The following is a 60948-nucleotide window of genomic DNA, read 5'->3' as shown; positions in this document are numbered from 1 at the left end:
ATGCAGTTATTGCACATGATGTCAGCATTTTATATTGTGCAGTTATTGCACATGATGTCAGCATTGTATATTGTGCAGTTATTGCACATGATGTCAGCATTGTATATTATACAGTTATTGCACATGATGTCAGCATTGTATATTATACAGTTATTGTATATGTTGTCAGCATTGTATATTATGCAGTTATTGCACATGTTGTCAGCATTGTATGTGATTCAGTTATTGTATATGTTGTCAGCATTGTATGTGATTCAGTTATTGTTTGTAATGTCAGAATTGTATATTATACAGTTATTGTATATGTTGTCAGAATTGTATAATATGCAGTTATTGTATATGTTGTCAGCATTGTATATTGTGCAGTTATTGTATATGTTGTCAGCATTGTATATTGTGCAGTTATTGTGCAATGTCAGCATTGTTATTTTGTATGATGTCAGCATTGCATAGTGTGCATTTATTGTATATGGTGTCAGCTTTCTATATTATGCAGTTATTGTGTGTGTGATGTCAGTATTATACACTGTGCAGTTACTATTTATGATGTCAGCATTGTATACTATACAGTTATTTTGTATGTCCGCATTGCATAGTGTGCAGCTATTGTTTACGATGTCAGCATTGTATGTGATGCAGTTATTGTGTGTATTTTCATTATATTCTGTTCTATTTTGGTGTATTGTCTAATAATTGTACTTTGTCATGTATTTGATACTGTAATATTATGTTGTATATTTGTGTTAAATGGATAGTCTTTAATTATGTACCTGCGTATTTTTATATTTTTGTTTGTGAAATATTCTGCGTTTTTTATGCTTTTATATCGCGGTTGTTGGCATTGTGCTGTGTGAATGATTTCTTGTAAGAAAAATTAAATCTACATAAGAAGCCAAATGCGGAAGAATATAATGTACAGCAGGATATTATAACATGACTGCAGTGCTACGATATCGCAGTCATCTGGATTGTACAGATATAATTGCCGCATGATCGATAAAAATTCCAGATTAACACTATCATCAATTCAAAATAGATTTATTTCAATAAAACGCTGTGTCCATAAATCCTCTGTGTCCCGACATAGAAACAATGAATATTCGGGGATAATTGATACAATGTAACATCATGTGTAACACTCAGATCCAGGATTATAAAGGGGTGTATAAATCCCCCCCTTCCCCTCCTCGTAAATAATCCTGTTAAAATAAGAACCGCGTCGCTTGGATCAGTCCCTGGGAAAAAAAGAGAAAATTAATTACAACAGAAAACGATTATCCGGCAGTGAGAAGCCGGGGAGAGGGAGCTGCAGCTTGTGAGGACGGGATAATCCCCTAGACTGAGCACAAGAGCTTACAAGTATGTCTCCAAGAAGGGGGGGGGTTACATGCGCAGGGGGAATAAAAGTGTCACCCCTCCACCCAGATATCACCAGATAGCGCCCAGAATGTAACTCAGATTAATCTAAAATGTCAATTGTTGAAAGCAACAAAATAAAAAGAAATACTAATAATATAAATACTAATAATATAAATACTAATAATAGTGGTAATAACATTATCAACCACCACAGTAATAATCATCATGTTACTATGGTAATATAACCAGAATTATTATCAGTTTTTTTGTTGTTATTGTTATTATTATCATTATTTATGTTTTACATTTTAATTGATAAATATTTATAGTAATTCATTAGAAACAATCCTTTCCTGCCGGTAAATTTGGGGCAGCGCAGGGTTCGGGTGCTGTAATGTATAACGGGTCTTCCTGTGATTTTTGGATGCTTTAATACCAACTGTAAATAAATATAATAGGATAAAGACAACCTAAAAAAAGAGATTTAGAAAAACAAATCTAAAATAATCAGATGTGAAATATATAAAAATCTGTCAACAGAAAAGAGTCTGTGAAATCAGTGCTAATGATGCGCCCTGAAAGTGATGGGAGCAGGGGGAGCACAGGAGGGGAAGTAGGGGGGACAGGAGGGATGGAAGATGAACAGGATGGGGACAGTAGGGGACCAGGAGGAGCACAGGAGGGGAACTAGGGAGGCAGAAGTGGGGCAGGGGGGAGCTGAAGAGGACAGGAATGGTGCAAGAGGAACAGGATGGGGACAGTAGGGGACCAGGAGGAGCACAGGAGGGGAACTAGGGGGGACAGGAGTGAGGCAGCAGGGAGCTGAGGAGGACAGAAGGGGTGCAAGAGGGACAGGATGGGGACAGTAGGGGGCCAGGTGGAGCACAGGAGGGGAACTAGGGGAGACAGGAGTGGGGCAGGGGGGGCTGAGGACATGAGGGGTGGAAGAGGAACAGGATGGGGACAGTAGGGGACCAGGAGGAGCACAGGAGGGGAACTGGGTGGGGCAGGGGGGAGCTAAGGAGGACATGAGGGGTGGAAGAGGGACAGGGTGGAAACAGGAGGAGGACCGAAGCCGGAGGAGAGCTGGGGAGAAGAGGAGAGGAGCAAGATGAGGACAGTAGGGGAGCAGGGAGACAGGAGGAGAAAGGAGGGGAACTTTTCTCTTACATTTTTTACCACTTGATAGAAACATTTTCACAAGTGATGAATACTGGAATATTGTGGATCCTCACTTCAGGACTGCTAATAATTTATGGAGTGCCCAGGCTGTAGAGGACCAGTCCAGAATATACTGAGGACCCATCCAGAATATACCGAGGACCCGTCCAGAATATACCGAGGACCCGTCCAGAATATACCGAGGACCCGTCCAGAATATACCGAGGACCCGTCCAGAATATACCGAGGACCAGTCCAGAATATTTTGTGCATAAAGGACCAGTCCAGCATATATAAATGTCCGTGTGTAGAATAATTTCCCAGCATCTTAAACTGACCATACATTAGTGATATCAGATGGACGTTTCCTATATGACTTGTCATTCATGGTCGGTAGATAAAGGTCGTGATTTTGGATGCCAACGGCGTAAGGTAAAATGACAAATGGCCGATCCATCCCTGCCATGATCTGTGACCTGGGCTTCTATTGATGGGATGCAGATCTGTCGTTTGGCATTAACAACTTACTAAGGGCTGCAAACAAGAGCGACCGAAAAAATCCAACACGACAGATCAACTTTTCCACAGATATCTGGCTTTGGTCGGCGTCTATTGCTCTCTTTAACGTCACAAAGAGGAGCCAACAGTTGGCATGAAATGGTCTAAATCTGCCTTTTTCGACCATCCAAAATCTCTAGTGTTTGGCCAGTTTTTTGGATATAGAGAAGTTGTTGAGCATATGTTGTGTATAAATAGGCAGTCCAGAAGAAAATTGGCATAGAGGAACCTGTTCACCATGTGTAGGGTATAGAAGAATTGTCCAGCACAGAGGACCAGTCCATCATGTGTAGGGTATAGAAAAATAGTCCAGCACAGAGGACCAGTCCATCATGTGTAGGGTATAGAAGAATTGTCCAGGTTAGAGAACCAGACCATCATGATGGGTGAATATTTTCAAGGATAAATCACCCGCCGTCACAGTCCTCGTGCCCGCACTGAAGTGTTTTTTTGTGGTTACACTGAAGAGTTTTTTTGATGACCCAAAGTTTTAATGCTGGGGTAGCTGGTAAGGCCCCCACTGCCCTCACTTGTTCCCCAGTTCTATCTATGTCAGTTCAAAAATCTAATTGCCAAGTGTCTACGGGTCTTCCCTGGCAGTAGTTGTGGAAGTGTCCTGCATAGCTGGGGGGTTATAATAGGTGTGGGGGGCACATGTCATCCTCAATGATGTCCACCTCATCATCAACCTCTTCCCTTAGGTAAAGGCTCTGGCTACTGTCCTTGTTTGGCCCCGAGTCCCCCCTGGTATCACCCAGTTCTGTGTCGCTGGAGACAGGGTCCATTTGGCCATCGCTTGATGGGGTCTTGTCATCCTGACTCTTCCTCAGCTGCTTTTTATGTTTCATTCTCCGGTTCTGGAACCAGGTTTTTACCTGCACAGAAATAAATTACTAGGTAAATATGCGACTCCAACATATATATCCCCAAATAACTATTCTGTCCGAAAAGGACCCCAAGATAGATAGATAGATAGATAGATAGATAGATAGATAGATAGATAGATAGATAGATAGATAGATAGATAGATAGATAGATAGATAGATAGATAGATAGATAGATAGATAGATATGAGATAGATAGATAGATAGATAGATAGATAGATAGATAGATAGATAGATAGATAGATAGATAGATAGATAGATAGATAGATAGATAGATAGATAGATAGATAGATAGATAGATATGAGATAGATAGATAGATGATAGATAGATAGATAGATAGATAGATAGATAGATAGATAGATAGATAGATAGATAGATAGATAGATAGATAGATATGAGAGAGAGATAGATAGATAGATAGATAGATAGATAGATAGATAGATAGATAGATAGATAGATAGATAGATAGATAGATAGATAGATAGATAGATAGATAGATAGATAGATAGATAGATAGATATGAGATAGATAGATAGATAGATAGATAGATAGATAGATAGATAGATAGATATGAGATAGATAGATAGATAGATAGATAGATAGATAGATAGATAGATAGATAGATAGATAGATAGATAGATAGATAGATAGATAGATAGATAGATAGATAGATAGATAGATAGATATTAGATAGATAGATAGATAGATAGATAGATATTAGATAGATAGATAGATAGATAGATAGATAGATAGATAGATAGATAGATAGATAGATAGATAGATAGATAGATAGATAGATAGATAGATAGATAGATAGATAGATAGATAGATAGATAGATAGATAGATAGATAGATAGATAGATAGATAGATAGATAGATATGAGAGAGAGATAGATAGATAGATAGATAGATAGATAGATAGATAGATAGATAGATAGATAGATAGATAGATAGATAGATAGATAGATATGAGATAGTGTGATGGCAGGAAGGAGGTGAAGGGAAAGTGAGCCCTAATCTACCCACCGCCCTGTCCCTGCCTACTTGCAACGACCCGCCCTAGGCGACGAGGTACAACTGGGCGGCGGTCCCTACGCTGTCTAAGTGCACAGGAAAACAAACAGGGAACACGCAAGGGAAGGGGCAGTAGCCACGGAACGCCACGAGGAAACGGAGCGGCGAACGAACAGTCAGGACCAGGACGAAGTGAGTAACCCGAGCGGGCACGGAGACAGAAGCAAGCCAGGGGCAAAGCAAAGCAAAGCAAGTCAAGTCAAGGAGAACTGCAGCAAGGCAGAAGCACGGCAGAAGCAGGCTGGAGCAAGCAGCAGTGGGGCCAGGAATCCAAAAGAATAACAAGCAATGAGGAAGAGAAAACTGCAGGTATAAATGGACAGGGGGCGGAGCTAACTCTGACTGACCAGGCCGCGATAGGCTCTCCCACTCCTGAGCCTGCCACCCTGATTGGTGGGAGCCGGTGTCAGTCTAAGAGGTCTGGCCTCAGGTGTCGACTGATTAACCCTGGGAGTCTCCACAGATGTAGTGCCTGGCAGATCCTTTACAGTACTCCCCCTTTTATGAGGGGCCACCGGACCCTTACTAAGAGGACCCGGTTTAGTGGGGAAGAGAAGGTGGAACCTCCTGACCAATACCCCAGCGTGAACATCTCGAGCAGGTACCCAAGTCCTCTCCTCCGGCCCGTATCCTCTCCAATGGACCAGGTACTGGAGGGAGCCCTGGATCATCCTACTGTCCACAATCTTGGCCACCTCGAATTCCACCCCCTCAGGGGTGAGAACGGGAACAGGAGGTTTCCTAGAGGGGGACCAGGACGGGGAGCAGCGTTTAAGGAGGGAAGCATGAAAGACGTCGTGTATGCGGAAGGATGGGGGCAGCTCCAGACGGAAGGATACAGGGTTGAGGACTTCAATGACCTTATAAGGCCCAATGAATCGGGGAGCAAACTTCCTGGACGGGACCTTAAGGCGCAAGTTCCTGGACGACAACCAGACCAAATCCCCGACGACAAACCGGGGGTTAGCAGAACGTCTACTATCCGCCTGAATCTTTTGTGCGCTCTGGGACGCCTCTAGGTTCTTCTGAACCTGGGCCCAGACAGTGCACAGTTCCCGATGAACATCCTCTACCTCAGGATTATTGGAACAACCAGGGGAGACGGAGGAGAACCTTGGGTTAAACCCGAAATTACAGAAAAACGGGGAGACCCCTGACGAGTTACTGACCCGGTTATTCAGGGAAAATTCAGCAAGGGGAAGGAATGAGACCCAATCGAATTGACAGTCAGAGATGAAACACCTTAAATATTGTTCCAGGGATTGGTTGGTCCTTTCCGTTTGGCCGTTAGTTTCGGGATGGAAGGCGGAGGAGAAGGACAGATCAATCTCCAACTTTTTACAAAAGGCTCTCCAAAATAAGGAAACAAATTGTACCCCTCTGTCCGAAACGATATTGACTGGGGCCCCATGGAGACGCAGGATGTGTTTCACAAACAAAGAAGCTAACGTCTTGGCGTTAGGTAGCTTCTTAAGGGGCACAAAGTGGCACATCTTGCTGAAGCGGTCGACTACCACCCACACCACCGACTTGCCCTGAGATGGAGGCAAATCGGTGATAAAATCCATGGAGATATGGGTCCAAGGTCTCTGGGGAATGGGCAAGGGACGTAGTAGGCCCGCAGGTCGGGACCTAGGGGTTTTGGACCTAGCGCAAACCTCACAAGCGGCGACGTAAGCCCTAACATCTTTAGGCAACCCAGGCCACCAATAGTTTCTGGTAATGAGGTGTTTGGTGCCCAAGATGCCAGGATGACCAGATAGAGCGGAGTCATGGTTTTCCCTGAGTACCCTCAGCCGGTATTGCAGGGGAACAAACAGTTTGTCCCCAGGGACGTTCCCGGGAGCTGCACCCTGATCAGCCGCGATATCAGAAGCTAAATCAGAATCCGTGGCAGAGACGATTATACCAGGGGGTAAAATACAAGCGGGATCCTTCTCGGAAGGAGGATTGGCCATGAAACTACGTGACAGAGCATCAGCCTTAATATTCTTGGACCCAGCCCTATAGGTAACCAAGAAATTAAATCTGGTAAAGAATAGTGCCCACCGAGCTTGTCTAGGATTAAGCCTCCGGGCCGATTCTAGGAAAACCAGATTCTTGTGATCCGTAAGGACCGTTACCTGGTGTCTGGCCCCCTCCAGGAAGTGCCGCCACTCCTCAAAAGCCCATTTAATGGCTAGAAGTTCGCGGTTGCCAATATCATAGTTACTCTCCGTGGGCGAAAACTTCCTAGAGAAGTAAGCACAGGGGCGGAGATGGGTGAGGGAGCTGGTACCCTGGGACAAGACGGCCCCCACTCCCACCTCGGAAGCGTCAACCTCCACAATAAATGGCTCCTCTTGGTTGGGCTGAATCAGCACGGGGGCCGAGATAAAGCACTTCTTGAGAGTCTCAAAGGCCTGGACGGCCTCAGGGGGCCAATGGAGGACATCAGCACCCTTGCGGGTAAGGTCCGTAAGAGGCTTAGCGACGACCGAGAAGTTGGCAATAAATCTCCTGTAATAGTTGGCGAACCCTAAAAAACACTGTAACGCCTTAAGGGAGGCAGGTTGGACCCATTCCGCCACAGCTTGAACCTTGGCAGGGTCCATGCGGAATTCATGAGGAGTGAGGATTTGCCCTAAAAATGGTATCTCCTGTACCCCAAAGACACATTTTTCAGTCTTAGCAAACAGATTATTCTCCCGAAGGACCTGGAGCACCTTCCTGACATGCTCCACGTGAGAGGACCAGTCCTTGGAAAACACCAGTATGTCATCAAGGTACACAACAAGAAAATTACCCAGGTACTCTCTCAGGATTTCATTAATAAAATTCTGGAAGACAGCAGGGGCGTTACACAACCCAAAGGGCATGACCAGGTATTCGAAATGACCCTCGGGTGTGTTGAACGCAGTTTTCCACTCATCCCCCTCTTTGATGCGGATAAGGTTATATGCCCCCCGTAGATCGAACTTAGAAAACCATTGGGCTCCCTGAACCTGATTAAAAAGATCCGGAATCAAAGGAAGTGGGTACTGGTTCCTTACAGTGACCTTATTCAGGTTACGATAATCAATGCACGGCCTAAGACCACCATCCTTCTTCCCACGAAGAAGAAGCCAGCACCTACAGGAGAAGTCGAGGGGCGAATGAAACCCTTGGCCAGGCATTCCTGGATATACACCCTCATGGCTTCACGTTCAGGACATGAAAGATTAAATATCCTACCTTTAGGAAGCTTGGCACCAGGCACCAAATCGATAGCGCAATCGTAATCTCTATGGGGGGGCAACACCTCGGAGGCCTCCTTAGAAAACACATCGGCGAAGTCCTGAACGAACTCAGGAAGCGTGTTTACCTCCTCCCGGGGAGAAATAGAGTTAACAGAAAGACATGACATAAGACATTCATTACCCCATTTGGTGAGATCCCCAGTATTCCAATCAAACGTGGGATTATGCAACTGCAACCAGGGAAGGCCTAAAACCAGATCAGACGATAATCCCTGCATTACCAGTACAGAGCACTGCTCCAAATGCATGGAGCCAACCAGGAGTTCAAAAACAGGAGTATGCTGAGTAAAATAACCATTAGCAAGGGGAGTAGAGTCGATTCCTACTACAGGGATAGGATAAGGTAAATCAATACAAGGCATCTTTAGAGACATAGCAAATTCCACAGACATGATATTAGCAGATGAGCCAGAATCCACGAAAGCACTGCCCGTGGCAGACCGGCCAGCAAACGAGACCTGAAAGGGAAGCAAATTTTATTGCGTTTCACATTAACGGGAAATACCTGTGCGCCCAAGTGACCTCCCCGATGATCACTTAGGCGCGGAAGTTTTCCGGCTTCTTATTCTTGCGCCTGGGACAGGTGTTCAGTAGATGCTTGTCGTCCCCACAGTAGAAGCAGAGACCGTTCATTCTGCGAAACTCCCTACGTTGTCGAGGGGACATGGAGGCCCCGAGTTGCATAGGTACCTCCGAGTCCTCCGTGGAGGGGCGAGGAGGCGGGACCTCGGGGGGGATCGCAGAAAAGTCAGAGGGGAGCACACTGAAGCGTTCTAGCTGACGTTCCCTGAGACGTCGGTCAAGTCGTACTGCTAGGGGCCATAACCTGGTCAAGAGAGTCAGACGAGGGGTAGCTAACCAGCAGATCCTTCAGGGCGTCAGATAATCCTAACCTAAACTGGCACCTTAGGGCCGGATCGTTCCACTGAGAAGCTACGCACCACTTCCTAAAATCAGAACAGTATTCCTCAACCGGTCTCCTACCCTGACGTAAGGTCACCAACTGACTCTCGGCTAAAGCAGTCCTGTCAGTCTCGTCGTAAATGAGTCCGAGGGCAGAGAAAAAACGATCAACAGAGAAAGTTCAGGGGCGTCAGGAGCCAAGGAGAAGGCCCACTCTTGGGGCCCTTCCTGGAGTCGGGATATGATGATACCCACCCGCTGGTTCTCGGAACCTGAGGAGTGGGGCTTAAGGCGGAAATATAGTCTGCAACTCTCCCGGAAGGAGAGAAACGTCTTACGGTCCCCTGAAAACCGGTCAGGTAACTTGAGGTCGGGTTCTAGAGGTGAGGTGGTGCGCCCAACCCTTTGGGCCAGGGCCTGGACCTGTAGGGAGAGGCCCTGCATCTGCTGGGTCAGGGTCTCAAGGGGGTCCATGATAGCGACAGCGTAGGAGAAATGGTAGACTAGGTAAGGGCTTGTTATTCTGTGATGGCAGGAAGGAGGTGAAGGGAAAGTGAGCCCTAATCTACCCACCGCCCTGTCCCTGCCTACTTGCAACGACCCGCCCTAGGCGACGAGGTACAACTGGGCGGCGGTCCCTACGCTGTCTAAGTGCACAGGAAAACAAACAGGGAACACGCAAGGGAAGGGCAGTAGCCACGGAACGCCACGAGGAAACGGAGCGGCGAACGAACAGTCAGGACCAGGACGAAGTGAGTAACCCGAGCGGGCACGGAGACAGAAGCAAGCCAGGGGCAAAGCAAAGCAAAGCAAGTCAAGTCAAGGAGAACTGCAGCAAGGCAGAAGCACGGCAGAAGCAGGCTGGAGCAAGCAGCAGTGGGGCCAGGAATCCAAAAGAATAACAAGCAATGAGGAAGAGAAAACTGCAGGTATAAATGGACAGGGGGCGGAGCTAACTCTGACTGACCAGGCCGCGATAGGCTCTCCCACTCCTGAGCCTGCCACCCTGATTGGTGGGAGCCGGTGTCAGTCTAAGAGGTCTGGCCTCAGGTGTCGACTGATTAACCCTGGGAGTCTCCACAGATGTAGTGCCTGGCAGATCCTTTACAGATAGATAGATAGATAGATAGATATGAGATAGATAGATAGATAGATAGATAGATAGATAGATAGATAGATAGATAGATAGATAGATAGATAGATAGATAGATAGATAGATAGATAGATAGATATGAGAGAGAGATAGAGAGATAGATAGATAGATAGATAGATAGATAGATAGATAGATAGATAGATATGAGATAGATAGATAGATAGATAGATAGATAGATAGATAGATAGATAGATAGATAGATAGATAGATAGATAGATAGATAGATAGATATGAGATAGATAGATAGATAGATAGATAGATAGATAGATAGATAGATAGATAGATAGATAGATAGATAGATAGATAGATAGATAGATAGATAGATAGATAGATAGATATGATAGATAGATAGATAGATAGATAGATAGATAGATAGATAGATATGAGATAGATAGATAGATAGATAGATAGATAGATAGATAGATATGAGATAGATAGATAGATAGATAGATAGATAGATAGATAGATAGATAGATAGATAGATAGATAGATAGATAGATAGATAGATAGATAGATAGATAGATAGATAGATAGATAGATATGAGATAGATAGATAGATAGATAGATAGATAGATAGATAGATAGATAGATAGATATGAGATAGATAGATAGATAGATAGATAGATAGATAGATAGATAGATAGATAGATAGATATGAGATAGATAGATAGATAGATAGATATGAGATAGATAGATAGATAGATAGATAGATAGATAGATAGATAGATAGATAGATAGATAGATAGATAGATAGATAGATAGATATGAGATAGATAGATATGAGATAGATAGATAGATAGATATGAGATAGATAGATAGATATGAGATAGATAGATAGATAGATAGATAGATAGATAGATAGATAGATAGATAGATAGATAGATAGATAGATAGATAGATAGATAGATAGATAGATAGATAGATAGATAGATATGAGATAGATAGATAGATAGATATGAGATAGATAGATAGATAGATAGATAGATAGATAGATATGAGATAGATAGATAGATAGATAGATAGATAGATAGATAGATAGATAGATAGATAGATAGATAGATAGATAGATATGAGATAGATAGATAGATAGATAGATAGATAGATAGATAGATAGATAGATAGATAGATAGATAGATAGATAGATATGAGATAGATAGATAGATAGATAGATAGATGTAGCACCAGAGTTGACGTCTTTCGCAGCTCTACTCTCTACTCTCTCTCTCTCTCTCACAGACTTCCTGGACCATCCTGAGTGTCAGCTCTTTGGCCCGGCAGTTACCTGGGTCTCGGACAGGCTGAGGGCCGTGGCCAGCTCCACTCTCTCTGGGGTTGACAGGTAGCGCTGCAGCTCAAAGCGTTTCTCTAGACCAGAAAGCTGAGAATCTGAGAAGACGGTGCGGGCCTTCCTCCTCCGGCAGTGCTTCCCCGGGAGCTCTGTGTGGTGGGGGAACAGCGCGGGCATGGGCAGACCTGGGGGAAAAAGCAGCAGGTGAGGACAGGGGCAGCAACATGAGACCAATGTGGTCAATGAGCAAAAAGTGCAATATAGTCCAAATCTACAGACACAAGACAGAGCGGAGTATGGAATAAACCACGGGGGACATGTACAATATACGGGGAAAGTAAGTGCTGAGGAGCAAGTGCAGAAAAGTCACCAACACTCCGCTGACTCCATAACTGCAGAGTACAGACCTCACCTGCTATTAACATCCGCACTGTGCCCGAGAGCTTCATGGCCGAGCAGCTGCATGCCAGCCGAACATCACCAAGCACAATGCCAAGCGTCAGATGGAGGGGGGAAAAGCCGCCGCCACTGGACTCTGGAGCAACGTGTTCTGTGGAGTGACGCTTCTCTATGTGACGTGTTCTGTGGAGTGACGCTTCTCTATGTGACGTGTTCTGTGGAGTGACGCTTCTCTATATGACGTGTTCTGTGGAGTGACGCTTCTCTATATGACGTGTTCTGTGGAGTGACGCTTCTCTATAACGTGTTCTGTGGAGTGACGCTTCTCTATCTGGCGTGTTCTGTGGAGTGACGCTTCTCTATGTGGCGTGTTCTGTGGAGTGACGCTCCTCTATGTGACGTGTTCTGTGGAGTGACGCTTCTCTATATGACGTGTTCTGTGGAGTGACGCTTCTCTATGTGGCGTGTTCTGTGGAGTGATGCTTCTCTATGTGGCGTGTTCTGTGGAGTGATGCTTCTCTATGTGGCGTGTTCTGTGGAGTGACGCTTCTCTATGTGACGTGTTCTGTGGAGTTACGCTTCTCTATGTGACGTGTTCTGTGGAGTGACGCTTCTCTATGTGACGTGTTCTGTGGAGTGACGCTTCTCTATGTGACGTGTTCTGTGGAGTGACGCTTCTCTATGTGACGTGTTCTGTGGAGTGACGCTTCTCTATGTGACGTGTTCTGTGGAGTGACGCTTCTCTATATGACGTGTTCTGTGGAGTGACGCTTCTCTATATGACGTGTTCTGTGGAGTGACGCTTCTCTATATGACGTGTTCTGTGGAGTGACGCTTCTCTATCTGACGTGTTCTGTGGAGTGACGCTTCTCTATGTGACGTGTTCTGTGGAGTGACGCTTCTCTATATGACGTGTTCTGTGGAGTGACGCTTCTCTATATGACGTGTTCTGTGGAGTGACGCTTCTCTATTTGACGTGTTCTGTGGAGTGACGCTTCTCTATGTGACGTGTTCTGTGGAGTGACGCTTCTCTATATGACGTGTTCTGTGGAGTGACGCTTCTCTATCTGACGTGTTCTGTGGAGTGACGCTTCTCTATGTGACGTGTTCTGTGGAGTGACGCTTCTCTATATGCCGTGTTCTGTGGAGTGACGCTTCTCTATGTGACGTGTTCTGTGGAGTGACGCTTCTCTATGTGACGTGTTCTGTGGAGTGACGCTTCTCTATATGACGTGTTCTGTGGAGTGACGCTTCTCTATTTGACGTGTTCTGTGGAGTGACGCTTCTCTATTTGACGTGTTCTGTGGAGTGACGCTTCTCTATATGACGTGTTCTGTGGAGTGACGCTTCTCTATATGACGTGTTCTGTGGAGTGACGCTTCTCTATATGACGTGTTCTGTGGAGTGACGCTTCTCTATGTGACGTGTTCTGTGGAGTGACACTTCTCTATCTGACGTGTTCTGTGGAGTGACGCTTCTCTATGTGACGTGTTCTGTGGAGTGACGCTTCTCTATGTGACGTGTTCTGTGGAGTGACGCTTCTCTATGTGACGTGTTCTGTGGAGTGACGCTTCTCTATATGACGTGTTCTGTGGAGTGACGCTTCTCTATATGACGTGTTCTGTGGAGTGACGCTTCTCTATGTGGCGTGTTCTGTGGAGTGACGCTCCTCTATGTGACGTGTTCTGTGGATTGACGCTTCCCTATATGACGTGTTCTGTGGAGTGACGCTTCTCTATGTGACGTGTTCTGTGGAGTGACGCTTCTCTATGTGACGTGTTCTGTGGAGTGACGCTTCTCTATATGACGTGTTCTGTGGAGTGACGCTTCTCTATTTGACGTGTTCTGTGGAGTGACGCTTCTCTATGTGACGTGTTCTGTGGAGTGATGCTTCTCTATATGACGTGTTCTGTGGAGTGACGCTTCTCTATATGACGTGTTATGTGGAGTGACGCTTCTCTATATGACGTGTTCTGTGGAGTGACGCTTCTCTATATGACGTGTTCTGTGGAGTGACGCTTCTCTATATGACGTGTTATGTGGAGTGACGCTTCTCTATATGACGTGTTCTGTGGAGTGACGCTTCTCTATATGACGTGTTCTGTGGAGTGACGCTTCTCTATGTGACGTGTTCTGTGGAGTTACGCTTCTCTATATGACGTGTTCTGTGGAGTGACGCTTCTCTATATGGCGTGTTCTGTGGAGTGACGCTTCTCTATATGACGTGTTCTGTGGAGTGACGCTTCTCTATGTGAAGTGTTCTGTGGAGTGACGCTCCTCTATGTGGCGTGTTCTGTGGAGTGACGCTTCTCTATCTGACGTGTTCTGTGGAGTGACGCTTCTCTATGTGACGTGTTCTGTGGAGTGATGCTTCTCTATATGACGTGTTCTGTGGAGTGACGCTTCTCTATATGACGTGTTCTGTGGAGTGACGCTTCTCTATGTGACGTGTTCTGTGGAGTGACGCTTCTCTATATGACGTGTTCTGTGGAGTGACGCTTCTCTATATGACGTGTTCTGTGGAGTGACGCTTCTCTATAACGTGTTCTGTGGAGTGACGCTTCTCTATCTGGCGTGTTCTGTGGAGTGACGCTTCTCTATGTGGCGTGTTCTGTGGAGTGACGCTCCTCTATGTGACGTGTTCTGTGGAGTGACGCTTCCCTATATGACGTGTTCTGTGGAGTGACGCTTCTCTATATGACGTGTTCTGTGGAGTGACGCTCCTCTATGTGACGTGTTCTGTGGAGTGACGCTTCCCTATATGACGTGTTCTGTGGAGTGACGCTTCTCTATGTGACGTGTTCTGTGGAGTGACGCTTCTCTATGTGACGTGTTCTGTGGAGTGACGCTTCTCTATGTGACGTGTTCTGTGGAGTGACGCTTCTCTATATGACGTGTTCTGTGGAGTGACGCTTCTCTATATGACGTGTTCTGTGGAGTGACGCTTCTCTATTTGACGTGTTCTGTGGAGTGACGCTTCTCTATATGACGTGTTCTGTGGAGTGACGCTTCTCTATCTGACGTGTTCTGTGGAGTGACGCTTCTCTATGTGACGTGTTCTGTGGAGTGACGCTTCTCTATATGACGTGTTCTGTGGAGTGACGCTTCTCTATATGACGTGTTCTGTGGAGTGACGCTTCTCTATGTGACGTGTTCTGTGGAGTGACGCTTCTCTATGTGCCGTGTTCTGTGGAGTGACGCTTCTCTATGTGACGTGTTCTGTGGAGTGACGCTTCTCTATGTGACGTGTTCTGTGGAGTGACGCTTCTCTATATGACGTGTTCTGTGGAGTGACGCTTCTCTATTTGACGTGTTCTGTGGAGTGACGCTTCTCTATTTGACGTGTTCTGTGGAGTGACGCTTCTCTATATGACGTGTTCTGTGGAGTGACGCTTCTCTATATGACGTGTTCTGTGGAGTGACGCTTCTCTATATGACGTGTTCTGTGGAGTGACGCTTCTCTATGTGACGTGTTCTGTGGAGTGACACTTCTCTATCTGACGTGTTCTGTGGAGTGACGCTTCTCTATGTGACGTGTTCTGTGGAGTGACGCTTCTCTATGTGGCGTGTTCTGTGGAGTGACGCTCCTCTATGTGACGTGTTCTGTGGATTGACGCTTCCCTATATGACGTGTTCTGTGGAGTGACGCTTCTCTATGTGACGTGTTCTGTGGAGTGACGCTTCTCTATGTGACGTGTTCTGTGGAGTGACGCTTCTCTATATGACGTGTTCTGTGGAGTGACGCTTCTCTATTTGACGTGTTCTGTGGAGTGACGCTTCTCTATGTGACGTGTTCTGTGGAGTGACGCTTCTCTATATGACGTGTTCTGTGGAGTGACGCTTCTCTATATGACGTGTTCTGTGGAGTGACGCTTCTCTATATGACGTGTTCTGTGGAGTGACGCTTCTCTATATGACGTGTTATGTGGAGTGACGCTTCTCTATATGACGTGTTCTGTGGAGTGACGCTTCTCTATATGACGTGTTCTGTGGAGTGACGCTTCTCTATGTGACGTGTTCTGTGGAGTGACGCTTCTCTATGTGACGTGTTCTGTGGAGTGACGCTTCTCTATCTGACGTGTTCTGTGGAGTGACGCTTCTCTATATGACGTGTTCTGTGGAGTGACGCTTCTCTATATGACGTGTTCTGTGGAGTGACGCTTCTCTATATGACGTGTTCTGTGGAGTGACGCTTCTCTATGTGACGTGTTCTGTGGAGTGACGCTTCTCTATGTGACGTGTTCTGTGGAGTGACGCTTCTCTATGTGACGTGTTCTGTGCAGTGACGCTTCTCTATGTGAGGTGTTCTGTGGAGTGACGCTTCTCTATATGACGTGTTCTGTGGAGTGACGCTTCTCTATGTGACGTGTTCTGTGGAGTGACGCTTCTCTATGTGACGTGTTCTGTGGAGTGATGCTTCTCTATATGACGTGTTCTGTGGAGTGACGCTTCTCTATGACGTGTTCTGTGGAGTGACACTTCTCTATGTCACGTGTTCTGCGGGGTGACGCTTCTCTATGTGACGTGTTCTGTGGAGTGACGCTTCTCTATGTGACGTGTTCTGTGGAGTGACGCTTCTCTATATGACGTGTTCTGTGGAGTGACGCTTCTCTATATGACGTGTTCTGTGGAGTGACGCTTCTCTATATGACGTGTTCTGTGGAGTGACGCTTCTCTATATGACGTGTTCTGTGGAGTGACGCTTCTCTATGACGTGTTCTGTGGAGTGACACTTCTCTATGTGACGTGTTCTGTGGAGTGACGCTTCTCTATATGACGTGTTCTGTGGAGTGACGCTTCTCTATGTGACGTGTTCTGTGGAGTGACGCTTCTCTATATGACGTGTTCTGTGGAGTGACGCTTCTCTATATGACGTGTTCTGTGGAGTGACGCTTCTCTATATGACGTGTTCTGTGGAGTGACGCTTCTCTATATGACGTGTTCTGTGGAGTGACGCTTCTCTATATGACGTGTTCTGTGGAGTGACGCTTCTCTATGACGTGTTCTGTGGAGTGACGCTTCTCTATGACGTGTTCTGTGGAGTGACGCTTCTCTATGACGTGTTCTGTGGAGTGACGCTTCTCTATATGACGTGTTCTGTGGAGTGACGCTTCTCTATGTGACGTGTTCTGTGGAGTGACGCTTCTCTATGTGACGTGTTCTGTGGAGTGACGCTTCTCTATATGGCGTGTTCTGTGGAGTGACGCTTCTCTATGTGACGTGTTCTGTGGAGTGACGCTTCTCTATGTGACGTGTTCTGTGGAGTGACGCTTCTCTATGTGACGTGTTCTGTGGAGTGACGCTTCTCTATATGACGTGTTCTGTGGAGTGACGCTTCTCTATATGACGTGTTCTGTGGAGTGACGCTTCTCTATATGACGTGTTCTGTGGAGTGACGCTTCTCTATATGACGTGTTCTGTGGAGTGACGCTTCTCTATGTGACGTGTTCTGTGGAGTGACGCTTCTCTATATGACGTGTTCTGTGGAGTGACGCTTCTCTATATGACGTGTTCTGTGGAGTGACGCTTCTCTATATGATGTGTTCTGTGGAGTGACGCTTCTCTATATGACGTGTTCTGTGGAGTGACGCTTCTCTATCTGACGTGTTCTGTGGAGTGACGCTTCTCTATATGACGTGTTCTGTGGAGTGACGCTTCTCTATATGACGTGTTCTGTGGAGTGACGCTTCTCTATGTGACGTGTTCTGTGGAGTGACGCTTCTCTATATGACGTGTTCTGTGGAGTGACGCTTCTCTATGTGACGTGTTCTGTGGAGTGACGCTTCTCTATATGACGTGTTCTGTGGAGTGACGCTTCTCTATGTGACGTGTTCTGTGGAGTGACGCTTCTCTATATGACGTGTTCTGTGGAGTGACGCTTCTCTATGTGACGTGTTCTGTGGAGTGACGCTTCTCTATGTGACGTGTTCTGTGGAGTGACGCTTCTCTATATGACGTGTTCTGTGGAGTGACGCTTCTCTATGTGACGTGTCCTGTGGAGTGACGCTTCTCTATGTGACGTGTCCTGTGGAGTGACGCTTCTCTATATGACGTGTTCTGTGGAGTGACGCTTCTCTATGTGACGTGTTCTGTGGAGTGACGCTTCTCTATATGGCGTGTTCTGTGGAGTGACGCTTCTCTATATGACGTGTTCTGTGGAGTGACGCTTCTCTATCTGACGTGTTCTGTGGAGTGACGCTTCTCTATGTGACGTGTTCTGTGGAGTGATGCTTCTCTATATGACGTGTTCTGTGGAGTGACGCTTCTCTATATGACGTGTTCTGTGGAGTGACGCTTCTCTATGTGACGTGTTCTGTGGAGTGACGCTTCTCTATATGACGTGTTCTGTGGAGTGACGCTTCTCTATATGACGTGTTCTGTGGAGTGACGCTTCTCTATAACGTGTTCTGTGGAGTGACGCTTCTCTATCTGGCGTGTTCTGTGGAGTGACGCTTCTCTATGTGACGTGTTCTGTGGAGTGACGCTTCTCTATGTGACGTGTTCTGTGGAGTGACGCTTCCCTATATGACGTGTTCTGTGGAGTGACGCTTCTCTATGTGACGTGTTCTGTGGAGTGACGCTTCTCTATGTGACGTGTTCTGTGGAGTGACGCTTCTCTATGTGACGTGTTCTGTGGAGTGACGCTTCTCTATGTGACGTGTTCTGTGGAGCGACGCTTCTCTATATGACGTGTTCTGTGGAGTGACGCTTCTCTATTTGACGTGTTCTGTGGAGTGACGCTTCTCTATATGACGTGTTCTGTGGAGTGACGCTTCTCTATCTGACGTGTTCTGTGGAGTGACGCTTCTCTATGTGACGTGTTCTGTGGAGTGACGCTTCTCTATGTGCCGTGTTCTGTGGAGTGACGCTTCTCTATGTGACGTGTTCTGTGGAGTGACGCTTCTCTATATGACGTGTTCTGTGGAGTGACGCTTCTCTATGTGACGTGTTCTGTGGAGTGACGCTTCTCTATCTGGCGTGTTCTGTGGAGTGACGCTTCTCTATATGACGTGTTCTGTGGAGTGACGCTTCTCTATGTGACGTGTTCTGTGGAGTGACGCTTCTCTATATGACGTGTTCTGTGGAGTGACGCTTCTCTATGTGACGTGTTCTGTGGAGTGACGCTTCTCTATATGACGTGTTCTGTGGAGTGACGCTTCTCTATATGACGTGTTCTGTGGAGTGACGCTTCTCTATGTGACGTGTTCTGTGGAGTGACGCTTCTCTATATGACGTGTTCTGTGGAGTGACGCTTCTCTATTTGACGTGTTCTGTGGAGTGACGCTTCTCTATATGACGTGTTCTGTGGAGTGACGCTTCTCTATATGACGTGTTCTGTGGAGTGACGCTTCTCTATATGACGTGTTCTGTGGAGTGACGCTTCTCTATGTGACGTGTTCTGTGGAGTGACACTTCTCTATCTGGCGTGTTCTGTGGAGTGACACTTCTCTATCTGGCGTGTTCTGTGGAGTGACGCTTCTCTATCTGGCGTGTTCTGTGGAGTGACGCTTCTCTATCTGACGTGTTCTGTGGAGTGACGCTTCTCTATGTGACGTGTTCTGTGGAGTGACGCTTCTCTATATGACGTGTTCTGTGGAGTAACGCTTCTCTATATGACGTGTTCTGTGGAGTGACGCTTCTCTATGTGACGTGTTATGTGGAGTGACGCTTCTCTATATGACGTGTTCTGTGGAGTGACGCTTCTCTATGTGACGTGTTCTGTGGAGTGACGCTTCTCTATATGATGTGTTCTGTGGAGTGACGCTTCTCTATGTGACGTGTTCTGTGGAGTGACGCTTCTCTATATGATGTGTTCTGTGGAGTGACGCTTCTCTATGTGACGTGTTCTGTGGAGTGACGCTTCTCTATATGATGTGTTCTGTGGAGTGACGCTTCTCTATGTGACGTGTTCTGTGGAGTGACGCTTCTCTATATGATGTGTTCTGTGGAGTGACGCTTCTCTATATGACGTGTTCTGTGGAGTGACGCTTCTCTATATGACGTGTTCTGTGGAGTGACGCTTCTCTATATGACGTGTTCTGTGGAGTGACGCTTCTCTATGTGACGTGTTCTGTGGAGTTACGCTTCTCTATATGACGTGTTCTGTGGAGTGACGCTTCTCTATATGGCGTGTTCTGTGGAGTGACGCTTCTCTATGTGACGTGTTCTGTGGAGTGACGCTTCTCTATATGACGTGTTCTGTGGAGTGACGCTTCTCTATATGACGTGTTCTGTGGAGTGACGCTTCTCTATATGACGTGTTCTGTGGGGTGACGCTTCTCTATGTGACGTGTTCTGTGGAGTGACGCTTCTCTATATGACGTGTTCTGTGGAGTGACGCTTCTCTATGTGACGTGTTCTGTGGAGTGACGCTTCTTTATGTGACGTGTTCTGTGGAGTGACGCTTCTCTATATGACGTGTTCTGTGGAGTGACGCTTCTCTATATGACGTGTTCTGTGGAGTGACGCTTCTCTATGTGCGTGTTCTGTGGAGTGACGCTTCTCTATGTGACGTGTTCTGTGGAGTGACGCTTCTCTATGTGACGTGTTCTGTGGAGTGACGCTTCTCTATATGATGTGTTCTGTGGAGTGACGCTTCTCTATCTGACGTGTTCTGTGGAGTGACGCTTCTCTATATGACGTGTTCTGTGGAGTGACGCTTCTCTATATGGCGTGTTCTGTGGAGTGACGCTTCTCTATCTGACGTGTTCTGTGGAGTGACGCTTCTCTATATGACGTGTTCTGTGGAGTGACGCTTCTCTATGTGCGTGTTCTGTGGAGTGACGCTTCTCTATATGACGTGTTCTGTGGAGTGACGCTTCTCTATGTGACGTGTTCTGTGGAGTGACGCTTCTCTATATGACGTGTTCTGTGGAGTGACGCTTCTCTATATGACGTGTTCTGTGGAGTGACGCTTCTCTATGTGACGTGTTCTGTGGAGTGATGCTTCTCTATGTGACGTGTTCTGTGGAGTGACGCTTCTCTATGTGACGTGTTCTGTGGAGTGACGCTTCTCTATATGACGTGTTCTGTGGAGTGACGCTTCTCTATCTGACGTGTTCTGTGGAGTGACGCTTCTCTATATGACGTGTTCTGTGGAGTGACGCTTCTCTATGTGCGTGTTCTGTGGAGTGACGCTTCTCTATATGACGTGTTCTGTGGAGTGACGCTTCTCTATGTGACGTGTTCTGTGGAGTGACGCTTCTCTATGTGACGTGTTCTGTGGAGTGACGCTTCTCTATGTGACGTGTTCTGTGGAGTGACGCTTCTCTATCTGACGTGTTCTGTGGAGTGACGCTTCTCTATGTGACGTGTTCTGTGGAGTGACGCTTCTCTATGTGACGTGTTCTGTGGAGTGACGCTTCTCTATATGACGTGTTCTGTGGAGTGACGCTTCTCTATGTGAGGTGTTCTGTGGAGTGACGCTTCTCTATGTGACGTGTTCTGTGGAGTGACGCTTCTCTATATGACGTGTTCTGTGGAGTGACGCTTCTCTATCTGACGTGTTCTGTGGAGTGACGCTTCTCTATATGACGTGTTCTGTGGAGTGACGCTTCTCTATGTGCGTGTTCTGTGGAGTGACGCTTCTCTATGTGACGTGTTCTGTGGAGTGACGCTTCTCTATGTGACGTGTTCTGTGGAGTGACGCTTCTCTATGTGACGTGTTCTGTGGAGTGACGCTTCTCTATGACGTGTTCTGTGGAGTGACGCTTCTCTATGTGACGTGTCCTGTGGAGTGACACTTCTCTATATGGCGTGTTCTGTGGAGTGACGCTTCTCTATGTGACGTGTTCTGTGGAGTGATGCTTCTCTATGTGACGTGTTCTGTGGAGTGACGCTTCTCTATATGACGTGTTCTGTGGAGTGACGCTTCTCTATATGACGTGTTCTGTGGAGTGACGCTTCTCTATGTGAGGTGTTCTGTGGAGTGACGCTTCTCTATATGACGTGTTCTGTGGAGTGACGCTTCTCTATGTGACGTGTTCTGTGGAGTGACGCTTCTCTATATGACGTGTTCTGTGGAGTGACGCTTCTCTATGTGACGTGTTCTGTGGAGTGACGCTTCTCTATGTGACGTGTTCTGTGGAGTGACGCTTCTCTATCTGACGTGTTCTGTGGAGTGACGCTTCTCTATGTGACGTGTTCTGTGGAGTGACGCTTCTCTATGTGACGTGTTCTGTGGAGTGACGCTTCTCTATATTACGTGTTCTGTGGAGTGACGCTTCTCTATATGGCGTGTTCTGTGGAGTGACGCTTCTCTATGTGCCGTGTTCTGTGGAGTGACGCTTCTCTATGTGACGAGTTCTGTGGAGTGACGCTTCTCTATGTGACGTGTTCTGTGGAGTGACGCTTCTCTATATGGCGTGTTCTGTGGAGTGACGCTTCTCTATATGACGTGTTCTGTGGAGTGACGCTTCTCTATGTGGCGTGTTCTGTGGAGTGACGCTTCTCTATATGGCGTGTTCTGTGGAGTGACGCTTCTCTATATGACGTGTTCTGTGGAGTGACGCTTCTCTATGTGACGTGTTCTGTGGAGTGACGCTTCTCTATGTGACGTGTTCTGTGGAGTGACGCTTCTCTATGTGACGTGTTCTGTGGAGTGACGCTTCTCTATATGACGTGTTCTGTGGAGTGACGCTTCTCTATGTGACGTGTTCTGTGGAGTGACGCTTCTCTATGTGACGTGTTCTGTGGAGTGACGCTTCTCTATGTGACGTGTTCTGTGGAGTGACGCTTCTCTATGTGACGTGTTCTGTGGAGTGACGCTTCTCTATGTGACGTGTTCTGTGGAGTGACGCTTCTCTATATGACGTGTTCTGTGTAGTGACGCTTCTCTAAATGACGTGTTCTGTGGAGTGACGCTTCTCTATATGACGTGTTCTGTGGAGTGACGCTTCTCTATATGACGTGTTCTGTGGAGTGACGCTTCTCTATGTGGCGTGTTCTGTGGAGTGACGCTCCTCTATGTGACGTGTTCTGTGGAGTGACGCTTCTCTATATGACGTGTTCTGTGGAGTGACGCTCCTCTATGTGACGTGTTCTGTGGAGTGACGCTTCTCTATATGACGTGTTCTGTGGATTGACGCTTCCCTATATGACGTGTTCTGTGGAGTGACGCTTCTCTATGTGACGTGTTCTGTGGAGTGACGCTTCTCTATGTCACGTGTTCTGTGGAGTGACGCTTCTCTATGTGACGTGTTCTGTGGAGTGACGCTTCTCTATATGACGTGTTCTGTGGAGTGACGCTTCTCTATATGACGTGTTATGTGGAGTGACGCTTCTCTATATGACGTGTTCTGTGGAGTGACGCTTCTCTATATGACGTGTTCTGTGGAGTGACGCTTCTCTATATGACGTGTTATGTGGAGTGACGCTTCTCTATATGACGTGTTCTGTGGAGTGACGCTTCTCTATATGACGTGTTCTGTGGAGTGACGCTTCTCTATGTGACGTGTTCTGTGTAGTGACGCTTCTCTATCTGACATGTTCTGTGGAGTGACGCTTCTCTATCTGACGTGTTCTGTGGAGTGACGCTTCTCTATGTGACGTGTTCTGTGGAGTGACGCTTCTCTATATGACGTGTTCTGTGGAGTGACGCTTCTCTATGTGACGTGTTCTGTGGAGTGACGCTTCTCTATGACGTGTTCTGTGGAGTGACGCTTCTCTATGTGACGTGTTCTGTGGAGTGACGCTTCTCTATATGACGTGTTCTGTGGAGTGACTCTTCTCTATATGACGTGTTCTGTGGAGTGACGCTTCTCTATGTGACGTGTTCTGTGGAGTGACGCTTCTCTATATGACGTGTTCTGTGGAGTGACGCTTCTCTATATGACGTGTTCTGTGGAGTGACGCTTCTCTATGTGGCGTGTTCTGTGGAGTGACGCTCCTCTATGTGACGTGTTCTGTGGAGTGACGCTTCTCTATATGACGTGTTCTGTGGAGTGACGCTTCTCTATGTGACGTGTTCTGTGGAGTGACGCTCCTCTATGTGACGTGTTCTGTGGATTGACGCTTCCCTATATGACGTGTTCTGTGGAGTGACGCTTCTCTATGTGACGTGTTCTGTGGAGTGACGCTTCTCTATGTGACGTGTTCTGTGGAGTGACGCTTCTCTATATGACGTGTTCTGTGGAGTGACGCTTCTCTATTTGACGTGTTCTGTGGAGTGACGCTTCTCTATGTGACGTGTTCTGTGGAGTGACGCTTCTCTATATGACGTGTTCTGTGGAGTGACGCTTCTCTATATGACGTGTTATGTGGAGTGACGCTTCTCTATATGACGTGTTCTGTGGAGTGACGCTTCTCTATATGACGTGTTCTGTGGAGTGACGCTTCTCTATATGACGTGTTATGTGGAGTGACGCTTCTCTATATGACGTGTTCTGTGGAGTGACGCTTCTCTATATGACGTGTTCTGTGGAGTGACGCTTCTCTATGTGACGTGTTCTGTGTAGTGACGCTTCTCTATCTGACATGTTCTGTGGAGTGACGCTTCTCTATCTGACGTGTTCTGTGGAGTGACGCTTCTCTATGTGACGTGTTCTGTGGAGTGACGCTTCTCTATATGACGTGTTCTGTGGAGTGACGCTTCTCTATGTGACGTGTTCTGTGGAGTGACGCTTCTCTATGTGACGTGTTCTGTGGAGTGACGCTTCTCTATCTGACGTGTTCTGTGGAGTGACGCTTCTCTATATGACGTGTTCTGTGGAGTGACGCTTCTCTATATGACGTGTTCTGTGGAGTGACGCTTCTCTATATGACGTGTTCTGTGGAGTGACGCTTCTCTATGTGACGTGTTCTGTGGAGTGACGCTTCTCTATGTGACGTGTTCTGTGGAGTGACGCTTCTCTATGTGACGTGTTCTGTGCAGTGACGCTTCTCTATGTGAGGTGTTCTGTGGAGTGACGCTTCTCTATATGACGTGTTCTGTGGAGTGACGCTTCTCTATGTGACGTGTTCTGTGGAGTGACGCTTCTCTATATGACGTGTTCTGTGGAGTGACGCTTCTCTATATGACGTGTTCTGTGGAGTGACGCTTCTCTATATGACGTGTTCTGTGGAGTGACGCTTCTCTATATGAAGTGTTCTGTGGAGTGACGCTTCTCTATATGACGTGTTCTGTGGAGTGACGCTTCTCTATGTGACGTGTACTGTGGAGTGACGCTTCTCTATATGACGTGTTCTGTGGAGTGACGCTTCTCTATGTGACGTGTACTGTGGAGTGATGCTTCTCTATATGACATGTTCTGTGGAGTGACGCTTCTCTATGTGACGTGTACTGTGGAGTGACGCTTCTCTATATGACGTGTTCTGTGGAGTGACGCTTCTCTATGTGACGTGTACTGTGGAGTGATGCTTCTCTATATGACGTGTTCTGTGGAGTGACGCTTCTCTATGTGACGTGTTCTGTGGAGTGACGCTTCTCTATGTGACGTGTTCTGTGGAGTGACGCTTCTCTATGTGACGTGTTCTGTGGAGTGACGCTTCTCTATATGATGTGTTCTGTGGAGTGACGCTTCTCTATGTGACGTGTTCTGTGGAGTGACGCTTCTCTATATGATGTGTTCTGTGGAGTGACGCTTCTCTATATGACGTGTTCTGTGGAGTGACGCTTCTCTATATGACGTGTTCTGTGGGGTGACGCTTCTCTATATGACGTGTTCTGTGGAGTGACGCTTCTCTATATGACGTGTTCTGTGGAGTGACGCTTCTCTATATGACGTGTTCTGTGGGGTGACGCTTCTCTATGTGACGTGTTCTGTGGAGTGACGCTTCTCTATATGACGTGTTCTGTGGAGTGACGCTTCTCTATGTGACGTGTTCTGTGGAGTGACGCTTCTTTATGTGACGTGTTCTGTGGAGTGACGCTTCTCTATATGACGTGTTCTGTGGAGTGACGCTTCTCTATCTGACGTGTTCTGTGGAGTGACGCTTCTCTATATGACGTGTTCTGTGGAGTGACGCTTCTCTATGTGCGTGTTCTGTGGAGTGACGCTTCTCTATGTGACGTGTTCTGTGGAGTGATGCTTCTCTATGTGACGTGTTCTGTGGAGTGACGCTTCTCTATATGACGTGTTCTGTGGAGTGACGCTTCTCTATATGACGTGTTCTGTGGAGTGACGCTTCTCTATGTGAGGTGTTCTGTGGAGTGACGCTTCTCTATATGACGTGTTCTGTGGAGTGACGCTTCTCTATGTGACGTGTTCTGTGGAGTGACGCTTCTCTATATGACGTGTTCTGTGGAGTGACGCTTCTCTATGTGACGTGTTCTGTGGAGTGACGCTTCTCTATGTGACGTGTTCTGTGGAGTGACGCTTCTCTATGTGACGTGTTCTGTGGAGTGACGCTTCTCTATCTGACGTGTTCTGTGGAGTGACGCTTCTCTATGTGACGTGTTCTGTGGAGTGACGCTTCTCTATGTGACGTGTTCTGTGGAGTGACGCTTCTCTATATTACGTGTTCTGTGGAGTGACGCTTCTCTATGTGACGTGTTCTGTGGAGTGACGCTTCTCTATATGACGTGTTCTGTGGAGTGACGCTTCTCTATGTGACGTGTTCTGTGGAGTGACGCTTCTCTATATGACGTGTTCTGTGGAGTGACGCTTCTCTATATGACGTGTTCTGTGGAGTGACGCTTCTCTATGTGACGTGTTCTGTGGAGTAACGCTTCTCTATCTGACGTGTTCTGTGGAGTGACGCTTCTCTATATGACGTGTTCTGTGGAGTGACGCTTCTCTATATGACGTGTTCTGTGGAGTGACGCTTCTCTATGTGACGTGTTCTGTGGAGTGACGCTTCTCTATGTGACGTGTTCTGTGGAGTGACGCTTCTCTATGTGAGGTGTTCTGTGGAGTGACGCTTCTCTATATGACGTGTTCTGTGGAGTGACGCTTCTCTATGTGACGTGTTCTGTGGAGTGACGCTTCTCTATGTGACGTGTTCTGTGGAGTGACGCTTCTCTATGTGACGTGTTCTGTGTAGTGACGCTTCTCTATGTGACGTGTTCTGTGGAGTGACGCTTCTCTATGTGACGTGTTCTGTGGAGTGACGCTTCTCTATATGATGTGTTCTGTGGAGTGACTCTTCTCTATGTGACGTGTTCTGTGGAGTGACGCTTCTCTATATGACGTGTTCTGTGGAGTGACGCTTCTCTATCTGGCGTGTTCTGTGGAGTGACGCTTCTCTATATGACGTGTTCTGTGGAGTGACGCTTCTCTATGTGACGTGTTCTGTGGAGTGACGCTTCTCTATATGACGTGTTCTGTGGAATGACGCTTCTCTATGTGACGTGTTCTGTGGAGTGACGCTTCTCTATCTGGCGTGTTCTGTGGAGTGACGCTTCTCTATGTGAGGTGTTCTGTGGAGTGACGCTTCTCTATATGATGTGTTCTGTGGAGTGACGCTTCTCTATGTGACGTGTTCTGTGGAGTGACGCTTCTCTATATGACGTGTTCTGTGGAGTGACGCTTCTCTACGTGACGTGTTCTGTGGAGTGACGCTTCTCTATGTGAGGTGTTCTGTGGAGTGACGCTTCTCTATATGACGTGTTCTGTGGAGTGACGCTTCTCTATGTGACGTGTTCTGTGGAGTGACGCTTCTCTATGTGACGTGTTCTGTGGAGTGACGCTTCTCTATGTGACGTGTTCTGTGGAGTGACGCTTCTCTATGTGACGTGTTCTGTGGAGTGACGCTTCTCTATATGACGTGTTCTGTGGAGTGACGCTTCTCTATGTGACGTGTTCTGTGGAGTGACGCTTCTCTATATGACGTGTTCTGTGGAGTGATGCTTCTCTATATGACGTGTTCTGTGGAGTGACGCTTCTCTATGTGACGTGTTCTGTGGAGTGATGCTTCTCTATATGACGTGTTCTGTGGAGTGACGCTTCTCTATGTGACGTGTTCTGTGGAGTGACGCTTCTCTATGTGACGTGTTCTGTGGAGTGACGCTTCTCTATATGACGTGTTCTGTGGAGTGACGCTTCTCTATGTGACGTGTTCTGTGGAGTGACGCTTCTCTATATGACGTGTTCTGTGGAGTGACGCTTCTCTATCTGGCGTGTTCTGTGGAGTGACGCTTCTCTATATGACGTGTTCTGTGGAGTGGCGCTTCTCTATGTGACGTGTTCTGTGGAGTGACGCTTCTCTATGTGACGTGTTCTGTGGAGTGACGCTTCTCTATATGACGTGTTCTGTGGAGTGACGCTTCTCTATATGACGTGTTCTGTGGAGTGACGCTTCTCTATATGACGTGTTCTGTGGAGTGATGCTTCTCTATATGACGTGTTCTGTGGAGTGACGCTTCTCTATGTGACGTGTTCTGTGGAGTGATGCTTCTCTATATGACGTGTTCTGTGGAGTGACGCTTCTCTATGTGACGTGTTCTGTGGAGTGACGCTTCTCTATGTGACGTGTTCTGTGGAGTGACGCTTCTCTATATGACGTGTTCTGTGGAGTGACGCTTCTCTATCTGGCGTGTTCTGTGGAGTGACGCTTCTCTATATGACGTGTTCTGTGGAGTGGCGCTTCTCTATGTGACGTGTTCTGTGGAGTGACGCTTCTCTATGTGACGTGTTCTGTGGAGTGACGCTTCTCTATATGACGTGTTCTGTGGAGTGACGCTTCTCTATATGACGTGTTCTGTGGGGTGACGCTTCTCTATGTGACGTTTTCTGTGGAGTGACGCTTCTCTATGTGACGTGTTCTGTGGAGTGACGCTTCTCTATGTGACGTGTTCTGTGGAGTGACTCTTCTCTATGACGTGTTCTGTGGAGTGACGCTTCTCTATATGAGGTGTTCTGTGGAGTGACGCTTCTCTATGTGAGGTGTTCTGTGGAGTGACGCTTCTCTATATGACGTGTTCTGTGGAGTGACGCTTCTCTATATGACGTGTTCTGTGGAGTGACGCTTCTCTATATGACGTGTTCTGTGGAGTGACGCTTCTCTATATGACGTGTTCTGTGGAGTGACGCTTCTCTATCTGACGTGTTCTGTGGAGTGACGCTTCTCTATATGACGTGTTCTGTGGAGTGACGCTTCTCTATGTGCGTGTTCTGTGGATTGACGCTTCTCTATGTGAGGTGTTCTGTGGAGTGACGCTTCTCTATCTGACGTGTGCTGTGGAGTGACGCTTCTCTATGTGAGGTGTTCTGTGGAGTGACGCTTCTCTATATGACGTGTTCTGTGGAGTGACGCTTCTCTATGTGAGGTGTTCTGTGGAGTGACGCTTCTCTATATGACGTGTTCTGTGGAGTGACGCTTCTCTATGTGACGTGTTCTGTGGAGTGACGCTTCTCTATATGACGTGTTCTGTGGAGTGACGCTTCTCTATGTGACGTGTTCTGTGGAGTGACGCTTCTCTATGTGACGTGTTCTGTGGAGTGACGCTTCTCTATGTGACGTGTTCTGTGGAGTGACGCTTCTCTATCTGACGTGTTCTGTGGAGTGACGCTTCTCTATGTGACGTGTTCTGTGGAGTGACGCTTCTCTATGTGACGTGTTCTGTGGAGTGACGCTTCTCTATATTACGTGTTCTGTGGAGTGACGCTTCTCTATATGGCGTGTTCTGTGGAGTGACGCTTCTCTATGTGCCGTGTTCTGTGGAGTGACGCTTCTCTATGTGACGTGTTCTGTGGAGTGACGCTTCTCTATGTGACGTGTTCTGTGGAGTGACGCTTCTCTATATGGCGTGTTCTGTGGAGTGACGCTTCTCTATATGACGTGTTCTGTGGAGTGACGCTTCTCTATGTGGCGTGTTCTGTGGAGTGACGCTTCTCTATGTGACGTGTTCTGTGGAGTGACGCTTCTCTATGTGACGTGTTCTGTGGAGTGACGCTTCTCTATGTGACGTGTTCTGTGGAGTGACGCTTCTCTATGTGACGTGTTCTGTGGAGTTACGCTTCTCTATATGACGTGTTCTGTGTAGTGACGCTTCTCTATGTGACGTGTTCTGTGGAGTGACGCTTCTCTATATGACGTGTTCTGTGGAGTGACGCTTCTCTACGTGACGTGTTCTGTGGAGTGACGCTTCTCTATGTGACGTGTTCTGTGGAGTGACGCTTCTCTATGTGACGTGTTCTGTGGAGTGACGCTTCTCTATGTGACGTGTTCTGTGGAGTGACGCTTCTCTATGTGACGTGTTCTGTGGAGTGACGCTTCTCTATATGACGTGTTCTGTGGAGTGACGCTTCTCTATGTGACGTGTTCTGTGTAGTGACGCTTCTCTATATGACGTGTTCAGTGGAGTGACGCTTCTCTATGTGGCGTGTTCTGTGGAGTGACGCTTCTCTATGTGACGTGTTCTGTGGAGTGACGCTTCTCTATATGACGTGTTCTGTGGAGGGACGCTTGTCTATATGACGTGTTCTATGGAGTGACGCTTCTCTATATGACGTGTTCTCTGGAGTGACGCTTCTCTATGTGACGTGTTCTGTGGAGTGACGCTTCTCTATGTGACGTGTTCTGTGGAGTGACGCTTCTCTATATGACGTGTTCTGTGGAGTGACGCTTCTCTATATGACGTGTTCTGTGGAGTGACGCTTCTCTATATGACGTGTTCTGTGGAGTGACGCTTCTCTATATGACGTGTTCTGTGGAGTGACGCTTCTCTATATGACGTGTTCTGTGGAGTGACGCTTCTCTATAACGTGTTCTGTGGAGTGACGCTTCTCTATCTGGCGTGTTCTGTGGAGTGACGCTTCTCTATGTGACGTGTTCTGTGGAGTGACGCTTCTCTATGTGACGTGTTCTGTGGAGTGACGCTTCTCTATATGTCGTGTTCTGTGGAGTGACGCTTCTCTATGTGACGTGTTCTGTGGAGTGACGCTTCTCTATGTGACGTGTTCTGTGGAGTGACGCTTCTCTATGTGACGTGTTCTGTGGAGTGACGCTTCTCTATATGACGTGTTCTGTGGAGTGACGCTTCTCTATATGACGTGTTCTGTGGAGTGACGCTTCTCTATATGACGTGTTCTGTGGAGTGACGCTTCTCTATAACGTGTTCTGTGGAGTGACGCTTCTCTATATGACGTGTTCTGTGGAGTGACGCTTCTCTATGTGAGGTGTTCTGTGGAGTGACGCTTCTCTATATGACGTGTTCTGTGGAGTGACGCTTCTCTATATGACGTGTTCTGTGGAGTGACGCTTCTCTATATGACGTGTTCTGTGGAGTGATGCTTCTCTATATGACGTGTTCTGTGGAGTGACGCTTCTCTATATGACGTGTTCTGTGGAGTGACGCTTCTCTATGTGACGTGTTCTGTGGAGTGATGCTTCTCTATATGACGTGTTCTGTGGAGTGACGCTTCTCTATGTGACGTGTTCTGTGGAGTGACGCTTCTCTATGTGACGTGTTCTGTGGAGTGACGCTTCTCTATATGACGTGTTCTGTGGAGTGACGCTTCTCTATCTGGCGTGTTCTGTGGAGTGACGCTTCTCTATATGACGTGTTCTGTGGAGTGGCGCTTCTCTATGTGACGTGTTCTGTGGAGTGACGCTTCTCTATGTGACGTGTTCTGTGGAGTGACGCTTCTCTATATGACGTGTTCTGTGGAGTGACGCTTCTCTATATGACGTGTTCTGTGGGGTGACGCTTCTCTATGTGACGTTTTCTGTGGAGTGACGCTTCTCTATGTGACGTGTTCTGTGGAGTGACGCTTCTCTATGTGACGTGTTCTGTGGAGTGACTCTTCTCTATGACGTGTTCTGTGGAGTGACGCTTCTCTATATGAGGTGTTCTGTGGAGTGACGCTTCTCTATGTGAGGTGTTCTGTGGAGTGACGCTTCTCTATATGACGTGTTCTGTGGAGTGACGCTTCTCTATATGACGTGTTCTGTGGAGTGACGCTTCTCTATATGACGTGTTCTGTGGAGTGACGCTTCTCTATATGACGTGTTCTGTGGAGTGACGCTTCTCTATCTGACGTGTTCTGTGGAGTGACGCTTCTCTATATGACGTGTTCTGTGGAGTGACGCTTCTCTATGTGCGTGTTCTGTGGATTGACGCTTCTCTATGTGAGGTGTTCTGTGGAGTGACGCTTCTCTATCTGACGTGTGCTGTGGAGTGACGCTTCTCTATGTGAGGTGTTCTGTGGAGTGACGCTTCTCTATATGACGTGTTCTGTGGAGTGACGCTTCTCTATATGACGTGTTCTGTGGAGTGACGCTTCTCTATGTGACGTGTTCTGTGAAGTGACGCTTCTCTATGTGAGGTGTTCTGTGGAGTGACGCTTCTCTATATGACGTGTTCTGTGGAGTGACGCTTCTCTATGTGACGTGTTCTGTGGAGTGACGCTTCTCTATATGACGTGTTCTGTGGAGTGACGCTTCTCTATGTGACGTGTTCTGTGGAGTGACGCTTCTCTATGTGACGTGTTCTGTGGAGTGACGCTTCTCTATGTGACGTGTTCTGTGGAGTGACGCTTCTCTATCTGACGTGTTCTGTGGAGTGACGCTTCTCTATGTGACGTGTTCTGTGGAGTGACGCTTCTCTATGTGACGTGTTCTGTGGAGTGACGCTTCTCTATATTACGTGTTCTGTGGAGTGACGCTTCTCTATATGGCGTGTTCTGTGGAGTGACGCTTCTCTATGTGCCGTGTTCTGTGGAGTGACGCTTCTCTATGTGACGTGTTCTGTGGAGTGACGCTTCTCTATGTGACGTGTTCTGTGGAGTGACGCTTCTCTATATGGCGTGTTCTGTGGAGTGACGCTTCTCTATATGACGTGTTCTGTGGAGTGACGCTTCTCTATGTGGCGTGTTCTGTGGAGTGACGCTTCTCTATGTGACGTGTTCTGTGGAGTGACGCTTCTCTATGTGACGTGTTCTGTGGAGTGACGCTTCTCTATGTGACGTGTTCTGTGGAGTGACGCTTCTCTATGTGACGTGTTCTGTGGAGTGACGCTTCTCTATATGACGTGTTCTGTGGAGTGACTCTTCTCTATATGACGTGTTCTGTGGAGTGACGCTTCTCTATGTGACGTGTTCTGTGGAGTGACGCTTCTCTATATGACGTGTTCTGTGTAGTGACGCTTCTCTAAATGACGTGTTCTGTGGAGTGACGCTTCTCTATATGACGTGTTCTGTGGAGTGACGCTTCTCTACGTGACGTGTTCTGTGGAGTGACGCTTCTCTATGTGACGTGTTCTGTGGAGTGACGCTTCTCTATGTGACGTGTTCTGTGGAGTGACGCTTCTCTATGTGACGTGTTCTGTGGAGTGACGCTTCTCTATGTGACGTGTTCTGTGGAGTGACGCTTCTCTATATGACGTGTTCTGTGGAGTGACGCTTCTCTATGTGACGTGTTCTGTGTAGTGACGCTTCTCTATATGACGTGTTCAGTGGAGTGACGCTTCTCTATGTGGCGTGTTCTGTGGAGTGACGCTTCTCTATGTGACGTGTTCTGTGTAGTGACGCTTCTCTATATGACGTGTTCAGTGGAGTGACGCTTCTCTATGTGGCGTGTTCTGTGGAGTGACGCTTCTCTATGTGACGTGTTCTGTGGAGTGACGCTTCTCTATATGACGTGTTCTGTGGAGGGACGCTTGTCTATATGACGTGTTCTATGGAGTGACGCTTCTCTATATGACGTGTTCTCTGGAGTGACGCTTCTCTATGTGACGTGTTCTGTGGAGTGACGCTTCTCTATGTGACGTGTTCTGTGGAGTGACGCTTCTCTATATGACGTGTTCTGTGGAGTGACGCTTCTCTATATGACGTGTTCTGTGGAGTGACGCTTCTCTATATGACGTGTTCTGTGGAGTGACGCTTCTCTATATGACGTGTTCTGTGGAGTGACGCTTCTCTATATGACGTGTTCTGTGGAGTGACGCTTCTCTATAACGTGTTCTGTGGAGTGACGCTTCTCTATCTGGCGTGTTCTGTGGAGTGACGCTTCTCTATGTGACGTGTTCTGTGGAGTGACGCTTCTCTATGTGACGTGTTCTGTGGAGTGACGCTTCTCTATATGTCGTGTTCTGTGGAGTGACGCTTCTCTATGTGACGTGTTCTGTGGAGTGACGTGTTCTGTGGAGTGACGCTTCTCTATATGACGTGTTCTGTGGAGTGACGCTTCTCTATGTGACGTGTTCTGTGGAGTGACGCTCCTCTATGTGACGTGTTCTGTGGATTGACGCTTCCCTATATGACGTGTTCTGTGGAGTGACGCTTCTCTATGTGACGTGTTCTGTGGAGTGACGCTTCTCTATATGACGTGTTCTGTGGAGTGACGCTTCTCTATGTGAAGTGTTCTGTGGAGTGACGCTTCTCTATGTGACGTGTTCTGTGGAGTGACGCTTCTCTATATGACGTGTTCTGTGGAGTGACGCTTCTCTATATGACGTGTTCTGTGGAGTGACGCTTCTCTATGTGACGTGTTCTGTGGAGTGACGCTTCTCTATATGGCGTGTTCTGTGGAGTGACGCTTCTCTATATGACGTGTTCTGTGGAGTGACGCTTCTCTATATGACGTGTTCTGTGGAGTGACGCTTCTCTATATTACGTGTTCTGTGGAGTGACGCTTCTCTATATTACGTGTTCTGTGGAGTGACGCTTCTCTATGACGTGTTCTGTGGAGTGACGCTTCTCTATATGACGTGTTCTGTGGAGTGACGCTTCTCTATATGACGTGTTCTGTGGAGTGACGCTTCTCTATGTGACGTGTTCTGTGGAGTGACGCTTCTCTATGTGACGTGTTCTGTGGAGTGACGCTTCTCTATATGACGTGTTCTGTGGAGTGACGCTTCTCTATATGACGTGTTCTGTGGAGTGACGCTTCTCTATATGACGTGTTCTGTGGAGTGACGCTTCTCTATAACGTGTTCTGTGGAGTGACGCTTCTCTATCTGGCGTGTTCTATGGAGTGACGCTTCTCTATGTGACGTGTTCTGTGGAGTGACGCTTCTCTATGTGACGTGTTCTGTGGAGTGACGCTTCTCTATATGTCGTGTTCTGTGGAGTGACGCTTCTCTATGTGACGTGTTCTGTGGAGTGACGTGTTCTGTGGAGTGACGCTTCTCTATATGACGTGTTCTGTGGAGTGACGCTTCTCTATGTGACGTGTTCTGTGGAGTGACGTGTTCTGTGGAGTGACGCTTCTCTATGTGACGTGTTCTGTGGAGTGACGCTTCTCTATGTGACGTGTTCTGTGGAGTGACGCTCCTCTATGTGACGTGTTCTGTGGATTGACGCTTCCCTATATGACGTGTTCTGTGGAGTGACGCTTCTCTATGTGACGTGTTCTGTGGAGTGACGCTTCTCTATATGACGTGTTCTGTGGAGTGACGCTTCTCTATGTGACGTGTTCTGTGGAGTGACGCTTCTCTATATGACGTGTTCTGTGGAGTGACGCTTCTCTATATGACGTGTTCTGTGGAGTGACGCTTCTCTATGTGACGTGTTCTGTGGAGTGACGCTTCTCTATATGACGTGTTCTGTGGAGTGACGCTTCTCTATGTGACGTGTTCTGTGGAGTGACGCTTCTCTATATGACGTGTTCTGTGGAGTGACGCTTCCCTATGTGACGTGTTCTGTGGAGTGACGCTTCTCTATGTGACGTGTTCTGTGGAGTGATGCTTCTCTATGTGACGTGTTCTGTGGAGTGACGCTTCTCTATGTGACGTGTTCTGTGGAGTGACTCTTCTCTATGTGACGTGTTCTGTGGAGTGACGCTTCTCTATGTGACGTGTTCTGTGGAGTGACGCTTCTCTATGTGACGTGTTCTGTGGAGTGACGCTTCTCTATGTGACGTGTTCTGTGGAGTGACGCTTCTCTATGTGACGTGTTCTGTGGAGTGACGCTTCTCTATGTGACGTGTTCTGTGGAGTGACGCTTCTCTATGTGACGTGTTCTGTGGAGTGACGCTTCTCTATGTGACGTGTTCTGTGGAGTGACGCTTCTCTATGTGACGTGTTCTGTGTAGTGACGCTTCTCTATATGACGTGTTCTGTGGAGTGACGCTTCTCTATGTGGCGTGTTCTGTGGAGTGACGCTCCTCTATGTGACGTGTTCTGTGGAGTGACGCTTCTCTATATGACGTGTTCTGTGGAGTGACGCTTCTCTATATGACGTGTTCTGTGGAGTGACGCTTCTCTATGTGACGTGTTCTCTGGAGTGACGCTTCTCTATGTGACGTGTTCTGTGGAGTGACGCTTCTCTATGTGACGTGTTCTGTGGAGTGACGCTTCTCTATGTGACGTGTTCTCTGGAGTGACGCTTCTCTATGTGACGTGTTCTGTGGAGTGACGCTTCTCTATGTGACGTGTTCTGTGGAGTGACGCTTCTCTATGTGCGTGTTCTGTGGAGTGACGCTTCTCTATATGACGTGTTCTGTGGAGTGACGCTTCTCTATGTGACGTGTTCTGTGGAGTGACGCTTCTCTATGTGACGTGTTCTGTGGAGTGACGCTTCTCTATATGACGTGTTCTGGAAATGTGCAAACATACATTTTTTTCTTAACTTATAAACAATGTAAAATGTAAATATATTTTATTATTTTTGTTAGTGCATGATTTCTATTTTTTATTTGTGATTTCTATCATCTGTCCAATTATCACTATGTTATCTATGGTGTTACATAGGACTGCAGGTTCCATCTACTACATGATCTGCAATCGGAGAGTTATCACAGTGTTATCTGTGGTTTTACATAGGACTGCAGGTAACATCTACTACATTATCTGTACTCAGAGAGTTATCACTGTGTGTTATGTGTGGTGTTACATAGGACTGCAGGTAAGATCTACTACATTATCTGTACTCAGAGAGTTATCACTGTGTTATCTATGGTGTTACATAGGACTGCAGGTTCCATCTACTACATGATCTGCAATCGGAGAGTTATCACAGTGTTATCTGTGGTTTTACATAGGACTGCAGGTAACATCTACTACATTATCTGTACTCAGAGAGTTATCACTGTGTGTTATGTGTGGTGTTACATAGGACTGCAGGTAAGATCTACTACATTATCTGTACTCAGAGAGTTATCACTGTGTTATCTATGGTGTTACATAGGACTGCAGGTTCCATCTACTACATGATCTGCAATCGGAGAGTTATCACAGTGTTATCTGTGGTTTTACATAGGACTGCAGGTAACATCTACTACATTATCTGTACTCAGAGAGTTATCACTGTGTGTTATGTGTGGTGTTACATAGGACTGCAGGTAAGATCTACTACATTATCTGTACTCAGAGAGTTATTACTATGTTATCTGTAGTATTACATAGGACTGCAGGTAACATCTACTACATTATCTGTACTCAGAGTTATCACTGTGTTATCTGTGGTGTTACATAGGACTGCAGGTAACACTACTACATTATCTGTACTCAGAGAGTTATCACTGTGTTATCAGTGGTGTTACATAGGACTGCAGGTAACACTACTACATTATCTGTACTCAGAGAGGTATCCCTGTGTTATCTGTAGTGTTACATAGGACTGCAGGTAACACTACTACATTATCTGTACTCAGAGAGGTATCACTGTGTTATCTGTGGTGTTACATAGGACTGCAGGTAATATCTGCTGCATTATCTGTACTCAGAGATTTATCACTGTGTTATCTGTGGTGTTACATAGGACTGCAGGTAACACCTACTTCATTATCTGTACCCAGAGAGTTATCACTGTGTTATCTGTGGTGTTACATAGGACTGCAGGTAACATCTACTACATTATCTGTAATCAGAGGGTTATAACTGTGTTATCTGTAGTGTTACATAGGACTGCAGATAACCTTACCACATTATCTGTTCTCAGAGAGCTATGACTGCGTTATCTGTGGTGTTACATAGGACTGCAGGTAACACTGCTACATTATCTGTACTCAGAGAGGTATCACTGTGTTATCTGTGGTGTTACATAGGACTGCAGGTAACATATATTACATTATCTATACTCAGAGAGTTATCACTGTGTTATCTGTGTTGTTACATAGGACTGCAGGTAACACTACTACATTATCTGTACTCAGAGAGTTAGCACTGTGTTATCTGTGGTGTTACATAGGACTGCGGGTAACATTTACTACATTATCTCAACTCAGAGAGTTATCCCTGTGTTATCTATGGTGTTACATAGGACTGCAGGTAACACTACCACATTATCTGTACTCAGAGAGTTATCATTGTGTTATCTGTGGTGCTACATAGGACTGCAGGTAACACCACTACATTATCAGTACTCAGAGAGTTATCACTGTGTGATATCTGTGGTGTTACATAGGACTGCAGGTAACTTCTACTACATTATCTGTACTCAGAGAGCTATCACTGTGTTATTTGTGTTGTTACATAGGACTGCAGGTAACATCTACTACATATCAGTACTCAGAGAGTTATTACTGTGTTATCTGTGGCGTTATATAGGACTTCAGGTAACATCTGCTACATGATCTGTAATCGGAGAGTTATCACTGTGTTATCTGTGGTGTTACATAGGACTGCAGGTAACGCTACTACATTATCTGTACTCAGAGAGCTATCACTGTGTTATCTGTGGTGTTACATAGGACTGCAGGTAACATCTACTTCATTATCTGTACTCAGAGAGTTATCACTGTGTTATCTGTAGTGCTACATAGGACTGCAGGTTCCATCTACTACATGATTTGCAATCGGAGAGTTATTAGTGTGTTATCTGTGGAGTTACATAGGACTGCAGGTAACATCTACTACATTATCTCAACTCAGAGAGTTATCACTGTGTTATCTGTGGTGTTACATAGGACTGCAGGTAACGCTACTACATTATCTGTACTCAGAGAGCTATCACTGTGTTATCTGTGGTGTTACATAGGACTGCAGGTAACATCTACTACATTATCTGTACTCAGAGAGTTATCATTGTGTGTTATCTGTGGTGTTACATAGGACTGCAGGTAACACTACTACATTATCTGTACTCAGAGAGTTATCACTGTGTTATCTGTGGTGTTACATAGGACTGCAGGTAACATATATTACATTATCTATACTCAGAGAGTTATCACTGTGTTATCTGTGTTGTTACATAGGACTGCAGGTAACACTACTACATTATCTGTACTCAGAGAGTTAGCACTGTGTTATCTGTGGTGTTACATAGGACTGCGGGTAACATTTACTACATTATCTCAACTCAGAGAGTTATCCCTGTGTTATCTATGGTGTTACATAGGACTGCAGGTAACACTACCACATTATCTGTACTCAGAGAGTTATCATTGTGTTATCTGTGGTGCTACATAGGACTGCAGGTAACACCACTACATTATCAGTACTCAGAGAGTTATCACTGTGTGATATCTGTGGTGTTACATAGGACTGCAGGTAACTTCTACTACATTATCTGTACTCAGAGAGCTATCACTGTGTTATTTGTGTTGTTACATAGGACTGCAGGTAACATCTACTACATATCAGTACTCAGAGAGTTATTACTGTGTTATCTGTGGCGTTATATAGGACTTCAGGTAACATCTGCTACATGATCTGTAATCGGAGAGTTATCACTGTGTTATCTGTGGTGTTACATAGGACTGCAGGTAACGCTACTACATTATCTGTACTCAGAGAGCTATCACTGTGTTATCTGTGGTGTTACATAGGACTGCAGGTAACATCTACTTCATTATCTGTACTCAGAGAGTTATCACTGTGTTATCTGTAGTGCTACATAGGACTGCAGGTTCCATCTACTACATGATTTGCAATCGGAGAGTTATTAGTGTGTTATCTGTGGAGTTACATAGGACTGCAGGTAACATCTACTACATTATCTCAACTCAGAGAGTTATCACTGTGTTATCTGTGGTGTTACATAGGACTGCAGGTAACGCTACTACATTATCTGTACTCAGAGAGCTATCACTGTGTTATCTGTGGTGTTACATAGGACTGCAGGTAACATCTACTACATTATCTGTACTCCGAGAGTTATCACTGTGTTATCTGTGGTGTTACATAGGACTGCAGGTTCCATCTACTACATTATCTGTACTCAGAGAGTTATCATTGTGTGTTATCTGTGGTGTTACATAGGACTGCAGGTAACACTACTACATTATCTGTACTCAGAGAGTTATCACTGTGTTATCTGTGGTGTTACATGGGACTGCAGGTAACATCTACTACATTATCTTTACTCAGAGAGCTATCACTGTGTTATCTGTGGTGTTACATAGGACTGCAGGTAACATCTACTACATTATCTGTACTCAGAGAGTTATCACTGTGTATTATGTGTGGTGTTACATAGGACTGCAAGTAACATCTACTACATTATCTGTACTCAGAGAGTTATCCCTGTGTTATCTGTGGTGTTACATAGGACTGCCGGTGACATCTACTACATTATCTGTACTCAGAGAGCTATCACTGTGTTATCTGTGGTGTTACATAGGACTGCAGGTAACATCTACTACATTATCTGTACTCCGAGAGTTATCACTGTGTTATCTGTGGTGTTACATAGAACTGCAGGTTCCATCTACTACATTATCTGTACTCAGAGAGTTATCATTGTGTGTTATCTGTGGTGTTACATAGGACTGCAGGTAACATCTACTACATTATTTGTATTCAGAGAGTTATCACTGTGTTATTTGTGGTGTTACATAGGACTGCAGGTAATATCTGCTACATTTCTGTACTCAGAGAGTTATCACTGTGTATTATGTGTGGTGTTACATAGGACTGCAAGTAACATCTACTACATTATCTGTACTCAGAGAGTTATTACTGTGCTATATGTGGTATTACATAGGACTGCAGGTAACATCTACTACATTATCTGTACTCAGAGAGTTATCACTGTGTATTATCTGTGGCATTACATAGGACTGCAGGAAACATCTACTACATTATCTGTACTCAGAGAGTTATCACTGTGTTATCTGTGGTGTTACATAGGACTGCAGGTAACACATCTACATTATCTCTACTCAGAGAGTTATCACTGTGTTATCTGTGGTGTTACATAGGACTGCAGGTAACATCTACTACATTATCTGTACTCAGAGAGTTAGCACTGTTATCTGTGGTGTTACATGGGACTGCAGGTAAAATCTACGACATTATGTGTACTCCGAGTTATCACTGTCTTATCGGTGGTGTTACATAGGACTGCAGGTAACACTACTACATTATCTGTAATCAGAGAGTTATAACTGTGTTATCTGTGGTGTTACATAGGACTGTGGGTAACACCTACTACATTATCTGTACTCAGAGAGTTATCACTGTTATCTGTGGTGTTACATAGGACTGCAGGTAACATCTACTACATTATCTGTAATCAGAGAGTTATCACTGTGTTATCTGTGGTGTTACATAGGACTGTAGGTAACCTGCTACTTTATTTGTACTCCGAGAGTTATCACTGTTTTATCTGTGGTGTTACATGGGACTGCAGGTAACATCTACTACATTATCTGTACTCAGAGAGCTATCACTGTGTTATCTGTGGTGTTACATAGGACTGCAGGCAATATATGTTACATTATCTGTACTCAGACGGTTATCACGGTGTGTTTTCTGTGGTGTTACATAGGACTGCAGGTAACACTGCTACATTATCTGTAATCAGAGAGCTATCACTGTGTGTTATCTGTAGTGTTACATAGGACTGTAGGTAACCTGCTACATTATTTGTACTCCGAGAGTTATCACTGTTTTATCTGTGGTGTTACGTGGGACTGCAGGTAACATCTACTACATTATCTGTACTCAGAGAGCTATCACTGTGTTATCTGTGTTGTTACATAGGACTGCAGGTAACATCTACTACATTATCTGTAATCAGAGAGTTATCACTGTTTTATCTGTGGTGTTACATGGGACTGCAGGTAACATCTACTACATTATCTGTACTCAGAGAGTTATCACTGTGTTCTCTGTGGTGTTACATAGGACTGCAGGTAACATCTACATTATCAGTACTCAGAGAGTTATCACTGTGTTATCTGTGGTGTTACATAGGACTGCAGGTAACATCTACTATATTATCTGTACTCAGAGAGTTATCACTATGTTATCTGTGGTGTTAGATAGGACTGCAGGTAACACTACTACATTATCTGTACTCAGAGTTATCACTGTGTTATCTGTGGTGTTACATAGGACTGCAGGTAACACTACTACATTATCTGTGCTCAGAGAGTTATCACTGTGTTATCTGTGGTGTTACATAGGACTGCAGATAACATCTACTACATTATCTGTACTCAGAGAGTTATCACTGTGTTATCTGTTGTTACATAGGACTGCAGGTTCCATCTACTACATTATCTGTACTCAGAGAGTTATCACTGTGTTATCTGTGGTGTTACATAGGACTGCCGATAACATCTACTACATTATCTGTACTCAGAGAGTTATCACTGTGTTATCTGTGGTGTTACATAGGACTGCAGGTAACACTACTACATTATCTGTACTCAGAGAGTTATCACTGTGTTATCTGTGGAGTTACATAGGACTGCAGGTAACATCTACTACATTATCTGTACTCAGAGAGTTATCACTGTGTTATCTGTGGTGTTACATAGGACTGCAGGTAACATCTACTACATTATCTGTACTCACAGAGTTATCACTGTGTTATCTGTGGTGTTACATAGGACTGCAGGTAACACTACTACATTATCTGTAATCAGAGAGTTATCACTGTGTTATCTGTGGTGTTACATAGGACTGCAGGTAACATCTACTACATTATCTGTATTCAGAGAGTTATCACTGTTATCTGTGGTGTTACATAGGACTGCAGGTAACATGTGATATGTAATATGTGTGGAGAATATGTATCTATATGTGGAGGATATATATCTATAAGTGTGGAGAATATGTTACCTGCAGTCCTATGTAACACTACATATAACACAGTGATAACTCTCTGAGTACAGATAATGTAGTAGTGTTACCTGCAGTCCTATGTAACACCACAGATAACACAGTGATAACTCTCTGAGTACAGATAATGTAGTAGATGTTACCTGCAGTCCTATGTAACACCGCAGATAACACAGTGATAGCTCTCTGAGTACAGATAATGTAGTAGATGTTACCTGCAGTCCTATGTAACACCACAGATAACACAGTGATAGCTCTCTGAGTACAGATAATGTAGTAGATGTTATCTGCAGTCCTATGTAACACCACAGATAACACAGTGATAGCTCTCTGATTACAGATAATGTAGTAGATGTTACCTGCAGTCCTATGTAACACCACAGATAACACAGTGATAACTCTCTGAGTACAGATCATGTAGTAGATGTTACCTGCAGTCCTATGTAACACCACAGATAACATAGTGATAACTCTCTGAGTACAGATAATGCAGTAGATGGAACCTGCATTCCTATGTAACACCACAGATAACACAGTGATAACTCTCTGAGTACAGATAATGTAGTAGATGTTACCTGCAGTCCTATGTAACACCACAGATAACGCACAATGATAACTCTCTTAGTACAGATAATGTAGTAGATGTTACCTGCAGTCCCATGTAACACCACAGAGAAAACAGTGATAGCTCTCTGAGTACAGATAATGTAGTAGATGTTAGCTGCAGTCCTATGTAACACCACAGATAACACAGTGATAGCTCTCTGAGTAAAGATAATGTAGTAGATGTTACCTGCAGTCCCATGTAACACCACAGATAACACAGTGATAACTCTCTGATTACTGATAATGTAGTAGATGTTACCTGCAGTCCTATGTAACAACACAGATAACACAGTGATAGCTCTCTGAGTACAGATAATGTAGTAGATGTTAGCTGCAGTCCCATGTAACACCACAGATAAAACAGTGAAAACTCTCTGAGTACAAATAATGTAGCAGATATTGTAATAGATATATCTGACGGCTTGAGCATCACTCCTACACGGCCACATCAAATGTACAGAGGCAGAAGCCTGAATGAGATGAGTTTGTTGCTCAACTAATTTTGACATCTCTTTTACAATGCCCTCCAGAGATTCAGCTCTGCTACATCTTTAGATACAGTTTATCTCCCCAAAGATAACAAGGGATAGTGTGTGTGTGTGTGGTGGGGGGGGGGGGCGGTCTTGTCTTGTTCCTAGTTCCCGGTGCTACTGTCTCCAATGTTCCTCCTTTATATAAACTTATAATAACAACATCTCTATAATACAGTATGAAATGTCATATAAATCTCCAACTCAATCCTCGCAGTACAGATAATGTAGTAGATGCTACCTGCAGTCCTATGTAACACCACAGATAACACAGTAATAACTCTCTGAGTACAGATAATGTAGTAGATGTTACCTGCAGTCCTATGTAACACCACAGATAACACTGAGTACAGATAATGTAGTAGATATTACCTGCAGTCCTATGTAACACCACATATAACACAGTGATAACGCTCTGAGTACAGATAATGTAGTAGATGTTACCTGCAGTCCTATGTAACACCACAGATAACACAGTGATAACGCTCTGAGTACAGATAATGTAGTAGATGTTACCTGCAGTCCTATGTAACACCACAAATAACACGGAGTGATAACTCTCTGAATGCAGATGACAGTCATTTTACCTGCAGTCCTATTGAAATCCACAGTCTTTATTAGTTGTGGCAATAATAAAAATCGGACACCAACGTATTATTTAACAAATACGACTCTGCTACATCTGTAAATTATAACGCATTATAAATTATGACCTGACTGTATTTGTTATTTTCATATCTATAAATCAATAAAGTAATAATCTGCAGTGGATCGACATTGATGTTATTTTATTATTCCCGTATATTCTATTCATAATAACTACAAAACGAAAGCGGAAATTTATAAAAAGACTAAGAATAAATAATAACAATAAATAATAATATATAATAATAATAGAAACAATAATGATGATGATGATGATGATGATAATATAATAAATAATGAGAATAATAACATTACAATAATAAGAAGAAAAGGAAGAAGAAGAAAAAGAATAAGAATATAATAATAATAATAATAATAATAATAATAATAATAATAATAATAATAAAAAATAAGGAGGAGAAAATAATATATTACTAATAATCCTATAAAGGAGAAGGAGGAGGCGATCAATAATAATACTGATAATGATAAATAAGAAGGAGGAGAATAATAATAATAAGCATAATAGCGGACTGTGATTTGGTTAATGGTTCAGGCCCTATCACAGAGTTTGGGGTGATGTGGGTGTCACTCACCTGAGGTCAGGAAGAAGGGGTGGTGGTCGGGCTTGTGTAGCGGATGGTGAGGATGCGGTGCCAGGATGGTCGGGGTTGGCATCAGGGGGTAGCCATAGTCCAGCAGGGGCACCCTGGTGGTGAAGGTGTTGGCGCTGAAGTGGCTGATTGACTCTCGCAGGGGTTTGGGTTTGTGCAGTAAAATGTCCTCTATGAAGAATGATGTGGGTCTATGAGTGGACACCTGATGCACTGGGGAGGTGAAGTTTAAATTCATGGTGCCAGCTGTGGGGGTGCGGTAGAAGCTTCTGGGGTCCCACACTCGGCAGAGGAGGCTGAGGGCACTACAATCACCAGCAATGGGCTGCAGGTTCGATGCTATAATGAAGGGGTCCAGGAGAGGCTGAGAACATCCACCACTCAACAGAGGAGGAGGAAGAGGATTAGGAGGAGGATGATGGGGATTAGGGTGAAGGGGATGATGGGGAGGACTGGAAGTGGCAGCAATGGACTTCTGCCTAGAGGGGTTGATGAGGTCTCAGCTCCAGGAGGTCTGCCAGGATCCAAGACTCAGCAGAGGATGAGGAAGATGAAGATGAGGGGGCACTGGAGGTACCAGCAATGGGCTGCAGGTTGGAGGGGTCTTAGCTCCTGCAGCTGCTGCTACCACTCAGCAGAGGAGGAGGATGAGGAGGGTGGGGATGAGGAGGACAGTGGAGGGGCCAGGTGCCTGGGAGCCTTTCCTAAGAGCCAATGAGGCGCAGGGGCGGAGGGGGCGCAGCCCTCCATAGACATTACACGTGTTGGCGCTGACCGAGGTGCTGAATCCCGCGCAGTAATCGTCCCTATATTATATGAAGAGAGCTCATTATCGCCTTCATCTGCTAATAATCGCTGCCTGGAAATGGCGCAATATGCAAGAAATAAACACAGAAATTACAGGAATGTAACGAAGCGACAAGATACAAAGTAACAGCAACAGTTATCTGTTCGATTATTGTCCATGTATCTATATGTGTGGAGGATATGTATCTATATGTGCAGAGAATATGTATCTATATGTGGAGGATATGTATCTATATATGTGGAGGATATGTATCTATATATGTGGAGGATATGTATCTATATATGTGGAGGATATGTATCTATATATGTGGAGGATATGTATCTAAATATGTGTGGAGGATATGTATCTATATGTGCAGAGGATATGTATCTATATGTGGAGGATATGTATCTATAAGTGTGGAGAATATGTATCTATATGTGGAGGATATGTATCTAAATATGTGTGGAGGATATGTATCAATATGTGTGGAGGATATGTATTTATATATGTGGAGGATATGTATCTAAATATATGTGGAGGATATGTGTCTATATATGTGTGGAGGATATGTATCTAAATATATGTGGAGGATAGGTGTCTTTATATGTGTGGAGGATATGTATCAGTATGTGCAGAGGATATGTATCTATATGTGTGAAGAATATGTATCTATATGTGCGGAGGATATGTATCTATATGTGTGAAGTATATGTATCTATATGTGCGGAGGATATGTATCTATATGTGTGAAGAATATGTATCTATATGTGCGGAGGATATGTATCTATATGTGTGAAGTATATGTATCTATATGTGCGGAGGATATGTATCTATATGTGTGAAGGATATGTATTTATATATGTTTGGAAGATATTAATCTATATGTGACTGGAGGTTATGTATCTATATGTGTGTGGAGGATATGTATCTATATATTTGGAGGATATGTATCTATATATGTGTGGAGGATATGTATCTATATAAGGTCTATTTATCTCCCGTGTTTGTTTATATATATATATATATATATATATATATATATATATATATAATGTGCATCACTGTCTATATACATTTAGTATGTATCATAATATATATATATATATATATATATATATATATATATATATATTATATATAGTATGTATATATTCTTTATATTTCCAAGAATCAGGCATCACTCCGGAGATGTTGCAAAAATAGAAAATGTGCTTTCTTCCATCAATCAAAAACAGCAGCGTTTCAGCTCTACCATAGAGTCTTTCTCAATCTATATGTGTGTGGAGGATATGTAGCTAAATATGTGGAGGATATGTATCTATATATGTGTGGAGGAGATGTATCTATATGTGTTTATATGCATCCATATATATGTATGTGTGTGAATATATATATAAAATTAAACAAAGAATAATCCTAACAGATGCGACGCACAGTGTCAATCTCCGATACCATCAGTTGCTATCTATAGGGGCCGTCTCTCGTCTCTATAGATCTTCCTCTATGTATATAAGTGTATCTATATATTTCTGTGTATTTCAGTGGCTCCTAACATGAAGACAGAACCGCCTGTCCGTGCAGTCTATAGGTAACTGTGTAACATCTCAGCTCCTTCGCCTCTACCTACAATTACAAAGTGCAAATGTCACCGATTAACCACTGAAGCTCCTTCAGCTGCGCTACCTGCAGTCCTATGTAAAAACACAGGTAAGTGGCTGTAAAGTCCCCACGAGTTTTATATAATGACGAACTCCTCTCCGCTATATGGTTCCACTAGTCCATACAATAAATTCTAAATATTAATTAGATTTCTTATTTATTCTATCAAACTCCTCTATCTATAGACACCCGCGTTATATTTCTCTATATAAAGGGCCACCCTGTATTCTTGCACGCAGGGGTTATTGGTTTTGTTTCTTTTTACCTCCAAATACACAAATCTGGAATGTTTTATATATATATATATAACCGATGTATCTCAGCTCCGGTCCATGTGTCTAGTATTTATCTGTTTATTCTATAGAATTAATCCTGCATAATAAATATATTGCATATAATATATCGTGTATAATGCATTGCGTATAATGTTTAGCGTGTGATATATCGTGTATAATAAATATATCATGTATATCATGTGGCATGTATAATATCTCGTGTCTAATGTTTAGTGTGTAATATTTCATGTATAATATCTCGTGTCTAATGTTTAGTGTGTAATATTTCATGTATAATATCTCGTGTCTAAGGTTTAGTGTGTAATATTTCATGTATTATGTATCGTATATAATATATCGTGTATAATGTTTAGTGTATAGTGCATCGTATATAATGTATCGTATATAATGTATCGTGTATAACGTATCGTGTATAATGTACAGACGGTTATCTTTGTGAGGATTGGCTTCTGTTAATATCAAAATCACTAATAGTCCTCAGTGCACCCTCCACATGAGAAATGATGGGAGTGCAAACATTTGTAGAAAAGTGTTTTGCTATCATCTGGTGTCTATGTGTATATGATCACCGTACATTATACATCATACATACGGTATCTCAGCATATTATAAATTATATTACTATAAATCATAGATGTATGTAATACTTTTTATATACATTACAGGTTATACATAAGAACATTGGACAATGCCAGATCAAACAGCTGAACCTATTATAATGTGATCCCTATACATTATACATCAAAGATCCTACATATATGTGATCCCTGTACATCATACATTATATATATACGTGTGTGTGTGTGTGTGTGATCCCTGTGCATTATATATTCTACATATATTATCCCTGTACATTATACATTATAGATCCTACATATATGTGATCCCTGTACATTATATATTCTACATATATTATCCCTGTACATTATACATTATAGATCCTACATATATGTGATCCCTGTACATTATATATTCTACATATATTATCCCTGTACATTATACATTATAGATCCTACATATATGTGATCCCTGTACATGATATATTATAGATCCCACATAAATAAGATCCCTGTACATTATATATTCGTAGGATCTGTTAGATCCTACTATATATGTGATCCCTGTACATTAAATATTTTTTGGTCATCTATATATGTGTTCCCTGTACATTATTTAATTTCCATTTTCTACATATGTGATCCATGTACATTATATATTATAGTTCCTACATATATATGATTCGTGTACAGTATAGATCCTACATATATGCTATCTGTACATTATATTTTACAGGTCCTACATATATATATATATATATATATATATATATATATATATATATATATATATATATATATATATATACATAATATTATAGATCCTACGTTTATATGATCTTTAAGAATTCATATTTTAGATCGTAAATAAATATGTTATCTGTGCATTATATATTATAACTATTATTGTTACATGCGATCCTTGTATATTATATATAATACATCCTACATTTATATCACCATTACACATTTTAGATATAGATGTGATTCCTGTACATTACATATTATAGATCCATCATATATGGGAACGCTGTACATTATACATCATATCTATGATCCCTGTAGATTATATATAATAGAAAACAACTACATATATGTGATCCGTATATATTATATATCCTACATATATATATGATCGCTGTAAATTCTATATTTATAGAGTATAACTGCATATATGTGATCCTTATATATTATACATGATATATCATATCCACATATATGTGATCCCGGAGCATTAGACATTATATATATATATATATATATATATATATATATATATATATATATATATCCCTGTGGATTATACATATATACATATAGTTGATCCCTGTACATTAAAAATTATAGATCCTAAATATATGTGATCGTTGAGTGCACATTACTATTACTACATATATGTGATCCATGTTCATTATAGATTATCACTACATATATGTGATCCATGTACATGATAGAGTATCACTACATATTAGTGACCTCTGTACATTATAGACTATCACTACATATAGGTGACCCCTATACATGTGACATCTTGTCAGTGTGTGGGGTGTAATCGATCTATATTGATTTCTTTCTCCTATTTTGGGGCCTTTGGGTTAATTTCAGCCACTTTCTTTTATTCGGATTCCTTTGTGTTTGTCGCTTTTTAATGTAAATTTTTCCCCTCAAGTCAATTTTCCCAAATTAGCGCCATATCCGACATGACAAACGGCTAATTCCCGCCCGCAAATTGCTATAATTAGCGGAGATAAATCTGCGCATTATTGCCGCCTGCTCTTTGATTTTCTCCATCATCACAATTCCAATTTCCACACTTAATAGTTAGAAGTGTGTTAATAGCGCCGGACTCCTCGCCAGCCATGCTATGAGATGATTAGCGGAGGGCAGTGCCAGTCTCGCCCGCTGCCAGGGTGGAGGCGTCTTCTGCAGCAGGCAGCACAAATTCATTATCACAATCAATTACTCAGGAGAAAGGAAATGAGTGGCAGCCATGCCTTCCATATGTATGAGATGTCGCACAGCACACAGGGAACGACAAGGCAATCAGGCGCTAATGAACGGGCCCGGCGCACAGCGCTCAGGGCATTCTCCTCCACGCCCGGCATAAAGTGGATTAATCTCAGCCTGGGTGGTTTCACTGTCACACAATCCACAGGAGGAAAACTCCAATCATTCCATGTAAAACAAGAGTCACAAGTCTCTATGGACCCCCCCTCCACCCCTCCCCCTTCCTTATGTGCAGGTTGCTGTAATCTTGGGCTGATATCAATCATTTATCTTACTTCTTCGTCTTCTTTTCCTTCTTCTTCTTCTTCATTTATCTTCTTCTTCTTCATTTATCTTCTTTCCTCTTCTTCTTCTTCTTCTTCTTCTTCTTCTTCTTCTTCTTCTTCTTCTTCTTCTTCTTCTTCTTCTTCTTCTTCCTTCTTCTTCTTCTTCTTCTTCTCTGAAATCCATGTCAGGGTGGGGGGCACATTTTGCCCCTGAATTTGCTGCCCTCTTCCTTCTTCCAGTAATGCCGAATGGTGCTCAATTAATAAAATGATAACTAATGTTCAATTCATCCAGGGAAATTATCCGACTCCCTGTGGGGGTGGGGTGGGGGGTGTTCTATTAAACAGCTCAGTGTGAGAAATGTTGAACATGTGTCTTCGATGATGGATGGCAGAACATCTGTGGTTAAATGTATGGGGTCTGCTGTACTAGTATAGGGGTAGACCAGTTGGGAGACCACAGGTTGGACCCATGATTTTCTCCAATCAAGAATAGCACTTTCCCTGCCAGAGCATGCTGGGAGTGGTGGTTACTTCCCAGCTGGAGACCACTCATCTAAATGATCCCTCAACTAGTTTTTGGCACTTTTTTTCCAGGCTGTGAGCTCCACTGATTTCCCAGACAGAATAGAAGATATCTAAGTATCTAAGTAGTTCCTTGCCAGGACCTTCCTCCTCAATGACATCACCATCAGACTACATTTCTCTGCATACTTTGATGGGGGGGGGGGGGGGCATGGCCATTCTTGTACAGTTTGGGCACTTGATGTAACCACGCAGGCTTAGAAGGAGGCCGGGAGATCAACACAATAGCCCATAAGGTATTAAGTATAATATGTACATGGTGGACTTGGAGTTATAGACATTGACAGATCTGGAGGTAAAATCACTGCAAAAATGTGTTGTATGAGATTTGAAAGAATGCTGTTTTTTCCCCAAAAAATAGTTGCCTGCCCATGGGTTATGTCTGGTATTAACTTAAAGAGAACTGAGCTGCAATACCAGACACAACCATGGACAAGAGTGGCACTGTTTCTGGAGACCCTTTCCTCTACCCTCATAAAGCCCCTTATGTTTTCTCTTTGTGCATCACGATACCCTGTGTGATAGTGTAATTGTCAGTGGGAGGATATGTCGACTATCTGATTCTTTATTTGGTGATATTGAAGCTTTTTATTACCTGGACACAGAACTCACAATTTGTAACTACTGGAAACCAACAAATAATCGCAGAATTTTCCTTCCATTTTCAGTCTTGCAGTTCTCTGTGGACAGTAATGGAGATAAGAAGCCGGAGGAGAAAATAACCAGAAAACAACATTTGTGCTGCTTGTGTGACCTCTACAGAAAGCTTAAGTGGTCTCAGAGTATTAGAGGGAGGGGGATCAGTGCAGAGCCTACACAGCACTTCTTCAAGGGACAGTTCATCAACATTGCTGCAAAATGTCCGGATTGGAGCTCGGAGGCCGTGACCTGGAGCTCTGGTGACTCCCTTCCTGCCCAGTTATATCAAAAGGAAACGGATAATAAAATGTCGGCCAGTCTGTTATCTAAACCACTGACTAAATGTGTACAGGCCGTTGCTTAGCATCAATGAACGCTACCCACAGGTGCCCACAGGTGCCAACAGGTGCCCACAGGTGGCAAAGCTGAACCTCAGCTGACGTACAGTGATCCAGCACTGATACATTGACTAGAAATTCAGGGTAAAGGAAAATATCCATCAGGGCCCCTGAGCTGGATTGTGGTAGGGTGGACAAACAGATTCTTAAAATGAAAAGGTCAACGGTTGGAGGACCTCTTTTGTGTATGGTTTGTATGGAAGGGGGTTGAATAGGATAGAGGGTGATGTTATTGCTCTAGTGGTCTAGTGCTAGAGGTCACAGTGGTATCTAGTGATCCTGTGCCCGGTCTCTGTACCAGTAACATAGTGTCATGTCTATACCATAGTGTCAATGTTCACACCTTGCGATCTAGTGGTGACCTTTGGATCGAGTGGTTTAGTGGTCAGTCCTGGCGATCCAGTGGTTTAGTTGTAATCTCTGACACCCGGTAGATAGCTCCTGTTATTGACAGTGATATGTTCAACTTGCACTTCAGATGCAATCTGTGCAGGGACATTGAGATGTTGGGGCAGTAAAGGGTGTATAGGGCGGATGTAAGACCCCACATCACCTCTGACCCAATTTACAAATAATATTGGTATTTCTGCCTCTGTACCCTACAATTTTAGTATAAAAAAATATATAGTTTCGACCATAGTGTATATATTCTCATCTGTATATTGTGTTCACCGTATTCCCTGTTACAGTAAGGTTTCTACATTGTAGCAAGTCGTGACTGTCATCTCCCTGACATATAATAATACCTCACACCAGTAAGAGTCCAAGGATAGTCATTAGTCCAGTATGTGGGCGTCATCAGTGTAAGATTATGTGGTGATTGGAGTGCTCCTTTAAGGATCTTCCCATATACGGTATACGTACATATATATGACCCCTCTCCTCACTTGTCTTCACGTCTGGGTGACTCGCCTGTGTCTAATTCTCAGGGATGGACACGTAATTGATGTCTTGACATGGATAACAAGTCTTTTGTCTTCCCCTTGGCTTGTTCTTTTGATTATCAATCAGGCGTTACCGCAGTGAGTGTGCGGCCCCAGGACGCACCGGAGTAAATACAATAAATTCACCACCAACTTGTTCTAATCCATTGAAGTCTATTATAGGTCATATAACGCTTGTTTTCTTCTTCACTCAGGGAAATGACTTTTACCCTCTCCGATCAATAGTCTCCATCTCACTGTCAGGATAATATTGATACAGACGCAGAGCAGCCAAGGGTTAAATACAATGAATATATAACAAATTATTGAATATGACTTTACAAAAACAAATATCCATTTAATATTAAAAGATGCAACATTTATAAGATTTTACACGGGTTGCTTAAAAAAAAACCTGGACTGGCCCTTTAAATGATTACAAGAGTCCTAATGACAATGAACTATTTGGCGCAATTTCACCCACTAAACAGCCTCCCGGATTTGAGGGCTGCAAAATAGCGTGTCCCCTATGCCATTTTTACTCAGCATGACACATTACACTTCCCTGCAGCCCTGACTCTTCAGAAAATGAACATTTCTGTCTCTAAGGGGTCAGGGAGGCGGGGCTTATTTCTTCTCACTGATCGCAGATCATTTAGTTGCGCTTTGATAGGACATTATAGATGTTCTGATGAAGAGGGGGCATGTCCAGTTTCCCTTTTGCTCATATTTCACAATACAATATAGAGTAGTATCATTTTGTGTTACCCCCTAAAGCTGATAGAACAGTATAGCTGAGCAATCCAGGCTGCAGGCAGTGTATGGTACTGTGCATGTCAAGGTGGATGGACTTATATATATATTGAAATTATTATCAAGGGTTATAATTATTCTGATACGAAGTTCCAAATCCCCTGCATAGACATAGAGTTATATGATGAAATTCTGTGTACCTGCAGCCACCACTAGGGGGAGCTTACTGCATGCTGTATATACATTGAACTCAATAATAACACAGTATGCAGTTAGCTCCGCCTAGTGGTGGCTGCAGGTCCACAAAATTGTATCACGTAACTCTCTAGGCAGGGGATTTGGATCTCTGTATTAGAAAAACTGAACTCTGACCCCTATGAAGACATATTAAGAAATTAATCAGTGCAAAATGTTGGCTCCATTAAAATGTTTTAAATGGTTTTACGTGTGGACATTTGCTGATCCGCAAAATGGTGAATGTTTATCGTTCTAATTATTATTTATTATATATTTCTATTCTACCACTACGAGCACATTATATTCTGTATACATGAGACATCTCCATGACTCCGCTGCCTGTGTGGTCCTGTCTGACAGCAGCGGCCGGCTACTATTTTTGGTTAACGTGCTGGGACTGACAATGCTGCAATTCTACAGGGACCAGGGATCGCTGAAGTTACCAGAGCCTCTAATTACTCCCTAATTACAACCTCACAGGAATCATTTAACCTCTTGCTCCTCACCAGTGTGGTCGGTTATGGCGATTCTCAGCTCACAGTTGCTCTTTATTTTCTTAAGCTGCCCATACACTTCCAATAGCCAAGAAACGATCCTCCAAAATCCCCCATATAACGTAAGCACGCGCGTGTAAATCCACCATCGGAAATGACTTTCAATGGGGACAGGGGAATAAACCGCTTCCAATCTCCCCTGTCCCCTCCGGACTCCCCTGGCGGATTATCTCTTGTGGGATCAAAGGATCGGGCATGTTGAATCCCGAAATACCCGATGCTTCTTTTCCCCGACATCTGCTATCGAGGGGAGGGTTGGAACATCCCCGTACACATCAGATAGTCAGGCCGAATTCAGACAAACGCGGGGAAAAATCGGACTTGAAGAACGGTCGTTGGGACCCGTTTTTACGGATCATCATAGACTTGAGTCTATGGAGGGAAAATAGGACATGTTCTATTCTTCAACGGACCCTTCACACGGTCTATTGAAACACAAAAAAAGGATCCAGCGGCATATCCATTGTATTTAGGCCGGATTCACACGAGCGTGTGCGTTTTGCGCGCGCGAAAAATGCAGCGTTTTGCACGCGCAAAAGGTCCACAAAAGCTCAGTGTGTCAGCAGCATATGATGCGTGGCTGCATTATGACACTCTGTTTGTATGTTTGTAGCACGTGGTGCTTTTCTGTTTTCATTCACAGTTTTTACTGCTGTAGCGCAAATCCCGCGCGGCACCTGGAAGTGCGTCCGTGTGCCGTGCGCGCTTTTCACGCACCCATTGACTTCAATGGGTGCGTGATGCGCGAAATATGCATAAAGACCGGACATGTCGTGAGTTTTACGCAGCGGACTCACGCTGCGTAAAAATCACGGAACTGTCTGCCCGGCCCCATAGAATAATATAGGTCCGTGCGAGGCGCGTGAAAATCACGCGCGTTGCACGGACGTATATCACGTTCGTCTGAATAAGCCCTAACTGCTGGGATGATGGAGTAAACGTTCATTTATCAGGGAGTATTCACACACGGCAGATTTGTTGTAGACAATCTGTTCCATACATGAGAGTTGTCTCTGCAGCAGGTGCATGGATTTCTACAAGTCTCATTCAAATGTATGAGACAGTCACAAAAATGTCTACAACAAATCTGCTGCATGGGAACGCGCTCTTAATTCTGTGTCTTCATCTGAATTGACCCTTCATAGTTAGTACAATATAAAGAGACAAATGTCCATTATGTTCAACCAAGGACTGGGAGAGGATGTGGATGAAGGGACGGGATAGGGCTAAACTTTAGAACCTTATTCATCCAGAGGAAGGTAAGAAATCCATAAGTCATAAACCAATCTGCCCTAAAGAGGTAACATTTCCTTCCTGATCCCAAGTGGCGATCAGACTGGATCAACTTCATACAAGGTTCTATTCATTGACATAGGCACTGATATTATGTTGTCTTTTTTGCAGCCATCTCCTGTTCCTGCGGTGACTGGCTCCGGAGAACGGCTGTTCCACGGATTCACAGTTCTCACAGTGAGGGAATGTTCACACGGCCGTAAACGTCCCGAAAAGCAGCTGAAAAATCGGAAGCAGAACACCTACAAACATCTGCCTATTGATTTCAATGGGACAAACGGCGTTCTGTTCCCACGGGGCATTTTTTACTCGCCCATTTTTTAAAAAGACTCATAAAAAGAAACGCATGTCACTTCTTGAGCCATTTTTGGAGCCGTTTTTCATTGACCAAATTTAAAAACAGCTCCAAAAACGGCTGTAAAAACGCAAAGGCGGCACGGAGCTGTATATTCTAGATGAGGCGGCACGGAGCTGTATATTCTAGATGAGGCGGTACGGAGCTGTATATTCTAGATGAGGCGGAACGGAGCTGTAAATTCTAGATGAGGCGGCACGAAGCTGTATATTCTAGATGAGGCGGCACGAAGCTGTATATTCTAGATGAGGCGGCACGGAGCTGTATATACTAGATGAGGCGGCACGAAGCTGTATATTCTAGATGAGGCGGCACGGAGCAGTATATTCTAGATGAGGCGGCACGGAGCTGTATATTCTAGATGAGGCGGCACGGAGCTGTATATTCTAGATGAGGCGGCACGGAGCTGTATATTCTAGATGAGGCGGCACGGAGCTGTATATTCTAGATGAGGCGGAACGGAGCTGTAAATTCTAGATGAGGCGGCACGAAGCTGTATATTCTAGATGAGGCGGCACGAAGCTGTATATTCTAGATGAGGCGGCACGGAGCTGTATATACTAGATGAGGCGGCACGAAGCTGTATATTCTAGATGAGGCGGCACGGAGCAGTATATTCTAGATGAGGCGGCACGGAGCTGTATATTCTAGATGAGGCGGCACGAAGCTGTATATTCTAGATGAGGCGGCACGGAGCTGCATATTCTAGATGAGGCGGCACGGAGCTGTATATACTAGATGAGGCAGCACGGAGCTGTATATTCTAGATGAGGCGGCAGGGAGCTGTATATACTAGATGAGGCGGCACGGAGCGGTATATTTTAGGTGAGGCGGCACGGAGCTGTATATACTAGATGAGGCAGCACGGAGCTGTATATTCTAGATGAGGCGGCACGGAGCTGTATATTCTAGATGAGGCGGCACAGAGCAGTATATTCTAGATGAGGCGGCACGGAGCTGTATATTCTAGATGAGGCGGAACGGAGCTGTATATTCTAGATGAGGCGGCACGAAGCTGTATATTCTAGATGAGGCGGCACGAAGCTGTATATTCTAGATGAGGCGGCACGGAGCTGCATATTCTAGATGAGGCGGCACGGAGCTGTATATACTATATGAGGCAGCACGGAGCTGTATATTCTAGATGAGGCGGCAGGGAGCTGTATATTCTAGATGAGGCGGCACGGAGCTGTATATACTAGATGAGGCGGCACGGAGCGGTATATTTTAGGTGAGGCGGCACGGAGCTGTATATACTAGATGAGGCAGCACGGAGCTGTATATTCTAGATGAGGCGGCACGGAGCTGTATATTCTAGATGAGGCAGCACGGAGCTGTATATTCTAGATGAGGCGGCACGGAGCTGTATATTCTAGATGAGGCGGCACGGAGCTGTATATTCTAGATGAGGCAGCACGGAGCTGTATATTCTAGATGAGGCGGCACGGAGCTGTATATTCTAGATGAGGCGGCACGGAGCTGTATATTCTAGATGAGGCGGCACTAAGCTGTATATTCTAGATGAGGTGGCACGGAGCTGTATATACTAGATGAGGCGGCACAGAGCTGTATATTCTAGATGAGGCGGCACAGAGCTGTATATTCTAGATGAGGCGGCACGGAGCTGTATATTTTAGATGAGGCGGCACGGAGCTGTATATTCTAGATGAGGCGGCACGGAGCTATATATTCTAGATGAGGCGGCACGGAGCAGTATATACTAGATGAGGCGGCACGGAGCTGTATATACTAGATGAGGCGGCACGGAGCTGTATATTCTAGATGAGGCGGCACGGAGCTGTATATTCTAGATGAGGCGGCACAGAGATGTATATTCTAGATGAGGCGGCACGGAGCTGTATATTCTAGATGAGGCGGCACTGAGCTGTATATTCTAGATGAGGCGACACGGAGCTGTATATTCCAGATGAGGCGACACGGAGCTGTATATTCTAGATGAGGCGGCACAGAGCTGTATATTCTAGATGAGGCGGCACGGAGCTGTATATACTAGATGAGGCGGCACGGAGCGGTATATTTTAGGTGAGGCGGCACGGAGCTGTATATACTAGATGAGGCGGCACGGAGCTGTATATTCTAGATGAGGCGGCACGGAGCTGTATATTCTAGATGAGGCGGCACGGAGCTGTATATTCTAGATGAGGCGGCACTGAGCTGTATATTCTAGATGAGGTGGCACGGAGCTGTATATACTAGATGAGGCGGCACAGAGCTGTATATTCTAGATGAGGCGGCACAGAGCTGTATATTCTAGATGAGGCGGCACGGAGCTGTATATTCTAGATGAGGCGGCACGGAGCTGTATATTCTAGATGAGGCGGCACGGAGCTGTATATTCTAGATGAGGCGGCACGGAGCTGTATATACTAGATGAGGCGGCACGGAGCTGTATATTCTAGATGAGGCGGCACGGAGCTGTATATTCTAGATGAGGCGGCACAGAGATGTATATTCTAGATGAGGCGGCTCGGAGCTGTATATTCTAGATGAGGCGGCACGGAGCTGTATATTCTAGATGAGGCGACACGGAGCTGTATATTCTAGATGAGGCGACACGGAGCTATATATTCTAGATGAGGCGGCACGGAGCTGTATATTCTAGATGAGGCGGCACGGAGCAGTATATTCCAGATGAGGCGACACGGAGCTGTATATTCTAGATGAGGCGGCACAGAGCAGTATATTCTAGATGAGGCGGCACGGAGCTGTATATTCTAGATGAGGCGGCACTGAGCTGTATATTCTAGATGAGGTGGCACGGAGCTGTATATACTAGATGAGGCGGCACAGAGCTGTATATTCTAGATGAGGCGGCACAGAGCTGTATATTCTAGATGAGGCGGCACGGAGCTGTATATTCTACATGAGGCGGCACGGAGCTGTATATTCTAGATGAGGCGGCACGGAGCTGTATATTCTAGATGAGGCGGCACGGAGCTGTATATACTAGATGAGGCGGCACGGAGCTGTATATTCTAGATGAGGCGGCACGGAGCTGTATATTCTAGATGAGGCGGCACAGAGATGTATATTCTAGATGAGGCGGCTCGGAGCTGTATATTCTAGATGAGGCGGCACGGAGCTGTATATTCTAGATGAGGCGACACGGAGCTGTATATTCTAGATGAGGCGACACGGAGCTATATATTCTAGATGAGGCGGCACGGAGCTGTATATTCTAGATGAGGCGGCACGGAGCAGTATATTCCAGATGAGGCGACACGGAGCTGTATATTCTAGATGAGGCGGCACAGAGCAGTATATTCTAGATGAGGCGGCACGGAGCTGTATATACTAGATGAGGCGGCACGGAGCGGTATATTTTAGGTGAGGCGGCACGGAGCTGTATATTCTAGATGAGGCGGCACGGAGCTGTATATACTAGATGAGGCGGCACGGAGCTGTATATTCTAGATGAGGCGGCACGGAGCTGTATATTCTAGATGAGGCGGCACGGAGCTGTATATTCTAGATGAGGCGGCACGGAGCTGTATATTCTAGATGAGGCGGCACGGAGCTGTATATTCTAGATGAGGCGGCACGGAGCTGTATATTCTAGATGAGGCGGCACGGAGCTGTATATTCTAGATGAGGCGGCACGGAGCTGTATATTCTAGATGAGGCGGCACTGAGCTGTATATTCTAGATGAGGTGGCACGGAGCTGTATATACTAGATGAGGCGGCACAGAGCTGTATATTCTAGATGAGGCGGCACGGAGCTGTATATTCTAGATGAGGCGGCACGGAGCTGTATATTCTAGATGAGGCGGCACGGAGCTGTATATACTAGATGAGGCGGCACGGAGCTGTATATTCTAGATGAGGTGGCACGGAGCTGTATATACTAGATGAGGCGGCACGGAGCTGTATATTCTAGATGAGGCGGCACGGATCTGTATATTCTAGATGAGGCGGCACAGAGATGTATATTCTAGATGAGGCGGCTCGGAGCTGTATATTCTAGATGAGGCAGCACGGAGCTGTATATTCTAGATGAGGCGACACGGAGCTGTATATTCTAGATGAGGCGACACGGAGCTATATATTCTAGATGAGGCGGCACGGAGCTGTATATTCTAGATGAGGCGGCACGGAGCAGTATATTCCAGATGAGGCGACACGGAGCTGTATATTCTAGATGAGGCGGCACGGAGCAGTATATTCTAGATGAGGCGGCACGGAGCTGTATATTCTAGATGAGGCGGCACGGAGCTGTATATACTAGATGAGTCGGCACAGAGCGGTATATTCTAGATGATGCGGCACGGAGCTGTATATTCTAGATGAGGCGACACGGAGCTGTATATTCTAGATGAGGCGGCACGGAGC

At 44.8% G+C, this 60948-nt stretch overlaps 1 protein-coding gene and 1 long non-coding RNA gene across 3 annotated transcripts; one reads left to right on the top strand and one right to left on the bottom strand.

Annotated features, from left to right (window-relative positions):
* Positions 1-1059: 1059 nt before the first annotated feature.
* On the bottom strand, positions 1060-45867 carry BSX (brain specific homeobox). Of its 2 annotated transcripts, XR_012850923.1 has the most exons (4): positions 45268-45867; positions 11654-11844; positions 2530-3953; positions 1060-1235 (listed from the first exon to the last, which is right to left on the bottom strand). XR_012850923.1 is itself a non-coding variant. In XM_075840619.1 (3 exons), the coding sequence occupies exons 1-3, from the start codon at positions 45521-45523 to the stop codon at positions 3711-3713; spliced, it is 690 nt and encodes a 229-aa protein (XP_075696734.1). In that variant the 5' UTR covers positions 45524-45867; the 3' UTR covers positions 1544-3710. The 2 variants fall into 2 exon arrangements, 1 of the variants encoding a protein (XP_075696734.1); XM_075840619.1 differs by lacking the exon at positions 1060-1235 and having other exon boundaries at positions 1544-3953.
* Positions 45868-46073: 206 nt separating this feature from the next.
* Positions 46074-53765, top strand: LOC142662398 (uncharacterized). The gene is made up of 3 exons (XR_012850922.1): positions 46074-46215; positions 47618-47782; positions 52114-53765. It is a non-coding gene; the product is annotated as an uncharacterized LOC142662398 (long non-coding RNA).
* The last annotated feature ends 7183 nt before the right edge of the window (positions 53766-60948 follow it).

The sequence above is a fragment of the Rhinoderma darwinii genome, chromosome 10, assembly GCF_050947455.1.
Source record: "Rhinoderma darwinii isolate aRhiDar2 chromosome 10, aRhiDar2.hap1, whole genome shotgun sequence".
Taxonomy (NCBI): Eukaryota; Metazoa; Chordata; class Amphibia; order Anura; family Rhinodermatidae; genus Rhinoderma; species Rhinoderma darwinii.
The sequence above is the reverse complement of the archived record's forward strand: the minus strand, read 5'-3'. Positions and strand labels throughout refer to the sequence as shown.

What these genes read in the sequence shown, in the direction of transcription:
- BSX (XM_075840619.1), bottom strand. Translation starts at nt 45,523, where the DNA reads ATGAATTTAAACTTCACCTCCCCAGTGCATCAGGTGTCCACTCATAGA. An exon ending in CCCCTTCTTCCTGACCTCAG is followed by an intron (nt 11,845 to 45,267) that starts GTGAGTGACACC and finishes TTTTTCCCCCAG; the next exon opens with GTCTGCCCATGCCCGCGCTG. An exon ending in TCAGCCTGTCCGAGACCCAG is followed by an intron (nt 3,954 to 11,653) that starts GTAACTGCCGGG and finishes ATTTCTGTGCAG; the next exon opens with GTAAAAACCTGGTTCCAGAA.